General features: G+C 36.2%; 5 protein-coding genes across 5 annotated transcripts; all 5 read left to right on the top strand.

Annotated features, from left to right (window-relative positions):
- The first annotated feature begins 6029 nt into the window (after positions 1–6029).
- Positions 6030–6969, top strand: LOC102906507 (olfactory receptor 4A5-like). The gene has a single exon (XM_006998642.3). The coding sequence runs from the start codon at positions 6049–6051 to the stop codon at positions 6967–6969; it is 921 nt and encodes a 306-aa protein (XP_006998704.2). The 5' UTR covers positions 6030–6048.
- Positions 6970–18185: 11216 nt separating this feature from the next.
- LOC102906690 (olfactory receptor 4A16-like) lies at positions 18186–19239 on the top strand. Its single transcript, XM_006995943.3, has one exon. The coding sequence runs from the start codon at positions 18186–18188 to the stop codon at positions 19128–19130; it is 945 nt and encodes a 314-aa protein (XP_006996005.2). The 3' UTR covers positions 19131–19239.
- Positions 19240–33963: 14724 nt separating this feature from the next.
- Positions 33964–35041, top strand: LOC102904210 (olfactory receptor 4A16-like). Its single transcript, XM_006995937.3, has one exon. The coding sequence runs from the start codon at positions 34097–34099 to the stop codon at positions 35039–35041; it is 945 nt and encodes a 314-aa protein (XP_006995999.2). The 5' UTR covers positions 33964–34096.
- A 9195-nt stretch (positions 35042–44236) lies between these two features.
- On the top strand, positions 44237–45189 carry LOC102904532 (olfactory receptor 4A15-like). The gene has a single exon (XM_006995938.3). The coding sequence runs from the start codon at positions 44237–44239 to the stop codon at positions 45152–45154; it is 918 nt and encodes a 305-aa protein (XP_006996000.1). The 3' UTR covers positions 45155–45189.
- An 11177-nt stretch (positions 45190–56366) lies between these two features.
- LOC102904833 (olfactory receptor 4A16-like) lies at positions 56367–58732 on the top strand. Its single transcript, XM_006995939.3, has 2 exons — positions 56367–56450; positions 57736–58732. The coding sequence occupies exon 2, from the start codon at positions 57785–57787 to the stop codon at positions 58730–58732; it is 948 nt and encodes a 315-aa protein (XP_006996001.2). The 5' UTR covers positions 56367–56450; positions 57736–57784.
- Positions 58733–72089: the final 13357 nt, after the last annotated feature.

Below are 72089 nucleotides of genomic sequence, written 5' to 3'. Positions count from 1 at the left end.
CATGATCAAATAGACTTCATTCCAGATATTCAGCTCTGGTTCAACATACAAAAATCTTTCAGTGTAATCTACTGTATAAACAAGCTGTGAAAGAAAGAAAAAACCCTACATGATCATCTCATTAAATGAAGAAAACATCTTTGACAAAATCCAATACTCCTTTGTGATAAAAGTCTTGGAGAGATCAGGGATACAAAATAAATGCAATCTGAACCAAGCTGATAGCCAACGTCAAATTAAGTGATGAGAAACTCAAAGCAATTCCACTGAAATTAGGAACAACATAAGGCTGTCCACTCTCTCCATGTCTATTCAATATAGATAGTACTTGAAGTTCTAGCTGAAGCAATAAGGCAACTGAAGGAGATCAAGGGAATATAAATTGCAAATGAAGAAGTCAAAGTTTCTTTATTTGCAGATGATGTGAATATATATATATATATATATATATATATATATATATATATATATATATATACCCAAAAATTCAACCAAAGTATTCCTACAGGTGATAAAAACACCTTTAACTAGGTTTTTGGATACAAGATTAACTCAAAATAAAAATCAGTATCCCCACCCCCCTTTATACAAATGACAATCAGGCTGAGAAAGAAATCAGGGAAACAACTGTAGCACAAATCCTAATTGGTCTTAATAAAAACTGGGAGGATGTAGCATGAACCCTAATTGGTCTTAATAAAAACTTGGAGCCAGATATAAGGGTAAATGCTGAAAGATCAGAGAGACAAAGGAAAAAGTCACTGCCACCTCTCACATCAACAAATCCTCATCCTGAAAGGGGCCAAGCTGTCTCCTCCCACCTTATATTTCTTTCTCTACCTAGCCTTATCACTTCCTGCCCCAACCTCCATAGTGCTAAGATTAAATGAATGTGTGCCTCCCAAGTACTGGGAGCAAAGGTATGAGATCCCAAATGCTGGGGTTAAAGGTGTATGCCACCACTCCCTGGCCTCTAGGGCTAACTAATGGCTGACTTTGCCCTCTGATCTTCAGGCACGCATTATTTGTTAGAGCATACACAAAGCATTACTACAAACAAAATCCTCCAAAATAGTCACAATTAACATAAAATATCTTGGGGTAACTCTAACCAAGCAAGTAAAAGACCTGTAATGACAATAACTTCAAGTCTCTGAAGAAAGAAATCAAGGATGACATCAGAAGATGGCAAGTTTTCCTATACTCATGGATGAGTAGAATTAACATAATAGAAATGGCCGTCCTAAAAAAGGAAGCAATCTACAGATTCAATACAATCCCCATCAAAATGTTAACACAACTCTTTACAGACCTTGAAAGGAAAATACCCAACTTCATATGACAAAAAAAAAAAAGGATAGCTAAAACAATCCTGTACATAAAAGAATTTCTAAAGGTATCACCATCCCTGATTTCAAGTTGTAAGACAGAGTTGTAGTAATAAAAACCATAACATATTGGCATAAAAACAGACATGTTGAACAATGGAATCTAATCAAACACCTGGACATAAATCCACACACCTATGGACATCCAGTTTTTGATAAAGAAGGCAGAATTACACAATAGAAAAAAGAAATCATCTTCAACCAATGGCGCTGGCATAACTGGATGTGGGCATGTGAAAGAATGCAAGTAGATCCATATGTATCACTCTGCACAAAACTCAAGTCCAAGTGGATCAAAGACTTCAACTTAAAACCAGATACACTGAACCTAATAGAAGAGAAACTGAAGAATAATCTTGAACACATTGTCACAGGAGACAACTTCCTGAATAGAATACCAATAGCACAGGCCCTAAGATCCACAATTAATAAATGGGACCCCATAAAACTGAAAAGCTTTTGTAAGGCAAAAGACACCATCAATAGGACAAAACAGCAGGCTACAGAATGGGAAAAGATTTTTACAAACTCTACCTCTGATACAGGGCTAATTTCCAAAATACATAAAGAACTCAAGAAACTGGACATCAACAAACCAAACATTCCAATTTAAAAATGGGATACAGTTCTAAACAGAGAATTCTAAAAAAAGGAATCTCAAATGACTGAGAAACACTTAAAGAAATGTTTAACATTCTTAGCCATCAGGGAAATGCAAATCAAAATGAGACTGAGACTCCATCTTACACCTGTCAGAATGGCTAATATTAAAAACACAAGCAACAGCTAATGCTGGTGAGGATGTGGAACAAGGAGAACACTTCTCCATTGCTGATAGGAGTACAAGCTTGTACAGCCACCTTGGAAATCAATATGGTGGTTTCCCAAAAAATTTGGAATTGATCTGTAGATGTAACCAACCGTCTTATTAAATAAGAAACACAGAACCAACGCAAAGAAGAAAGCCAAGAGGTCAGAGCTAAGAGCTAAAAACCATACCCTTTCTCTCGTGGTGGCCCTAACTCTCTGAAAGAGAGCTACTTCCTCTGTGTTTGTCCTTATAAAGACTCTGTTCTGCCTTCTCATTGGTTGTAAACCAAACCACATGACCGCCTAGTCACTGCCTGTCTGTACAGACTTCCAAGTCTTCTATGGTTGGTATTGAGGTTAAAGGCATGTGTCTCCAATGCGGGCTGTATCCTTGAATACACAAAGATCTACCTAGCTCTGCCTACCAAGTGCTGGGATTAAAGGTGTGCACCACCAATGCTCAGCTTTCTTATGGCTTGCTAATAGCTCTGACCCCTGGGCAAATTTATTTATTAACATACAAGTAACATTTTAGTACAAATAAAATATCACCATATAGCTATACATCTTGGAGGTTGTTGAATTTATCTGTACATTAGTTAAGCTGAAAGAGCTAATTTTTAGTGGAGCCTATGAGGCTTGTGTGACATGGAAGATCCATTTGCAACTAATGTGCCCAGTGCAGTGAATGACAAGAATATTAACAGGGGCAACGCTGGAGCTCTAGACACTGTAGTGATTGATTTCTTTTTTTTCTTAAGAGATTTTCTATTCATTTTACACACCAACCACAGATTCCCCTGTCCTCCCTCCTCCTGCTCCCCAGCGTTTCCTCCCAACCCACCTCCCATTCCTACCTCCTCCAAGGCAAGGTCTCCCCTGGGGAGTCAGCAGAGCCTTGTACATTCAGCTGAGGCAGGTCCAAACCCCTACTCCTTGCACCAAGGTTGCTCAGTGTCTCAGCATAGGCACTAGGCTCCAACAAGTCAGCCCATGCACTAGGAACAGGTCCTGATCCCACTGCCTCGGGGCCACCTAAACAGTTCAGACTAAACAACTGTCTCACTTATCCAGAGGGCGTGGTCCCATTCCAAGGGGGCTCCTCAGCTATTGGTCCACAGTTCATGCATTTCAAATAGTTTGGCTAGTTGTCTCTGTACATTTCCAATCATGTGTCTTGATATCCCTTGCTCATAGAATACCTCCTCTCTCTCATTGATTAGACTTTTGGAGCTTGGCCTAGGACCTGGCCATCAGTCACTGGATGAGGGTTCTATGATGAAAGTTAGGGTATTTAACCATCCAGTCACCAGAGTAGGCCAGGTCAGGACCCTCTCGACTATTGCCAGTAGTCTATATTGGAGTCATCCTTATGGCAGTTTCTCAGAAAATGGGGAATCAATCTTCCTCAAGACCCAGCTATACGACTCTTGGGCATATACCCAAGGAATGCTCAATCATACCACAAGGACACATGGGTAACTGTGTTCATACTAGCATTATTTGTAATAGTCAGAATCTGGAAGCAACCTAGATGCCCTTCAACTGAAGAATGGATAAAGAAAATGTGGTACAGATCATATACACAATGGAGTACTACTCAGGAGAGAAAAACAATGGCATCATGAGGTTTGCAGGCAAATGGATGGAACTAGAAAGTATCACCCTGAGTGAGGTAACACAGACTCAGAAGAACAAACATGATTGATTTCTTATAGACAGAAACAGTTATTTCACTAACAATGCATTAGAATAATAGATCAAATGAATGGATGGCAGTTCTTTATAGCACCACAGAGATTCTGGCATCAGTCAAATGTCTCAACTCCATTTGGATGTGCAGAACTATGCTTAGCTATTTTCTTTTCAAGAATTTTGATATCAACAGATTATGTAGCTTAAAATTTCTTTAGAGCCTCAGAAATGTTTGGATAGTGTCTCTTTCACTGTTAAAGCAGTTCTTTGCGGGGCTGTGGTTAGGTAATGGGATAGGGATGCCTCCATCATTACACTGGTTCACATGACTTGCCTTATCTAAGTATTTTTAAACAATAACTGTTAGTAGTAATTGTCTTACTTTGGAATTGTTCTTTTCATAGTAAAGTCCATGACATTTGGCAATTGTCTACATTTGTTGTTGTACCCGCCAAGTCTTTTCTCCCTAGAGAGTATTCAAAGGAAGAAACATTTCCAGGAGAGATTTCTTCATTTGAATTTGATCCAACATTTTAACAAATAATTTATAATGACCTTAGGATCTCTCATATATTCTTCTACATTCATGGATAATCTCAGTTTCTTCAATATGAAGCTATGGATATATATGGGGGTGTGATTTAAGAAAGGTGAGAAAGGTATTGTAAAGATTCATTTTTACTGAGTGAGGGGCTGAAGACATCTTCACCTGCTTAGGAGAAAAGCACAGCACTGTTGTATCTATGGGATGAATCTCAGACAGCCCTTCATTACACAGAACTACAGTAGACAGTTAAGTAAAGGTTATTGTAAACCCTTCACATGTCTTTTTTGCTTCCCCCTAATTTACTACAAGGAGAAAAATTCATGGAACTTTTGGTAGCATTTTTGTTTTGTCTTTTACTTACTAGTGTCATAAAAATTGGTTTGGAAACTTTTATTTGCACAAATTAGGTCGATTTCATGCATAGTTGTACAAATCATAGGGTCTTTATATTTCGACAAAAATATTTCAGAGCAGGTAAGAATATTCAATTAGCTTTGTCCAGTAAGTATTGATATTATTTTAAAGGTCCTTATATATGTTTTTATAAGTATACTAACAACTCTATCTACTACATTCATCCTCAATAAGAGAGACAATTACTTTCTCCATCAAGGAACTCCAATATGGGAATTCTTGAGCTAATGGAGTAGACACACAAGGCAAGTATTTTTGTAATACCCGACATACAGCTAGTATATTGAATATTAGGTAGTCCTCACAGAGCTATCTGAACTGGAAAAAATGGTTAGAACAGAGAAATTAATAAGAATAGAGTGTGTGTGTGTGCTTTAGTTTTATGGCCTGACTTTTTTCCACACGGGAAGGTAGCACTTATCTGTTACATGGGTAGCCATACAAATTCAATTTTTTTATTTATTACATTGAATTATGTGTGTTACATTTTGTATGACATGTTAACAAAGAAATGTAGTTTTTAAGGAATATTTATACAGGAAAATTTAAAGTCACATATACCAAGTATATTAGAGTATAAAGGAACAAATGTATTTTATATGTCTGCCTACATGATATATGTGCACCATATATATGCCTGGTGCCTATGTAAATCAGAAGAAGACATTGGACCCACTAGAACTGGAGTTCCAGATAATTGTGAAGTACTATGTAGTTGCTGTGAATTGAACTAGGATCCTCTGTAAGGGAATATTGCACTCTTAATCACTGAGCCATCTCTCTAGTCCCATATTGAAGGGTGCTAACATCATATAGATTTCTGAAAAACAGGTGCCCCTTTTCTAACATTTATAACATATTTGCCAAAAGTAACATTGTTTTAAATAAGTATGTGAAGTGTGTGTACATTGACTGTAGTATAGAGATATACTGAGGCTTAAAATAGACCCTTGTACTTGCAGAAATAACTAAGATACCCGAGGAGAAAAAGAATCACCAACAGGAGGGCCACTGTGATTATTGGAAGAGGAATTCAGGACTGCTTATTCACAAATTTCTATCAAGTTCACCATTGTAAAAAAATAAGGAGACAGAGTTTTCATGTTGAAAAAGATTCATGGCCATACACATACTTCAGGACAGGTCTTGTTTTGACTTCTCATCTCTGAAACAAACCTCCTCATAAAGAGGTCAATGGGACAGAGTAACAATGTCACAGAATTTATTTTCGTGGGCCTTACTCAAGATCCTGCTGGACAAAAAGCCTTATTTGTCTTGTTTTCACTCATCTACATTGTGACAATGTTGGGAAACCTGCTCATTGCAGTGACAGTGATCGCCAGCCCTTCTTTAGACTCCCCAATGTACTTCTTTCTTGCCTGTCTGTCACTCCTGGATGCTTTCTATTGCAATACCATCTCTCCAAATTTGATTATAGATTTATTATATAATAAGAAGACTATCTCCTTCAAAGCTTGCATGGTCCAGCTCTTCGTAGAGCATTTATTTGGTGGCGTTGAGGTCTTCCTTCTGGTATTCATGGCCTATGATCGCTATGTGGCCATCTGTAAGCCACTGCACTATTTGACGATTATGAACCGACAGGCTTGCATCCTCCTGTTGCTGGTAGCTGGGGTTGGAGGCATAACACACTCTCTGATTCAAGTTCTGTCTGTGTATAGACTTCCTTTTTGTGGTCCCAATGTCATTGATCACTTCATGTGTGACATGAATCCGTTACTGGGACTTGCATGCACTGACACCTACTTCCTGGGCATTACTGTCATTGCCAATGGTGGAGTAATCTGTGTGGGAATTTTCACCTTTCTCTTAGTCTCCTATGGGATCATCCTAAACTCTCTTCAGACTCATAGTCAGGAAGGGAGACGCAAAGCCCTGTCCACTTGCAGCTCACACATCATGGTAGTTGTCTGCTTTTTTGCTCCCTGTATTTTCATATATGCCAGGCCTGTTTCCAATTTCCCTATTGATAAATATATTGCCGTGTTTTATACAGTTGTGAGTCCCATGCTGAATCCATTGATATATACCTTGAGAAATTCAGAGATGAAAAATTCTATAAAAAAGCTCTGGTGTAAAACACTAACAACATAAAATAAGGCTGTTTCCTCATTAATTTGTTATAACTAAATTGAAAAGCAGAGATGAATTCTAACAAGGGCTGCCTTCTGCTCATGTAGGCATGTTTTGAATTATACAAAAACCATTGAAATGAAGAATGAAGAAAAAATTTTCAGCTGAGATTGTGACAAAGGTAAGTGTGAGCCTTAGCCCTTAATGCTGAAGGCAAGAGAATGTTTAGAAGGTGAAAATGGTTATGGTACTCTTTCATATTACAAGTAACAATAGAACAAAGACACCTAGAACTTTTTTTTTCCCTCAGGCAGTACTGAAGTAAGACTAGAAAAATGTCAACATGGAGAATTTCAAATCATCCACATTCATGAGAAAAGAACAAGAGTGATATCCAAATTTCAGGGACTAAAGGGAAGTTTTTGAGATGGCAATTGTTCACTAACCCATCAGCATAGTGGAGATGGTGGCTGTGTCATATGCATTGCCTCAAGAGTGTTCCCCTTCCTTATGTCAGGGCCTCTGCTGTTTTATTTCTGAGTGCTTAGATAGCAGGCTGAAGCTCTACTTAGCTGATGACACCAGCAGACAACAATTTCAACCGATCTTCTGCTGCTGATGCCGCTGTAGCTGTAGCAGGATTCTAATTCTTGCAGACCATTCTAAGCCCTAGTGGAGAAATATTTCTAAATTATTCATTACCAAGGAACACAATTACTTTTTATATTTCAAACAATAGTTGTTCCTCATGTTGTCTTCATGTTGGTGAAGAATTTATCAAAGAACTTATGTATAAATACCATATTTACAAAAAATTACATTCAACTTCAACACTTCACTTAGGCTTAAAAGCAATTTATTTTTGTATAATCAAAATTTTCTTTTGTAATTTCTGTTAAAAATAACACTACTAAGTTTGTTCTCAGTTTTCACCCCGTTTGGGACATCACAAACCAAAAAAAAAAGATAATATTATTTTAAATTGCAATATGAAACGTTTTATACAGTTGCATCTATGCTTTGATGTGGTTTTGCTTTGTATCATTGTTTTTAAATAAATATTATTGTTATGTTCAAAGTCTACAGTGTGATGCTGTGATAAATGTATCTATAATAAAAAGATTGTTCCAGTGAAGATAGTACCTTTTTCAGCATATCACAGATAGCTTTTCAGAGTGGTTGCTTCGTTGCAAGCCTAGTCAAAATCCACTAACTTCACACGACTTCCAGTAGCACTCAGTTTCATATGCATTCACTAGAGCATACAAATTTTACATTCATATATGTAAGAAGAACAAGTCTGGACCTACAAATTAAAGTGTGCCTACAACTTTCATGCTTGTATTAATTACTATGTCCTGTAGTATGTGTACCTTATTTTTAAATTTTGTAAGATCTTACCAATTGTGAAAATTACTGAAAGTGGTTTTTTGTACCTTCCTGTTTCCATTCCTGTGTCTTCCTGAACATATTTAATCAGTTTAACATATTTGTGTATCCTTAGGTATATTTTGATATTTTTATTAATTTTTTTAATTAAAAATATATTCATGACACACAAATCATTTTGTAACAAACAATATGACTCCAGAGTCCACATATTTACTGTTCCTTAGGCTTTCTCCAAGTATGTCCTGCACCCTCTCTAGGTATTTATTATTTAATGGGAAAATTGGAGTCACTATTTGGTTACAGTAGTCATTAATTTTTTTATGCTAGTTGATGCTTATGTGAGACTGTAACAGGCTGAAAATATTTGTATGACTCGAGAAATAAGAAAAGGGAAAAGAGACTTTTAGTAAAACAGAAAGAAGTAGGGTTGTCAAGAAGGTTGTATCTATAGTTTCCCTACACTACATTCTGGAAGCACATCGTTTTAACTCAGACATTTTTGATGTACACTGTGAAGCATATTTGTAATTTTATTTAGAAAGTGATCCAGATCCATGCATTTTTATTCTGAATATGGACTGTTCCCTTTAGTATCCTGATGTTGATGACCAGGGCACAGAATTTGTACTGTAGCCTTCCTTCCCAGGAAGAACTATATTTACCAACAAGATCAGTGGTTCTCTACTGCCATTTTCTGTACCAATTTTCTCATAATTCACAACCTCCCTCGTTGTAAGAGATAATGATACCATATATTCTGATAAATTACTTGTTTGAATGAGTATGCTAGGACTGCTAAGCTTAATATTTGCTAAATATAGGACTTTGAAAAAGGGCTCATCAGTTAAGAGTATGCTAATTGCTTTTTCAGAAGACCCAACTTTTTGTTCCTAGCATGTACAACAGGTGGCTTACAACTGTCTAAATGTAGTACCAGGGAATCTGATGCCTCTGACTTCTGTGGGCACTTGAATGCACATGGCACACATATATTTGGGCAGGCTCACATATGTACACATAAATTCAGAAGCCTTAGAAAATCAAGACACAATGCCAATTTATAATGAATCTAGTAATGAACAGATTTGCATCTGTTGAAAAGCCTCAAAGTGAGGGTCAGATGAAGCAACTGCTATAGATTTAAACATGTTAGCTACTTTATAGTAACTCAATGCAGTCTAAAGTCAGTAGTTTTAAGAGTCATTGAAAGACTCTTATGACCATTGAAGTCATATGAAACATGCAATTTCACATCAAATAGTACATATTAGAACAATGGGGTGGATGCTCCTAAAGTTTAAGGTTATATTTCAAATGTAAGCCTTCTAAGTACAAGCACTTTAAATACAAGAATGATGTTAACGGACATGTGGAGGGTTGATTGACTTTCCAGAGAATAGATTTCTGGAAAAGAAGACCCTTCACTGAATTTCATTCTTAACAACTATACTAAAGCATAATACATTTTAAATAAGAAGTTTGAGTGTATTAGTGACTGTGATACATTGAGATTTTGCTTTAAAATTATTTATAATTAAGCTTTAGGACGCCATCAGAGTAAAGGCTTTGATCGTGCATCGTTATATACATGTGCCTTTATATTTTGTTTTATTGTTCCTTCCTCACATTGACCTCTCCTGTGTGCCATTCTTCTCCAAATGGTTCCCTTCTTTTCTCCCATTATTCATCTCTTTGCTTTTATTACACAAAGTCCATTGTAATCTCTGTTTACCACCTCCCTTAAGAATTCTTCTAATAAAACATTTAACCTCTTAGTAAAATAAGTGCTGTCCAGACCTCAAATCAGCATATGGCAATGCATAATGAATATCTGGTCATAAATTAACAAAATTGAAACTGAAGGAAAGATATATTAAGCTTATCATTCAAAGATATGATTCTTTGTGTGTACCTATTTGTGTGTTTTTTATTTCTTTTTTGAGATTATAATCATATCTCTTCATTCCTTTTCCTTCCTCCAAATCCTGCAATAAACCCCCTCAATTCTACTTCAAATTCATGGCCTCTTAATTCATAAATGTTACTTAATTCATGATTCACGTATTTATATGTATATACATGTATATTCCTAAGTATAACCTGTTCAGTCTGTATAATGTGACTTATATTTATATGTTTTTAGGGCTGATCATGTGGCACTAGACAACCAATTGGTTTGGTCTTCCTTGGGGAAGACAACCTCTTCTGTTACCAGCTTTCATCTGTTGCTTATAGTTCTTTGTTTAGGGGTGAGGCCTCATAGATTTTTCCCTGTCAACTTTGGCATATGCATTGATGTTGTCCTTGTTCAGCTCCCATTTGGTCAGTCACGTTGGTGAGACTATGTGTACCTTCTAGCATTAATAGGAGAGACACTTCACAGCACACTCCTCTGACTCTCAGAGTCTTTCTATTCTATCTTCTGCAGTGTACCATGAGCTTTCAATGTAGAGGTGTTTTTGTAAATGCATCTACTGGGACAGGGTTCCACATCTCTGCATTCTGATTGGTTGTGGTTTTCTATAGTGGTCTCTGGCAAAGATACAATTCTTTTAAAAATTGCTTACACACAAAATGAGAATGTCTTCTCCAACGTAGCCATAAGCCCTCCAATCTACAATGGTGTTTTGCGTGCATGATATACTAGTTCAATGATGGCACAAATCTGTGAGAGTAACAACCAATATCTGATTTGATTTAATGCCCACTCCACATGATGGAAGCCATACTCGATGCGGTTTGGGTGACTAAGAACCCTGAGACTCTATAGCCCAGGGAATTTGTATAAAACCAGATACTACTGTTCTACTAAGATAACATAGCCATAAAATGACTTCTAATGACATTTTGCACTATACTTATAGGTCAGGGCCTTGGTCAGCTGTCATCAGAGAAGCTTCCTTCTACCCAGATGGGAACAAATATGGAAATCTGCAGCCAGAAAATGTGTGGAGATTGAGAAACCTTGGAGCACTCAGCCCTAGATGGGGTGTCTCCATCAAATAGTACCTTCTCAACAAGGCTCAGGGAACACTGTGGAAGCGGTAGCAGAAAGAGTTTAAGAACTAAGAGGGCATAGAGAACACCAAGAAAGCAAGGCCTTCTGAACACAGCTGGACTGATGCACATATGAACTCACAGGCAATGAACGTGTACATGACATGCATAGGTCTGCACCAGATAGTGTCCAGGGTGAAAGGTGAAGGAGACACATGCTCCCATCCCTAACACAGAAGCAATCTCCAATTGATAACCAATGGCAAAAAGAGACATAAATGTTCTCCAAGGTAGTCTCACTGGGGAAACAAACTACTCTCTATTTATTTATAAAATTTTTTTATTCATTTTACATACTAATCACAAATCCCTCTCCTCCCTCCTCCTGACCCTCCAGCATTTCCTCCCCCAACATACCCCGATTCCCTCCTACAAGAAGGTAAGCCTAGAGGCCTGCATGCCCAGCAATAGCCAGAAAACAAACTCAATGGCATCTTTGAAGGTTTCTTGTCTCATAATATCATATCAGGATTTTTTTCTTTTAATTTTGGGTTTTACATTTACTATATTTATTACCATACAGGTTTTATATATATATATATTTTATGGCTTCCAATTTTGTGTTTTTATGGGATTCCTGAGTGTGTGAATGAGTGGTCCTTAGATTACTGTGTCTCCTTTTTGGCTATTTTCCTTCTGCTTTTCTGTTTTGTCTTATTCTGATTTGCTTGTTTTTGTTTTATCTTATATTTTATTTTATTATTATCCCTTAGATGACCGTTTGCTTCCTAATGAGAGATAGAAAGGGGGTGGATCTGGATGGGAACAGAGATGGTGAGGAACTAGGAGGAGTAGAAGGAAAGAAAATTGTAATCAGAACATATTATATGAAAAAAAATCCATTTTAAATAAAAGAAAAAAAACAAGAAAGAATATCTTCTTGCTGAACAAGCTGCTGCTCATAAAGTAATAGGCCATGAAGTTCTGATGAAGAATGTATATCAATGCATCTGTATGGATGGGTTTCTTGATACAAATCTATCAGAAAATCAAAGTAGCATAAAACATCATTTGAGAATAGAATCAATTTAATAGAAAATCTCAGGAAGATGATTAAACAGCTCAGGGGTTTGTTCTATTACAAGTAAAGATAAAAAAATAGCATATCAGAAACCAGAGGCCTTGAACCAGACCAATGACTGCAATGAGCACATGCAAGTAAATATGTATGAACTAAAGGGTAAACTGCATGACTCACTGTGTCCCATTACAGCTTCCACTGCGAGGTCATTCTTTTTCTTTTCTCTTAAATTTTCTTTTGCTTTATTTGGGGGTAGAGTTGCAAGGGCAGAGGGTAGACATGAAGGGATGGGAGATGAGTGAGATTGAGATGCATGATGTGAAAGCCACAGAGAATAAAAAAAAAATAAAAAAGGAAAGATAAAATTAAGTCCTTAATTTTAACTTTTTACAATTTAGTTTAAAATATAACTTTAAATAACATGTCTGATTCTTTTTTCCTCTTCTTTTTTCATCATTTAGTATATTTTTTGAGACTGTAGTATTATTACATAATTCTTCCCTTTCTCTTTTGAAATTCATGGTCTTTAAAATAATTAATTGCTGTTACATAACTACATATCTCTAGCTCTACATTTCTATATTCCTAAATACTTTAAGTACAACCTTTTTAGTCTGTATACTATTACTTGTATGTATTTTCAGGGTTGATCATTTGGTATTGGAAAACCAATTGGTGTGCTTTTTCCTGGGTAAGACTTTCTCTTGCTGTTTCCTTTCCTTAGTTACCTCTTGCAACCTTAACTACAATGATTTTTTTTAAGCAAATTTTCTTCAAAGACTCAGAACTATTTGGTATGAGTGTCTCTCAGTGTCAAAGAGTGATATATGCAGTGGTTTGTGGTTCCAGGATAAGACTAGGAGTGTTTCCTTCTTTGGCTTGTGTTATATGCTATCATAATGTATAGCTGTTAGATTATTAATTATTTCATTTTTGAAATTTCCCTTTTCACATTATAGAATTTTCACATTACCTGTCAGTTATCTACTCTTTCTTTGTAATGTCCAACTATATTTTTATAAGTATTATTTAGGAAAACAAATCTATCTGGGAAAGTTTTCTTGACTTGAATGTATTCCAAGCAGTCTAACAACATCACTTATAATGATGCAACACTCTATTGGAAATAGAGATGATGTGAAGGGTTGATTATTCATGTAAAATTATCTACACAAATGGAGAATTGTTTTCCTTTTCTGACAGGAAATGACCCATGGGATTTCTGAAAACTTTTATATCCATGCTGGATAATGTTTTAGTTAGCATTTAGTCTTTGAGATGTCATGTCGTCTTGTATCCTTTACTGCTTTCTCAGTCCTGGAAGATATCTGTAACTTATGTGAGGATGATGAGATATAGGGGCATCCTTTTAAGTCAGAAAGAATGACCTTATAAATATTGTGAATGTTTTTCAGAGTAGAATACAATCTTTAATGTAAATCTCTTAACCAAAAAGAGTGTTAACCAAAAAATTTCTGTAAAAGAATTCTCTATATCTGTATACATCCTCATAAGTTTTGTGCACAAATTTAATCACACTTATGATTTCAGCTTTACTTTTAGGAAAACCAAGATTATAGATTAACTAAAGTTAAAAAAAAAGGAATATTGTGAATGGATGAAAGGCTATAGAACATGTCTGGTATAAGAGAAACACTATTACTGACTTTTAAGACTTCAGGCTTTTCTGTGGTTATATGAAAACTTTAGTACCTAGGCAGACAGATACTATTGTCAGTTTTTAAAACAAAGCATTTTTGTTGTTGTTGCTTCACTATAATTGTTGAAAAGGAAACACTTTGCATGTCTGATTTTTTGGTTTATATTTACTGTATTTGTAGCATCAAAAATGGGCATGAACAAGTTATTTCCATGAATTAGGTCAATTTTGTACAAATATGGCATCTTTATTTTCTTATGAAAGTATTTTCGGTAGATAAAGATGGTCAATACCTCTGTACAGTAAGCAATGTCAAAATATTTAAGGATTTTTTTAACTTTATTCAGAAGTATATTTATATCTTTATATCCAGTACTCACTCAGTAAAAGAGGCCATGGTTTTCTCTACTAAAGGCAAATCCAAATGTGAGTTATTGAAGTCCAACTATCTGGCAATAATAGGTGAGTATTATTGTGATATGCTAAAATGCTTTGAGTGCCTTAAAAACAATATTATGGTGGTGCTGGATTGGGAAAATTAAGGTTGAAAAACACAGAAGTTTATTGGAATATGAACAGCATGCTATTTAAGCCTGATTGGTGTTTATTTTCCACTTTACTCAATATATGCTCAAACTTAGATGTGTAATACTAATAATCTAATTTATCTATGACTTTGTTTTACTGGTATTGTACTTCTCATAATATGTTAAATAAATGTGTTATATTAAATATTAATATTGGATTATTTAAAAACATACATCAAATGTGATATAGTGCAAAGAAAAATGTTTTATTTGCACAATATAAGGCTTTTATTAATAATTCTTAAAATGACTCAACAAACATGGTAGTAGCTGTATGGAGAGAAAACCACGATTGGATAGCATACTATCTATTGTCACACATATTCAAAAATTGTTAATAGAATACTGTGTTTATAAAAATTGTAGTAAGCTTTTTTTTCTAGAAATGCATGTAATGGACAGTTTAAATTAAAATAATACTCATAATATGGGGTAGTTTTATCAAGTCTTTGAAAACGTGAACTACATAGCATACTACACATTTCAGGGACTCTAAGTTCAGTCTTTTATGGTAGTGAATAGACTAATCAATAGAGACTTTTCTCAGTGAAGTGTGACACTAACAGCTAATTATTTCAGAATGATGTGAAATAAATTGTTAGACATGGAGTACTTTCATACTTATGACATTCAACAAATACACACATTGAACATTGTTTATCTTCTGAGTCAGATAATGGCCATAATGATTAGGAAGCACAAAGAGGGTGCATCACAGGAACCTAGGACCTATGATGAGACACTTTGCTCAGCCTTGGTGCAGGGAGGAGGGAACTGGACCTGCCTCAGCTGAATCTACCAGGCTGAGCTGACTCCCCATGGGAGACCTTGCCTTGGAGGAGGTGGGATTGGGGGGTGAATTGAGGCAGAAGGCTGAGGGTGGGAGGAGGGAGGACAGGGGAATCTGTGGCTGATATGTAAAATGACTAGAATAATCTCTTATAAAAATTTTTAAAAAAGAATTAATTATAAAAAATAAAATTTTGAAATAAAGTACAGACTTTCTTCACATGTTTTTTTATTATTAAATGCACATGAATGGAATCCTCCTGTTACTAGACGAAATACATTACTCCAGAGGTAAATATTGCCAGTACTTACCTACGATAAATATATAATTTTTAAGAATATAACTTAACATTCTATCTTAAAGTGTGTTCAACAAATTTATGGTTTTCTATTACTTATATTCTTGCCAGTAATGTACTAATAGATCCTGTGATGGATTGTCTCTTTCCTCATATTGTCAAACTAACAGCACCAATAACAGCTATCATTTGTTTAGATTTTAGGAGGTGCTAAGCAGGGCTTCAGGAACTTTCTATGACACAGCAGCATCAGTAAAAACAATGAAATTACCAGAGGGAGTCGATGTTAACTGTGTCTCTGCTGAGCAATGGGTCAGAGGCATAGGATGCTTATTATAGAGTTCAAAGTTATTCTTACAAGTGAATGAACCCTGAGTTTGCAACACTTGTCATATGGCTAGAGAGTTCACTTCATTCCCCATTTCCCTATTCTCTGCCTCTATGCATCTGTTTGAGTTTTCTAGACTCCATTCTGAGGGAAATTGGAAGTCACTGTTTAATTACATCAGTCCATCCCATTTTCTCCTGGTTGACACTTAACCTCCCTTGCAAACAATAATAAGCCTCAGAAATTTGCATGACTCAGTAACATGAAAAAATAAAAGACATTGTCAGCAGAACAGAAAGAACTAGACCTGTGCTACTACTCTTTAAATTAGAAAAAAATAGATTTGCTTTTATTTTATGTGTGTGAATGTTTTGCCCGCATGTAGGTATGTGTGCCATGTGCATGCCTAGTGCCCATGGAAGTCAGAAGAAAGCATCAAATACTATGGAACTGGAGTTACAGAAGTTATAAACCACCATATGGGTACTTGAACTGAACCTGGGCCTTTTTATAAGAATAACAAGTGCTCTTGTCCACTGGCCATCATTTGGCAACTGCACTAATAGTGTTGTAGATAGCTGACTGGGAAGAATTCTGGAATCCTTGTATTTAATTCCTCACAATTTCTGCATGAAATTTAAAACTCAATTTATAATTACATTTAGAAAAAGTCTCAGACACTTGCCTTCTCATACTTTGTGTGGGCCATTCTCTTTAATATGCTCATCTTGGAAATCTACACAGAATTTTCACTTGAACATTCCCTACTCAGTATCAGCAAGATGAGTTGCCTCTACATCTGATTGCAGTTTCTATTGTCTCATGTTTCATTCAAGAGCTCATTCCAAGAGGTTTTAAAACAGAAATCTCACTGATGTAGTACTGGCTTGCATTCACTAGTTTAAACTACTCAGTTTAACCATACATGATCAAAACTGGGACAGTGAATATAGTGAGTCATGAATCCTCAGTGAAGGCAATGGTGCCACAAAGAGAATTTTGGCTATTTGGAAGCCCCAAAGAACCAGATGAAGGGACTGCTGAAAATATAAATGGGTTAAGTAATTTATTAATTATAGGGGATATTTGAATTCAGTCCTCATAAAATTCAATGAAAGATCTTTGAAGACTGGAAATCCTTTAAGATATGATGGTCAATATCTAGTACCACAGTCTAATAGTGATGGGCTGGATGGTTGGTTGCAGAGATCAAGATATTTTAAGGATAAACATCACAAACACATCCAACCCAAGGAAACTATGTTAATCAATACATTGATGGCCTATTCATATTCTAGAGGGAAGAATTCTCAAAATCAGGAGCCTTGTCATTGCTTTTTGCTGCTGACAACTGTGCTAAAAAGTAACATTTTAAACAAGAAGAATGTGGTATAGAACTTCACTGATATTTTTCTTTAAAGTTTCCTTATAATTAAAATTTAAATTAAAAGCCAAAGTGATAGATTTCATTATGGCATCTTCAGACATACCAACCTCTATAATTTGCTTGCATTTGCTTCTTTTCACCATTGCTATCATTTTTTGCCCTTTCCCACTTCAACTGCTTCTTTTGCTTTCTCCCCTTTGTTCCCACATGTTCTATTTCCTTATCATAAACAGTCCAGCAATCTCTATATTAGTCACTTACATAAGATCTCTCTTAATAATGCATCTTATGATCTAGTAAAATAAGAACAATTCAACCCCAAAGCAGTAGAGGACAAAAAAAAATAATGAGTAAATGGCAGGGATGAATGGAATGGAGAGAACAATACATAGAGTTGATCAAACAGGTGGTTCCTGGAAAAATAAGGACAAGATGGATAAAACCCTAGCTAAACGGCCCACTGTATCTTGACATATGACATTGTATTTGTAGGCTCAACAGCATCCTCTTAGGGGAAGGAGTTAACAGAAGATGTGTTGGGCTCATTGGAAGAGGAACTAGAAATGATTATTAAATATAAACAACCGGTTCACCTGTGGAACAGATAATGATGATGTGGTTTATGTCATAATGAACTGATGGTCATTGATCACAACTTCATGGCAGGATCTATTCAAGACCTGTAATCAGCAAAACAAGACTTTTAAAAAGGAGTCAATGGGACAGAGAACCAATGTCACAGAGTTTGTTCTCCTGGGCCTCACTCAGGACCCTGCTGGGCAAAGAGCATTATTTGTTATGTTTTTACTCATCTACATTGTGACGATAGTGGGTAACCTGCTCATTGTGGGGACAATCATTGCCAGCCCCTCCTTAGGAATCCCAATGTACTTCTTCCTTGCCTATCTGTCACTCCTGGATGTTGTTTATTCCACTACTATTTCACCCAAGTTGATGGTAGACTTGCTGTGTGATAGAAAGACCATTTCCTTTCCTGCTTGTATGACTCAACTCTTTTTAGAGCACCTACTTGGCGGTGCTGAGGTCTTCCTTTTGGTGGTGATGGCCTATGATCGTTATGTGGCAATCTGCAAACCACTGCATTATTTGATCATCATGAATCGGCGGGCTTGCTTCCTCTTATTGGTGGTGTCCTGGGCTGGAGGCCTTGCACATTCTGTGGCTCAACTTCTCTTTGTATACAACCTTCCCTTCTGTGGTCCCAATGTCATTGATCATTTTATCTGTGACATGTACCCCTTATTAGGACTTGCATGCACTGATACATACTTTATTGGCCTCACTGTAGTTGCTAATGGTGGAGCAATATGTATTTTAGTCTTTATCATTCTCATAATCTCATATGGAATCATCCTAAGATCTCTTAAGACTCACAGTCAGAAAGGGAGGCACAAAGCCCTATCTACCTGCAGTTCCCACATCATGGTGATTGTCCTCTTTTTTGTTCCTTGTATTTTCATGTATGTTAGACCTGTTTACAACTTCTCTATGGATAAATCTATTACTGTTTTTTATACAATTATTACTCCCATTTTGAATCCTTTAATATATACCTTGAGAAATTCAGAGATTAAAAAGTCTATGGAAAACCTATTCTGTAAAGTTTTATCTACAGATAGAATAAGAATTTTCAGTAACTGAATGTGCTAGTAATTGTAAAGTAATTAACAGGCAATAATAAGTCTTAAGCAGGGATGATGGAACTAATTCAATGTATCTATATGGATTATTTTCTTTAAAGAAATCCATAAGAAATATAATATCATAAAAAAATCACTTGAAATTAGAATTAAGTACATGGCCATACATTCCTGAGTGTGCCTGACCTCATCTCAGGTAAGGAACAATTTAACAGATAATTTTGGGAATATTATAAAGGACATAAGGCTAAGTCTATTAAAAGAAAAATTATTCTAAGTTAATTTCATTTTTCTTATTTAAGATCAAGAAAATGATTAATTTTTTTTCTCCAGTGAAGAAAAGACATTTTTGTCTACATATCTTCATTCACACTCTTGATAATAGACACATTTCTGGAACCAATGAGATACTTAGTAACTGAGTGGCTTACTATTCTATAAGTAAAGCTGATTACCTAGCTAAATGTCCATTGTTTTAGGCTACTATTGCTGCTTACATCAGTGTCTTTGTCTTTCTAGTTTATGGTATTTTGTTAGCAGATGTAATTGGTTTAATATCACAACCAATGGACAGTGTTGTTTGCTGGTCTATTGTTCATAACAACATATCCTAACTACAGAAAAATATGCAAAGCCAAATTGTAAATATATTTTTAGTTATTCTTAGTAGTTAATGCATTTAATCTTTCCATGTAAGGAACAAGTATTGTTCATAGTTTTAGGCATGATACTGAAGAAATAGTAAAGAAATGATTTCCATTAACATAATATTTCCTAAAATTTGTAATAAATTTCAAAAATTTCTAACAGATTTTGAAATAATTTATTTTGGTATATCAATAATTTGGTTTTTAATTTATATAAAAACAAGTTTTCAGTCTGATGTCATCTTGGAGAATCAGAAAAAAAGCCACATACTAATTCTCTTTCATAATGCTATAGAAGCTTTACTTATGCTTCGCAGGAGTTTTACCTGTATTGGATCTTATTTTGAAATAAAAAGTAGCATAAATATATATCTTGATGGATAAATAAACATAATTAAGATCCTTGAATGAATTAATTCTCACCATCTCATGTAGTTACCCATATCTTCTGCTGTTGTATAACTGCATCTTAAACCTCAGCATCAGTCTCACAGATAGGTTTTATATAAATATAAATAAATATATATGTGTGTGTGTATTACATATCATAATATACATATATATGCATAATATATAATGTATATTATACTTAGATATATCACAAATACACACACACACACACACATACACACACACACACACACACACACACACACACATATATTACCTAGACACCCATAACCCTTAGTCAGATGACATGAAGTAGCAAGTTCAGAAATATAGGATGAAGAAGCCTAATGTATAATAATACACTTAATTCCTTCATTATAGTGTATCTTAGAACTTTTACTATTTTAAAAAGTTATAATATTTTATTATTCTTCTCTCATACAATCCCAACTGCAGTTTCCCTTCCCTTCTCTCCTCCCTGTTCCTTCCCACCTCCCCTCTCCCCCAGATCCACTCTTCCTTCATTTCCCTTCAGAAAAGAGTAAGGGATATTACTGGAGATATCAACTGAAGATGGCATAACAAGTTACAATAAATTAGGCACAAACTCTCATATCAAGCTAGACAAGGCAATCCAGTAGGAAGAAAAGGTTCTCCAAAACAGCCAAAAGTGTCAGAGATACCCCCCACACCTACTGTTAGGAGTTTCCAAGAACACTAAAATAGACAACCATACTATTGGCTCTGTGATTGTTGATTTAGTCTCAGTGAATCTCTATGAGTCCTGCTTAGTTGATTATGTGGACCATGGCTTCTGGTATCTTGCTACCCCCAGTTCCTGTACTTCCTCCTCTCCCCTTCCATGGGGTTCCCTGAGCTCTACCTAAGTGGCTGTGAGTCTCTGCATCAGCTCCTGTCAGTTGCTGAATGAAGCTTCTCTAATGATGATTTTGCTATGCATCAGTCTATAAGTAGAGCGGAATATCATTAGGAATAATTTCATTGATTTTTTTTGCCAGTCCTATTTAGTTCTATCTTAGGTCTCTGGGCTATCCAGCCTCTTGTTTCTGGCCATCCAGTTGGTCTTAGGCATGGGCTCTCTCTCAATGAGTGGGCCTCAATTTAGACCAGTCATTGGTTGGCTACTCCCAATATTCTATGCCACTATTCCATCAGCACATATTGGAGAACGGACACATTGTAGGTTGCAGGTTTTGTGGCTGGGTTGATGTCCCAGTTCCACCAATGGAAGATTTGCCGAGTTAGAGAAGATGGCTGGTTTAGTCTCCAAATCCAACTCTCAAAAGCATTGGGTCTAAGCCTCCACTAAAGCAGCATGTAGCCCAAAAAACCTTTTATTTGTCCATACTGCAAAAACTATATCTACCACACACCATACTGTGCAGCTTGCAGATGATTCTGTATACAGCCTATACTTCCTGCCTGGCTATGGGCCAATCAGCATTTTATTTATCAACCAATCAGAGCAACACATATTCACAACATATAGAACAACATTCCAGAGCACTTCCTCTTTTCAATCTAAACAAAAAGGAAGGTTTTAACTTTAACATAGTAAAATTACATATAATAGAACAGTTATCAAGCAAGAAGTATAGTTACAATTCTAGTCTATTTGTATTTGGCAAAATTAAAGAAAATATTCTGTCTATCCTATATTTGTGAGTCTAAAGTTTCATATATAATTTATCATTTATCATAACCAAGGAAAATTATAACTATCTAGTCTTCAACTACATCAAAGACCTCAGAATGACATAGTATTACCTAAATAAACAGGAAGTGCATTGTAAGCAACTTCCAAAATTCCAGAAATGACAGAGATAGCTGCCTGCCTGGAAAGTCATCCAAAGTTCCTCTGAAACTTTGAGGCATCCATCTTCAGCCTATAGGCCTAGAGTTTCTCAGTCACTTCTCTCTGTGTCCTGCAGAATATCTGGCAGTTTCTTCTGTGAAGCAGGAACTTGAAACCATCTTGCCTTGCAAAGTTCAGTGGTCACCTTCCTAAGGGTACTGCATGTTCACTTTATACAACATATTGTCAAACAGTCCAGGTATGAACAGGTTCTTGCCAAAATGGCTATTTTTGCCAAGAATATAAACTCCATATGTCTTCCCAAGGAGATCCAATCCTCCCCTCCAGTCCCTTAATCTATACCTAATCATTGTGGTTATATAGATTGTAGCCTGCGTATAGAAGATTTAAAAGATAACCTCCATATATAAGTGAAAACATACCATATTGTCATTTATTGTCTGTGTTACCTCACTAAGGATGATTTTTTTTTTCTAGATCCAGTTTTACCTGCAAATTTCATTTTTAAAGATAACTGAGTAAAGTCCCATTGTGTAAATGTACAACATTTGTACCCATTCATTTGTGGCAGGACATATAGTTTGTTTCAAATTTCTGGGTATTTTGAAATGAGCAATCATGACCATGACTGAGCAAGTGCCTCTGTAGTAAGATGTAGAGTCCTTTGGATACAGGATCAAGAGTGTTATAGCTGGATCTGGAATTAGATCCATTACCAGCTCTCTGAGGAAGCACCACAGTGATTTCCACAGTGGTTGTACAATTTTGTACTCCTACCAGCAATGGATGAGTTTTCCCATTATTCTACATCCTAACCAGCATCAGCTCCCATTTGTTTTATTGATCTTGACAACTCTGCCTAGTGTAAGATGAAATCTCAAAGTGATTTTGATTTGTATTTCCCTGATGACTAAGGATTTTGAATAACTCTTTAAGGGTTTCATAGCCATTTGTATTTCCTCTTTTGAAAATTCTCCTTTTAGATCTATAACCCATTTTTAAATTGGGCCATTTGTTCTTGATGTCCAGTTCTTTGAGTTCTTTGAATATTTTAGAATTTAGTTCTCAATTGGATGTGTAGTTGGTAAAGATCTTTCCCATTCTGTACCCACTGCTTTGCCCAAATGATAGTGTCCTTTTGTTTGTGCAGAAACTTTTGAATTTCATGAGGTCTCATTTATTAATTGTTTTCTTCCCAACTGTGCTAACAGTGTTCTGTTCAGAAAGTCATTTCCTGTGCCAATGAGCTCTAGTCTATTCCTCCCTTTCTCTTCTATCAGTTTTAAGGCATCTGATTTTATGTTGAGGTTTCTGATCCATTTGGAGGTCAGTTATGTGCAGGTTGTAAGTATGGATCTGGATTGTTGATTTTTGACTCTTCTACATGTAGTGGTCCAGTCTGAGCAGCACCATTGTTGAAGATGCTTTCCTGTTTCCATTGTGTATTTCTAGCTTCTTTATAAAAAAAAAGTGTTTATATGTGTGTGGATTTATGTCTGAATCTTCAATTCTATTGATCAACATGCATACTTTTTTGCCAATTCCATGCTGTTTCTGTTACTATAGCTTTGTAGTACAATTTGAAGTTGGTAATGGTGATAAATTCAGCAAATCTTTAATTATTCAGGTTATTTCAGGTATTTTGTGTTTTTGTTTGTTTGTTAGAATGGTGTGTGTGTGTGTGTGTGTTTTCATATAAAGCTGAAAATTTTCCTTTTAATTTCTATGAATACTTGTGAGGAATATTTGATGGTGATTGCTTTTAATCTGTAAATTGCTTTTGATAGGATGGCATTTTTATCAAATCAATCCAAGTGATCCATGAGCATGGAATATCCTTCCATTTCTGGTATCATCTACAATTTCTTTCTTCAGTGTCTTAAAGTTTTAATATACAAGTCCTGCACTTGCTTTGTTAGAGTTATGTCAAGTTATCTTATGGTTTATGAGCTTATTGTGAAAGGTGTTGTTTCCATGATTTCTTTCTCAGTCTACGTACCATTTGTATACAGGAGGGCTTCTGATTTTTGTGTATTAATTTTGTATAGAGTTTGCTGAAAGTATTTATCAACTGTAGGAGGTTCTTGGTAGAAATTTTAGGGTTCCTTATGTGCACAATATTTTGACTGCTTCCCTTCCTATTGGTATCTCTTTGATCTCCTCCAGTTGTATTACTCTAGATGACACTTCCAGTACCATGCTGAATAGGTATGAAGAGACTAGACTTGTCTTGTTTTAAATTTTAGTGTAAATACTTTGTTTCTATCCCCATGTAGGTTGATGTTGGCTCTGGGCTTGCTGTAGCTTTATTATGCTGAGGTATGTTCCTTGTATCCCTTGTCTTTCCAGGACATTTTTTTTATTATTTAAAGCTATTTTTAAGTTTAGATATATTTTGAACATGTTCTCCTCTCCAAGTCCTTTCTGATCCTCTCTCCCAGCCTACCCACTCTACTTTAAGTTATTTCTGGAAAACAAACAAAAACCCAATACAACCACAAAATCCCCTTAAACCAACCAACCTACCAACCAACCAACCAACCAACCAACCAACCAACCAACCAACAAACAAACCATATCCTAAAACAAACAAACACCAAATAATAGCCAAATAAAAGCACATTTAAAAAACTGTAGAGTTCATTATGTGAATAAACTACTCCTAAACATGAGGTCTTCCTTAGAATGGTTCATATACTCAGTGTCACTCTATTGGAGGACACTAATTTTCCCTCTCCTGGCAAGTCAAATGACAACTTAGTTGTTGGTAAACTATGAAGTGTTCATGTGTCTCTCCATCCAGGAGTCTAGACTGGGGTTTAAGGAACATACACACACACACACACACACACACACACACACACACACACACACACACACTTTCACAGGCAACTATATACATTGCTGTGTAAAAGGGGAACATTAATTAATGTCTCTAGACTTTTCTGGCACTTCTGGCTAGGCTAAACTGCCTTTAGATGAAAGGACACTTATGGCTTCTGGCCAAGGATGAGATTGTTAAGGACTAGAGGCTGAATGACTAAATTTTAAAGTTCTGTTTATAAACTGCCTGACTGTTGTCTTTCTCCTGTTTTCATCCTTATGGTGTTGAACACTTGAGATCTCAAGAATGTATCCCTCCTCCTCTTCCTTCTTTCTCTTCCTCCTCCTCTTCCTTCCCCTCCCCTTTCCTTCCTCCTACTCCTTCCTTTTCCTCTCCCCCCCCTCACCCCCTCTTACTCCTCCTCTTCATCTCCCTCCTTACTCCTTTCTCCTCTGCCTTCCTTTTCCTCTTCCTTCCCCTCCTTCTATTTGGAGACAGTGTTTCTTTGTGCAGCCCTGTCTATCATGGAACTTGTTCTATAGACCAGACTGGCCTTGAATGCAGGTTCTGCCTGCCTTTGCCTCCAGAGTGCTGGGATTAAAGGCATGAGGTCACCACTGTCCAACAGCTTCTCTGATCTTGGTTTAAGTTTGGTAGGTGGTATATACAAAAAAATAATCCATTTCTTTTAGATTTTCCAATTTGGGGGCATATAGAATCTTAAAATATATCCATATGATTCTATATTTATTCTTGGTATTTTTGTTTTGTCTAATTTTTCATCTCTAATTTTACTAATTTGAATCTTCTTCAGCTTTTTGGTTAATTTAGTTTTGGGTTTGTCGATCTTATTTATTTTCTCAAAGAATCAATTCTTTGTTTCATTTATTATTTCTATTTCTTTTTTATTTTATTGATTTTAATCCTGAGTTTATTTCTTGCTATCTACTCTTTGGGGTATTATTTTTTCTTTTTTGGTCTAGAGCTTTCAGGTGTGCTGTTAAGTTACCAATATGAGATCTTTACAGTTTTTTAATGTAGGCATGTGGTGCTATGAACTTGTCTCTTAGAACAACCTTCATTTGCCCCATAACTTTAGGTATGCTGTGTTTACATTTTCTTTTTCTTTTTTTATTTATTTTACAATACTATTCAGTTCTACATAATAGCCACAGCTTCCCTTGTTCTCTCCCTTCCTGCCCCCCTCCCCTTCCCCCCAGCACACCCCCATTCCCACCTCCTTCAGATCAAGGTCTCCCCCGGGGACTGGGATCGACCTGATAGACTCAGTCCAGGCAGGTCCAGTCCCCTCCTCCTAGACTGAGCCAAGCGTCCCTGCATAAGCCCCAGGTTTCAAACAGCCAACTCATGCAACGAGCCCAGGACCTGGTACCACTGCCTAGATGCCTCCCAAACAGATCAAGCCAATTGACTGTCTCACCTATTCAGAGGGCCTGATCCAGTTGGGGGCCCCTCAGCCTTTGGTTCATAGTTCATGTGTTTCCATTCATTTGGTTATTTGTCCCTGTGCTTTATCCAACCTTGGTTTCAACCTGTGTTTACATTTTCACTGGATTCAAAAAAGATTTTAATTTCTTTCTCTTTATTAAGAAAATTGCGCAGGGTGGTGGTGGCGCACGCCTTTAATCCCAGCACTCGGCAGGCAGAGGCAGGCGGATCTCTGTGAGTTTGAGGCCAGCCTGGTCTCCAAAGCGAGTTCCAGAAAGGTGCAAAGCTACACAGAGAAACCCTGTCTTGAAAAAGAACAAAAGAAAAAAAAAAAAAAGAAAATTTCTCCATTCATTTTACACACCAATCAAAGATCCCCCTCTTCCCTCTTCCCACACCCCTCCAGCCTCCTCCTCCCAACTCCCCTCTCCCCCGTGGTGATATTTTATTTGTGCTGAAATGTGGTGATTTTTATTTGTGTGGAAATAAATAAAGCTTGCCTGGAGATCAGGGTGAAAATGCCAGCCATTTTAAGTAAACAAGAAGTCAGGTAGCACATGCCCTTAATCCCATAGGAGGCAAGATCTCTGTGTGTTCAAGACCACACTGGGGAGCTAAGCCTGGTGACACATGCCTTCAATCCCAGTACCATCCATAAAGACCTGAAGGTCTGTACAGACAGAAAGTGACAGATCTGTGTAGGAAGAGGAAGTGAGGTGGCTGGGCTAAGAGAGCCAATGAGAGGACAGAACAGCAAGGCATATAAAGCCTGGGTAGACAGGAAGTCGTGCACATTTGGAAGCTGCAGAGTTGGTGAGGTTAGGTTGACTGGTGGCCTCTCCTATTTCCCTGATCTAAGGCTTTCACCCCTATATTTGGCTCCCTGTATTTTTTATTTAATAAGACCATTTAGAAATTTGTCTACACTCCCCACTACCGCCAACAAGAAGGCAAGGCCTCCCATGAGGAGACACATCCAGTAGAGGCAAATCCAAGTCCCTCCCTCTGCCTCACACCTGCATGAGGTGTCCCATCATAGGTAGTGGGTTCCAAAATGCCAGCTCATGCACCAGGGATGGATTCTAATCCCACCACCAGGGGCCCCACAAGCAGATCAAGCCAGACAATGGTCTTGACATGCAGAGGACCCAGTACAGTCCCATGCAGGCTCCACAGTCATTTGATCCAACTTTCATGAGTTCCTACTAGTTTGGTTTGGTTGTCTCTGCAGGTTCCCTGTTATGATCTTGATGCACTTGCTCATAGAATCCCTCTTTTCTCTCATCAGCTGGACTCCTGGAGCTCTGCCTGGTGCCTAGCTGTGGATCTCTGTACCTGCTTCCATCAGTCACTGGAGAAAAGCTCTGTGATGATGGTTAGGGTATTCACCAATCTGATCTCTGGGACAAGTTAGTTCAATTCAGGCACCCTCTCTACTATTTCTAGTAGTCCAGGTTGGGGTCATCCCTGGGGATTCCTGGGAACTTCCCTAGCACTTGGTTTCTCTCTATCCCCATGATGTCTTCCTCTATCATGGTTATCTATTTTACTGATCTCCCACTCCATTCCTGTTCAGGGAATGGGATGGTTGAGATTTTAATTTCTTAATTACTTTCTTGACTCATTTTTATTCAGTAGTGAATTGTTCATTTTTCATGAGCTTATAAGCTTTCTATTATTTCTATTGTTGATATCCAGATTTAATCTGTGGTGGCCAGATAAGATACAGGGCATTATTTCAATTTTCTTTTATTTGTTGAGACTTGCTTTCTATCCCAGTATATGGTCAATTACATAGAAAGTTCCATGAGGTGTTGAGAAGAAGGTATATATTTTTGGGGAAGATATATTCTGTAAGTATCTGTTTATGACTTCATTTAGCTCCAACATATCTCTGTTCAGCTTTCATCTGGATGACCTGTCTATTGGCGAAAGTATAGTATTGAAATCACCCACTATCACTGCGTGAGTGTCAATACGTGAATTTAGTTGCTGTAGTGTTTCTTTTATGAGCTTGCATGCTTTTATGTTTGGTTTATAGAGGTTTAGCTTTTCAATATTCTCTTGATGGGAAAAGTTTTAAAACGTATAAACTTTTGCTTCTAATACAATTATTAATATTTCATGAGAAGGTAATATTGTCAAAATTATTGTATATTTGGTTATCTTATTTTTTCATTAATATTATAGACAAAGTATATAACTATGGATGTCATTGTGATATTTTCAAACATATATATCATTGTATTTGCTCATTTTCATACCCACATTACCCATCATTTCTCTTCTTCTGACTTTTCTAATTATGTCTTTCATCCTTCCAATGAAAGCCCCTCTGTATAAGAACTGTGTCCAAGCATAAATTCATCTCATATCCCATAGATCAAGGAGAAACTATGCACATTGTATTGAAAGACAGAATAAATCATCAGTTTCTAAGTGAAAGGGGAGCATAAGGAAGAAAAGTAAAAGCAGGGAATAGTAGAGCCTGGTTTGCTGGCCTGGATGTCATAGGTGCTGTAGATTTGAATTTTGAGTGCAAGAATATGGAAAATTTTAGATGAATTTCTAAATGGTCTTATTAAATAAAATTAAAAAAAAACACTGGGCCAGATACAGGGTGGAAACCTGAGAGATCAGGGAAATAGGGAATGCCACAGATAACCTTACCTCACCAACTTCGCAGCTTCCAAATGCGAGTTACTTCCTGTCTACCCATGTCTATATGCCTTGCTGTCCTGCCATCTGATTTGCTCTCTCTGTCCAGCTATATCACTTTCTCTTCCTGCCCAGCTCTGTCCCTTCCTGTCTGTGTGTACAGACCTCCAGACCTCCATGGTTAACTAGTGTTGGAATGTAAGGTGTGTGCCACCACACCTGGCTCTATTTCCAGTGAGGGCTTGAACTCAGAGATCCAGACAGATCCCTACCTGCAAAGGGATAGGATTAAAGTTGTGTGCTACCATTGCCTGACTTCTTTGTTTACTTATAAAGGCTGGCCTTTTCTTCTGATCTGCAGGCAAGCTTTATTTATTAAAGTACAAATAAAATATTACCACATTTTAGCACAAATAAAATATCACCACAGAAAATAAAGACAGGAAACTAAAAGTAGAAAGAAATAGAATATTGGTCACTGCACTCATCTCTATTTCATAGACAACACAGTGCTATGATGTGGGGGAAAATGGAGGTTTGATTCCTTTAGAGTAATGGGAGTTTCCCACCTCAGGTGAGTATTACTTGGAGATCTGTGGCCAAAGGCTTCTGTGATTTCAAAGAATACATTTAAAGACAACAGGAAGGTGAACTTTAAAAAAGAGGTTATTGTAGGTTCTAAATGTGTGCTTCAAAGAAAGGAAGCAAGTAAGCCACTGTAAAGGAACAGCAGGTCCCATGAAAAGGTTGTTACTCCAGGTCATTGTTGAGAGGTTAATAAGGCTTGATTTGTTTGAAGTGTGGGATGAACTGATCAGTCCTGGTGTCCCAACTGTGTTCATGTGCCTCTTCATCCAGGAGTCTGGACTGGTTTGAGGAACATTCACACATGTATTTTTAAGGGCAACTATATACATTGCTGTGTAAAACGATAGCACTAATTAGTGCCTCTAGACTTTTCTGGCACTTCTGGCCAAAACCAAACTGCCTTTAGATGAAAGGACAGTTATGGCTACTGGCCAAAGACAGAATTGATAAGCACAAGAGGAAGAACTACTAAATTTTAAAATTTAGTCTAAAAAAATGGCTGTTCTCAAACCTCTGTTCTCATCATTATGGCATTACACATTTCAGATCTCAAGAACGTATTCATCTACTCATTCATTTATTTCTTCTTCTTCTTCTTCTTCTTCTTCTTCTTCTCCTCCTCCTCCTCCTCCTCCTCCTCCTCCTCCTCCTCCTCCTCCTCCTCCATCGACTCCTTCCTTTAATTTTGAGACAGGATTTTATTGTTTCTCTGTGTAGCCCTGGCTGTTCAAGACTAGAGCTTGCTCCATAGGCCTTGTAGGCCTCAAACTTAGAGACCCACCTGCCTCTGAATCCAGAGTGCTGGCATTAAAGGCATGTGCCACAACCACCAGGCATTATCCTTCTGTATAGAATGTCTTGACATCGTTTGAGATGATGTGGACTATGAGAATATTATGCTAAGTCATAACTTCTTAAATTGACACCTGATGCACAATGTATTTACTATTTGTAATTTTTGAATCCAGGATTAAAAGTCATTGGTTGGCCATAAGCTATCACCCATTTTGTTTTCATCATTGTAAACCTCAAAATATTTTTGGCTTCTATTTTGATGTATTTTCTCTTTATGTTGTTGAAAATGTGTGGTTTCTTTTTTATTGTTTGTTCCATACAATGTATTCTGATGACTGTTTCTCATCCCCTAACTTTTCCCAGATCCTTTCTTCCTCCCCATCCACCTACTTCCATGCCATTTCTTTCTCTTTATAAGGCAAACAGAGAAACAAGCTAGATTTTTTTAAAAAAGGAAAACCTACAAGAAGCACACACACACACACACACACACACACACACACACACACACATACACACACACACCACAAAAACACAAGATCAGAAAGCATACAGACAAAAGACCAGTAGAACAAAAAAAAATGCAAACAAAGCCAAGAGTCTACAAAATCACCACCATTTTGTGATGGTCACCTACTTATGGGCACAGGACCTACCCTGAAATGTCATTACTAGACACAGTAAGACCCTACTGGAGAAAAGAATTTTTCCCTTGCAAGTGGGGGGTCAGTTGCAGATAGCTTCTTGATTAAAGGAATGGGAGTTTGTGTTCCAATGCCCCCCTCAGTGCACAGACCCCATTTGGCTTGAACATGTGTAGGCTCTGGGTGTGCTGCCACAGACTCTTTGAGTTCATATGTGCCTCAGTCCTGTTGTTTGGGGAGAAAACCAAATAGTACTGTTCTACTAATGGAACATAGCAATAAACGGACTCCTAAAGTCATTCTGCTATATTCATACATCAGTGCCTTGCTCAGCCATCATTAGAGAAACTTTCTCCTCCTACCGCAGATGGAACTAATGCAGAGATCAATGTGAGAGTGAGAGATTTTGGAACAGTCAGTCCATATGGGGTATCCTCATCAATCCCTTCCTCTCAAGGCTCAGAGAGCTATCTTGAAGAAGAGTCTGGAAGACATTAAGAGCCATTGAGGTCTCTCATCCTAGCAAGCACAAGGCCCCGGGTTCAGTCCTCAGCTCTGAAAACAGCAACAACAACAACAACAACAACAACAACAACAACAACAACAACAACAAAAAGAGACATTGAGGATGGTTAACTTCAAGAAAATGTATTATTTCCTTTTTAGGCGTTTTCTTTCAACATTATATATGTTAATATTTAGTACAATTTTCTTTTTAAAATATTTTTGTTGAATCATTGAGAATTTTGTTCATAGTATTTTGATCATAGTTACCCTCTTCTCTTATCCCCTTCCCAGATCCACTGTCATTCCATATTTACACAAAAGTGTGTCCTCATTCATTTATTTTCTAACCCACTGAGTGCAATTAAGGCTGCCTATATGCTCTTGGGTGTGTGGCCATCCACTGGAGCTGGTTATACCTACTGGGGACACATCCTTAAAAAACAACTCTCAATCTTCCAGCAGCTACTAATCATATAGCATTATATCAGTTTGAGACTCTGATGAGCTATTTTGCTTCTACTAAAGTCTGGACTGTCTTCCAAGAATCAGAATATAGATTAGAACACACTGAATTTGCAAGCTCTTATCCTTCATGCCTTGGAGATTCTCAGGCAGAGACCACCTGGTCATCACAATAAGACTGAATTTTGCTAGAGTGTTGTGGGGTAAAACCTCTGTGACTTCTTCCTTCTTTGGTCTGCAGTCAGAACACTTGGAAAAAATTCAGATTAAGAAATCAATCATTCCTCAGCTGCTTTCTTCCCCTGAAAAATCTCTAGAGAAAATGACCTGGATCTTGGCAAGATAGAGTAGCTCACTACTCTTCAGAATATAAAATTTATGATGTGAACAGAAAAATCTTGATATAATGTTTACAGATCTGTGAGTTGCACATGATGAGATATGTAAGTATGATAAGGAATATTTAAATCAGTTGTTTAAATTGGTTGATTTTTACACACTTGTACAAGTATACCATCATTGTTTCTTTATTAAAATATTTTCATAGAAGGCATGAATATGCAGCTGCTTTATAGAGTATTTGAATTTTAGTCAAGCTCTTTTGTATCTGTCTATAAAAGTATATATATATATATATATATATATATATATATATATATATATATATATATATATCAGTCACCCTTTTTACAGAAAAGAATGATTTCTGGATCAAAGTAAAACTCAGGATATCAATTATTGAGACAAAGGCCTAGGGATACAAAAATATTCTTATACTGAACAGAGTCAATGGCTTATTAGTCTCTTTGGTAATTTCTGAATAAAAAAAGAAACTTAAGGTTTCACAACAATAAGTTACTTGGAATGCACATCTTATGCTGTATCCAGTGTTAGAATGTGACTATTGCTTAATTTACACAAGGTCAAGTAATAAATGCTATATGTTAGTGCATGTGTAGTTATAGAAAATACATCATATCTCAGTTATATGTATTACATATGACTTTTAAGAAAGAAATCTAATTATTTGGGGTTCATTAACAAATGTATTTTATTATGAAATGTGCTAGGATGTAAGGAAATAAATGTATACTGTGTTCCAGACTCTTGACATGGACTTTTATTTTTGAACCTTAAAATGATCCATGCAAAGTTGTTGGGAAATACATATAGAATTGTTACCTGCTATGACTCAGATTCATAAAATTACTATTTTAAATTACAATTATATTTTATGAACTATATTAAATTATTTATTAAATGAGTTTTCAATAAGAATGTTAATTCTTTAAGTAAAAATTATAGTAGACTTTTTTGTTTTGTTTTGTTTTTTGAGACAGGGTTTCTCTGTGTAGCTTTGGAGCCTTCCTTGGAACTCACTCTGTAGCCCAGGCTGGCCTTGAACTCACAGAGTTCTGACTGCCTCTGCCTCCTGAGTGCTGGGACTAAAGGTGTGATCAAATCTTTAAAATGAATCAGATGATATGCCCCCCAATTTAAGTATTCTATTATAACTTTTTGATGCAATTTAAAGTCAAGTTTCTTGAAATTTCATATGAAATCTCAAGAAATCAAAGTCATTTGAGATGTTTATGACAGAATGTCTAGATACAGTATTACAGCTTTGAGATGGATGTTCCTGGAGCAGAGCTGTCTGGGAGCTACACAGATAGTATTATAAAGATAATCCCCACAAAATACCACCAAACTCCAACAACAGACTTTATGTTAGCCGATGCATTCTAGATTTATTTTCAACCAAGTGTATGGATTTCTTAAAATTAACACCCTTTTCTTGTCATCTCTGACATTTATGAAAAAAAAACAATATTTTAAGTAAGAAGTCTATGTATATTAATTACTGTGGAACTTTTGTTTTGTCTTAGATACAAAGATACACTTAAGTCTTGACAACAAACCCATTTGCTGGGGGCTCAACAAAAATCACCAAAAGAGAAATAGTGTTAACAACACATCAATGGTGCATGGTGGAAAAGAAATTTTCTAGATGCATATTAAAAATCACTTGGGATTCACATCTAAAAACTGAGGATACTGTAAACTGAAGAATGCTGTCGATGATAAAATGTTTCTTGTCCTTGTTCACAATTTCATGGCAGGTGTTATCCTGAGTTATTATCTCTGAATCTACCCTTGTAAGGCTAAATGGGGCAGAGCAATAATGTGACAGAATTTGTCCTGCTGGGTCTCACTCGGGATCCTGCTGGGAGAAAAGCATTGTTCATCATGTTTTTACTCATCTACATAGTGACAATGGTGGGCAACCTGCTCATTGTGGGGACAGTGATTGCCAGCCCCTCCTTGGACTCTCCAATGTATTTCTTCCTTGCCTGTTTGTCACTCCTGGACGCTGTTTATTCCACTGCCTTCTCACCCAAATTGATTATGGACTTAATCTGCAACAGAAGAACAATTTCCGTTTCAGCTTGTATAGGCCAGCTCTTTGTAGAGCACTTATTTGGTGGTGCTGAGGTCTTCCTCCTGGTATTCATGGCCTATGATCGCTACGTGGCCATCTGTAAACCCCTGCATTATATGACCATCATGAATCGTCGGGTTTGCATTCTCCTGTTAGTGGCAGCCTGTGCTGGAGGCTTTGCCCACTCTTTTGTTCAAGTTATCTTTGTTTACAACCTTCCTTTTTGTGGCCCCAATGTCATTGATCACTTTATCTGTGACATGTACCCATTGCTGGGATTAGCGTGTACTGACACTTATTTAATTGGCCTCACTGTGGTTGCCAATGGTGGAGCAATTTGTATGACTGTCTTTATCCTTCTCTTAGTCTCCTATGGGATTATTCTAAACTCTCTTAAGATGCATAGTGAGGAAGGGAGGCGTAAAGCCCTGTCCACCTGCAGCTCCCACATCATGGTGGTTGTCCTCTTTTTTGTTCCTTGTATTTTCATGTATGTTAGACCTGTCTCCAACTTTCCTATTGATAAATCCCTGACTGTAGTTTATACAATTATCACCCCCATGTTGAATCCTTTAATATACACTCTGAGAAATTCAGAGATAAAAAATTGTATGGAAAAACTTTGGTGTGAAAGATTAACTATGAAAAGATTAAGAATGTTTCCTTGCTGAATACGTACTAGTTCCAAAGCTACAAATAGTTAATAAATTCTACTAAATATTATGCAGTGTGCTCAGGGAATTCTTTAGCTATGCTTTTGTTTACACAAAGCCAGTGAGGAGTAGAATCAATTTTCCATTGAGTTTAAAATTAATCTAATGGACTTTTTGCATATTACATATGAGAGAACTAAGGTAATATTGTAACTATTTTTTAATTTATTTTAATTAGGGCATAATGCGTTTATTATTTTTAAGCAGTCAGCTAATCAATATTTTGAAATTATTATAATCTACATTCATGAGAAATTGTTGAGAACAATCTCTAGATGAATTTCTGAAAAAAAAAGTGGTTTTTCTAATGTAATTATTTGTTATACGATCTGCATGGCAGATTTTAATACCTGTGCACTTGTTTCAGGATTCCTTCTTTTTCCTGGGTCAATGTTAACACATTTTTCATTTCATGTACTTCAATACAAGATGATATGATATTGTGATTAGCTAAAGGTATGAATAGTTTCATTATATGAGATTCAGTTGAAGAAAGCACTAGATTACAGTTCTTGTTGACAGAAAAGTGATTATTTGAAAAACTTGTTATGCCAAGTTATGAACCCATTTTTGTTTTTCCTCACTAGTTATTGATATTATATTTTCAATTTTTCAAAATAGGTAAATGTCATAATTATTTATTAAATACATAAATAAACCAAAAATATCGTTTGTTATAAACAGTGTTTTAACTTATCTTTTCTTCATTTTTAGTTTTGTTTTTCAGTTTACAGCTGTGTTGAATCATCCATACTCTGAATACAATATAATTTTTTACTTATAGTCTTAATATCTGTTATGGAGAGAGTATTTAATAGTAGATGAAGCAATGTAGAATGAACAAGGCTAGACATTCAGGTGCAATAATTTGCTAATTAAAGATGTATCTTAGAACATTCATCCTTTAAAAACTATAAGTTTATGCGTGTCTGCAATATATGCAACTTATTTATAAATTTTGTGTCTTACATATGCATTACTGTTGAAACCATTGAAAATAGTTTGTGTAAGTAACTGGTATAATTAGTTTCCTTATTCCCAGAGGTTATCTCATTGCTAAGCTTTATATATATTTGTGTATGTATGTATATATTTTATACAATATTACACTATTTGCCTTTCATTTGATGAATGCAAACTTTTCACGTTACTATTTAACATTTCATATAATTATTGAGATAAATTATAATTATTTTAAATTAATTTTTTATGTGTTGCTTTACATGGCATTTTTTACTTTTCTCATAACTTTAAACCTAATTTTAATATTTAGAAGAATTCACTGCAAGTTATTAACTATTATCCCTATATTGTACAATAGAAAGCTTAAACTTAGTCCTTTGGTCTAACTGAAATTTTACAATATTAGATCAACATTTTCCCATGTTCTCATTCTAGACACCCATAATTCAGCCCTTTACTTCTTTTAGAATCTATAAATACTTACTTCTGTGCCTGGTTTATTTAACTTAATAATCTTCAGTTTCATTTATTGTTGCTGCAAATTAGCAGTGTTCATCTTTTTAAAGGTGGAATCACATCTCACAGTGAGTTTTACTAAATACTCTTTTGTTCTTTATTCATATACTGATTTATTAACACTTAGGTTGGTTCCCTCCTGACCAGGGTCAATATAGCTGCAGTGAACATGGGAAGGAAATATCTCCTAGTCACACAGATGTTCATATACTCCTATCCCTGGAAGTGGCATGGATTGCATAGTGGTGTTTTCCAACATAGCTGTGCAATTCTGTCTTCTCACCAACAGTGTCTAAGCATTGTGTTTTATGAACAACCCCCTTTGATATATTAATTTCTTTATATGCTTATTTCCTTTTCTATTCTATCTTATTTTGAAAATTATAGTTCATTTATTCAAACTGGAGATATAGCTCAGTGGTTAAGAGCACCCGTTACTTTTTATTTATTTATTTATTTATTCATTTATTTTTAAAGAAAATATTTTATTTTTATTTTTAACACCTACTGACAGCAAATTCCCCTCTCTCTTCTCCTCCAAGTCCCTTCCCCAACTCCCTCTGACACCCCATCTACTTTCCCTCTTCCTCTCTCCAGAAGAGGGCAAGCCTCCTGGTTGATACCAACCAAACACAGAACATTAAGGGGCAAGAAGACTGTTTAACCTCCCCTCATACCAAGGTTTGAAGAGGCAACCCAGTATAAGGAAAATAGTCCCCAAAGCAGATAAGTTTGTTTGTTTGACTGATTGTTTGTTTATTTTATTTATATATTGTTATCACTTCATCCTGACCACAGCTTCCCTTCTCCAGATTCCTCCCACTCTCCCCCACCATGACTTCCCTTGTCTCCTAGATCCATGTACCCTCACACCAAGGCTGGGCAAGGCAATTGAGCTCTAAGGGGAGAGACCTGATGGAGATCTCCAATTTGGGCTTCCTCTCTACCTAATGAGTTGACTTGGGGTGGGTGGCAATGGAGCAAAAGAAATCAGGGACAAGAGATGGAGAAGGAGACAACCGGAATTAGAAGGCATTTGTGGAAGGTGATGTAGAAACATAGTGTAGTAGTCGCTCCCAGGATTTTATGAGGGTGATCCACATGAAGACTCCTAGTAATGGAGGATTCGGATCTTAAACTGGTCACCTCTGTAACCAGGTAAGGTTTCTAGGGGTGGGACTAGGATACTTGCTGTTTTTGCAGAAGACCTTGGTTCAGTTCCCAACACCTACATGGTGGTTTGCAACTATTTGTAACTCCAGTTTCAGGGAATCTGACACCTTCTTTTGACTTTATGGGAACGGGAACACTACTAGTATACATGCAGGCAAAACAGTCATACATATCATGATAGTAAACAGGATTTAAGTCCCACTTCACATGATGAAAACTGTAGCTTGCACCACTAATGAACCAAGAACCAATGGCTAGGACAGTTCATAGACCCTAGGGGAGAATCTTAAATGCTGCCATTTCCTGCAATGATAAATGGACTAAACCTCTGAAACTGTAAGCCAACAAATTAAATGTTATCCTTTATAAGAGTTGCTGTGGCCATGGTGTTTCTTCAAAGCAATAGAAAACCTCAGACAGATTATATGTATTCTCTCTCTCTCTCTCTCCAAAATTTAGAATTGGAAAAAAATCAATCAATAACTTTAAATATGCCATATATATATATAATTGAAAAATCTCAACAAATAACTTTGAGTGGCCTTGAACTACTATTTGAATGCATGGGAAATGTATTTGGTGTTTTTCTATGAATTGTGTTCATTAAAAATGGTCATTCTTGTTTGTATATTGATGTCATGATAATAGCAAATAGCACCTTTCAAAGGAGTAATAAAAACTATACACTTTGTGTTAGACATCGGTGGACCTCATGCTAGTCACATTCATCAATTATCTAAGAAACTCAATGATGAAAAATGGGAGGGAGAAGCTGGATAAAAGAAAAGTCATATCATTTATTAAGTGATCCATCATTTGACCATTTTCTCAGTTAACAGATGCATGTCTTTTGGACAGAAAATACTTCTCATATATATGCTGTTGTTTTCCTTTCTTTCCAGAGCAGGTATGACAAATTTAATTAATGTACAAACTATGTTTTTATAGTATTATCTTTTTTCTTTTGCAGTTTATTCAGTACAGTATAGTGGTTATATATGCTGGGAATTTCATCAATTTTCTTAAAATGACATGGTTACATTTTCTTATTTAGGCTAAATAAACCTCACATAGACATAACTCCGTGATAGAATGCATGCATATCACGTGTACAGTCCCAGTTAAATCCTAAGTACTGTACAAACAAACTTATCTGGAAATGGTAGCATATTCTTGCAATCCAAGCACCTGGGAAGTAGAAGCTGAGGAATCATGAGCTCAAGGTTATCTACATGAGATCCAGAATTAAAAATGAAACAATTAATGAAAAAAAGTCATGAGTTTGAAAGAGAGCAAAGAAGGATATATGGGCTTATTTGGATGGAGAGAAAGAAGAAGAAAAATGGTGTAATTATAATCTCAAAAATAAAATAAAAAAAACTAAAAAGAAAAACATAAAGAAAAAGGGAAAACAAAACCCAGCAACAACAACAAAACCCAATATACTACAAAACTCCAGTGCATCCATTCTCAACAGACATTATTAGAAGACTTGCAAATAACCCAAGTATCTGCTAAATGTTTCATGGTGTTACTAATCATCAGGAAAACGAAAATATGAGCTAAAAGGAGATGTCATCTCACATCTGTTAGAAAGTTGTTGTTAAAAGGCAGAAGATCTGGACTTGGTGGTATAAACCTGTTATTCCAGCATTTGGGAAACTGAAATAAGAGTATCACCAATTCAAGATCAATCAGAGTTCCATGGTAGGTCCCTTATAAACATAACAAAACAACAAAATAATAAATAAATTTCATAATTCAAACACAAAGTAAAATGAATGTTGGTGATGATGTGAGGAAAAAAGTCCTTCACTCTTCTTGGGATTATTGCCTCATGAGTTATTATGGAAATTAGTTTGGAAAAGAAAAGAAATGACGGAGATGAGCCAAGTTCAGTTCAGCGTATTCATGTCACAACTCCCTCATCTGGACTCTATGGACATCTACTTTCAGATGTATGAAAACTCATGTAAGAAAACATATAAATAATTGAAAATATTCATTATCAATGAATGCTACTTCTGTGAATTTAGACAAATACAATTTTGAAAGTATTTCAAATTACTGTACAAGTCCATATTCACTGTTGTGTTATTTTTGACGATCAACATATGAAAACACTGAAATTTCTTGCCCTTGGGGAATGGATAAGAACAATGATATACAATGACACATTATTCAGCCTTAAGGAGGAAATATACATAGCCAATTGTTACAATGTATATTGTTAAACTAAACCATATCTCATATTTCAGGCATAAAAAGATAGATAATGCATTATTTCAGTTGTGTGGGATATTTCCTAGATTTACAGAAGCAGAGTGTAATGTTTGTCAGAGCATGGAGGATAAAGAATAATGTGAAAGGCTTTAGTTTTTATGATTCTACCTTATAGCTATGATCGCCAATCTTGGTTACCATCTTGACTGCATCTGGGATCAAGTAAAACCCAAGCATTTGGACATACCTGTGAAGAATTTTCTTGATTGGATTATTGAGATGAGAAGACCCACACTAAATCTCAGCCACATTTTCTGGCCCAGCTTTCATAAAAGACATAGAAGAAGGAAGCCTTTGCTTTTTTACCTACTTGCTCCTACTCTTGCTGGCAAGTTCATCCACTCTACTGTTGAGCATTCCTTCAATAGTATTAGAAACTTTTTCTTTGGAATTTCACATAGACTGAAGACCAGCTGAGATATGTAATCATGTGTACTGAACTACTATCAGATTCTTGTACTTTGCACTGGGATATAGCTATTGTTGGACTAGTTGGACCACAGCCTATAAATCACTCAAATCCCCTTTTATTATGTTCATTCAATTTATTATGTTTCTCTAGAGAACTATGACTAAAACAATAGTATATAACATTACCCACTGTTCCAAATTATAAAAATCAGGACAAATAGCTCTTACTCTTTCAACCATAAAAATGCTTTAAAGAAACAATCAATCACCCAAAATGATACACATACTATTGACTTATAGTGACCACTTCCCAGTGTATATATTTACCCAAACATCAGTGGTATACTTGAAACCTATGTAATTACTACTTTTCAATTTTACACCAATAAAACTAGCAAAGAGTTGAAAGAAAGTAAACAAGACTGTTTATGCTTCTAAAATATGACTATATATGATATCTCTATATGTACTTTACCTTTCTTTGTAGAAATTTTTATCCATAGAGTATATTCAGATGGAGACATACAGATTAGTTTGCTAGATCTGTAAACAATTGGTTAAAATTTAGTCATATTTTTGCTATTGGTTTATAGCTGAGTTTCTACAGATATTTATTTTGTTTGAGTGAAATTCTTTGAAATACGTATCAATATGTGTTGTAGATTAGTGACTGCAGGGTCCATTTTAGTGACTATTCTCCAAGGTATCTCAAAGACAGTATAATCTCCCACTTGTTTTATCTTTCTCAACCCCTGTACTCAAACCCAGTCTACTGACTGGCCTCTAAAACTGTATAAACTTGAACTTTATTCCCCTTAAGTGAAATTGCTACATTTGAAGTAAGCCTTTGGTAACTAGTTGGAAATTAATATTCCTTGTGTTTTTGTTGTAGGATCAATTGTCAACTGGGGAAATGTAGGTCAAACTATATACTCACCATAATTTTTATATATGAGATTTTATACATACTTTTTTGAACCCAGATTGGACTTTATTATTTGATAATTTGTCCTCAAGTTGTTCACTCATGATATTTTCCTCAAAGGTTATGTTTCTGTAAATCTATAGTGATTGTCCTTGAGGGCATCTCTGGAGATGCATAGCCTACCTTCAAAATTACAAATAAGGTCCCAATGAATCTAATTAGAGGAAAACCAGCATTGGAGAGATGATGATAGGGCATTTTGTTATTCTGTGTTGTATAAAATATCCAGACTTTGTTCTTCCCTTAGAATATTTGGCTGCATCAGTATTCATGCAGCTGGGTTTCCAGAATCTGAAATGATAAACCCAAATAAGAATGATGGAATACAGATTAAGACTATTTCCATCCTTCAGGCAACCTGAGTTCAACTATACCTACATGCTAGTATACCTGAGAATCCAATGTTTTAAAGGCTATTTCATTGTTTTACTTTTTTGGGTAAAACATAAATTACAATTATTTTTATTAAGTATCATTGATATCCAACAAAATTCAGCTATATAGCCTCAGCATGCATATTTAAAATTTATTTACCATTTCTAGAGATTTTTCCAAAAGAACGATTTCAGATTTCTGTGTTGCAAATCAAGACTAAAATTTTTGCAATTACAGGATGTTCCAAATATTCATCCCAACAAGGTTAAAAAGTAATGCTTCATATTTTCTTTTTCCTGAAAGACTGATCAGCCAGAATTCTTGCAAGTATGAAGAGAATTGTTCAGGTGGAAACATTTCAAAACCCAGATTAGAGTTTGTGTTGTTTTGCTCTCTCTTAAGAGGTGGAATCAATGTGTGCAATTGTCATCATTCAGGACCAGTAATCAGGAACCACGCTCCTGAATTTGGGCTAAATGAATATGCCCTTACATAGGTAGCTAGGATATGTATTTATTTGTAAGGGTCTTTTAAAATTTTGTCTGTGAGGTTGTGATAATCATTCCCATTAAGGGTCAGTCCATTGTGACCATTAAAATGTATGTGGATTCATATAAAACTGTAATGCTTTTGGATACCTTAATATTATAAAAAATATAATAATATATTTTCCTGATTACTGTTTTTAACAACTAATTTCTAATGTAACTACTTGAGGGATCTTCCACTGGACAGGCAGTTGATAGTGTCAACTCAGATATTCTCCTAGCATTGTTTACTATGTTAAGTGTTAGAGGATAATGTAGCACTGCAGTAGTTGAATGAGGGGATTTAAAGAAACTAGCATGATCCTTAAGCCTGCTGCTCCTTCAGTTGATATAAATAGCAGGACAGGTAAGAGGAGAAACAAAGTCAACCACTAAGCTTAGTGAAGTGAAGAGTATACAAAGAACATAGAATAGAGGTAGGTGCTTCCTTGAAAGTAATGTAGGACAAGGGGACAGAGTTTTTAATGAATATATATATATACATGTGATGAGAGAATAATGCAATATGAGGGGGAAATTGATGATGTAGGAAATGGAGGGGAAATACCAGAGAGTGTCCTTGAGAGTGTTAAAGAGGTGGGCGGTAAGATGACTCAGCTGGTGACAGAGCCTGCCGTGGAACCTGATGACTTGAGTTTCCTCCTCCTCCTCCAGGACCCACATGGTGGAAAAAGAGAACAGACCCCTGGCAATTCTCCTCTGACCTCCTCATGTTGCCATGGTGTGTGCAAATGTGTGGTATGATAACTTGGTATATGAAATCCATTCTGTCCCCCTCCTCTCTCTTGTTCGCTTGATTATTTCCTCCTGTCACTTCATCCTTTAACATAAGGCTCCTTGTTTCCTCCTGCATCAATAGCATAAATATAAATAATATTTGCAACAAAACATAGTCTTTCATAATTTATAATACATGTGTATCATATAATTTTATGCTTATTTCTGTTTTGTTCAACAGTCTCTTTGGAGTAATTGTTATTCTCTTAAATGGGTACTTAATAAATTTTGTGTCCTATTTATTTATTACCATTTATTTTACTATTTTTTGCTTCCTCTGATCATAAATAAAACAGCAAAATGTGTCCTCACGTTCTATGACTTTACTTTCTTTTAAACAGATTTAAAGAATACAACTGGTGAGGTGATAAGTACTTGTATTTTTTCATTCAAAATATATTGTCAAATTGTGTCTAAAATATAAAATTTCATTGCACTTCTAAGTACAAAAATATCATTTTCAACTACACAAGTAATTTGTTATTGGTTTGATTAGTATAGACTTATGTGTGATTTTTATTTTTCTACTTTAGAAGTTCAGCATTTTATTGTGTATTTCATTTTCTACTAATGTGTGAATTTCAGCATCCTAAAATGTTTTCATATATTTGTATGTATTTGTTTTACTTGCTCTTTAAATATTAAAGAAGTTTTTATTTAAAATCTTTTAATTATATTTTGATTTTTTGAGATTATAATATACTTTATGTTGTTGTTTTTATTATTTTCTTGCATGCTTTTATTCCTTTTATATATTAACTTGTTTCGATTTTACATTATATCTTTAATCCATGTTATTTTGTTTTTTCTTATTGTACTTGTTTTATGTCTGATTTTATCAGCCACTAGGTAGTATGAAAGCTAGTTGTGACAACTCATTTATTTCACAATCTTTTCCCTCATATATCTCTAACTTCTTATATCTCTTTCAAATAGCCTGTAACATCATTGAGTTTGGAGACTCCTATTTGTGTTATCTATATGTTCAGGAATAAAATAAACCATGATATCTATTTTCTTATTTTCAGAATGAATAAACAATATTTAAAAATTTCATGAAGTCATTGATATAATTTCAAATAATTTGTTTGACTCCTGACATAAAAATATACAGAAGGATATATGGAACAAAGAAACAACGTGACTGAATTTGTTCTCTTGGGCCTCACTCAGAGTCCTGAAGGCCAGAAAATATTATTTGTTGTGTTCTTGGTCATCTACATTGTGACAATGGCAGGCAACCTGCTCATTGTTGTGACTGTTGTGGTCAGCCCAAGTTTAGATGCCCCCATGTATTTCTTTCTTGGCTATTTATCATTTATGGATGCTGTTTATTCAACGACAGTTACACCAAATATGTTTATAGACTTACTCTATGAGAAGAAAACTATTTCCTTCCAAGCTTGCATGACCCAGCTTTTTATAGGACATTTATTTGGTGGTGCTGAGATTTTACTCTTGGTTGTCATGGCCTATGACCGGTATGTGGCTATCTGCAAACCCTTGCATTATCTAACTATCATGAACCAACGTTTGTGTGTTCTGCTGTTGGTGGTGGCCTGGGTTGGAGGTTTTGTACATGCTGTAGTCCAGCTTCTCTTTGTATATAACCTTCCTTTCTGTGGCCCTAATGTCATTGACCACTTCATCTGTGACATGTACCCCTTATTAAAACTGGCCTGTACAGACACGTATGTTATTGGCCTCACAGTTGTTGCCAATGATGGGGCAATCTGTGTGGTCATCTTTTTGCTGTTGCTCATTTCTTATGGAGTCATTCTTCACTCCCTGAAGAATCTCAGCCAGGAAGGGAGGCGCAAAGCCTTATCCACTTGTGGCTCTCACATCACTGTGGTAGTCCTCTTCTTTATTCCCTGTATTTTTATGTATGTGAGACCTCCTTCAACATTACCCATTGATAAATCATTGACTGTATTTTACACTGTTATCACCCCAATGTTGAATCCCCTCATATACACTCTGAGAAATGCAGAGATGAAAAATGCCATGAAGAAACTTTGGACAAGAAAAAGGAAATGAAGTAAGAGAAATGTCATAAAATGCTAGCTGCTGAGAAATGGAGTTAATCTTCTCTAGGGACTTTTACGTGATCAAGCATCCAATCTCAAGTAGCCACTTCTAGATAACATATACACAAGCAACACTAAATGGACTCAGCAAGTTGTATTTATAAATAAATAAATATGTAAATGTATATATGAAACAATAATGATTAAACAATAAGAGTCCATTATTTTTTTTGAGAGAGTGAGGTGACATTGGTGGAGTTCAATGGAGGCAATGGAAGGAGGAAATTATGTAAATACAGTACTCATGAGTGAAATTCTCAAAAAGTATAAGTAATAAAAATTTAAAATAAGGAAACAAATGATGAAAAAATAACATCATAGCTTACTCCTACACACAATGTAGAAATCAAGAGGTAAGCCAGACAATTATTTTATAACACTAAGCTTCTCTTCAATGTTAATGACTATGTTTAGTGAAAACAATTATTAAGTGAATTCTTCCCAGGAACAACATGCATTTTTAAGATTTTCTGAATTTGTAGAAAACGCACATTAAGTTTGGGTAACAAAATAGTGTACACAGACTAAAGATTTCTATGGCATAATTAGTACTGTAATTTTATTTTATTTAATGGAAATGTATTTTGTGTTTCTTAAATAATTTAATTGATTTTGAGAGCTAAGGAAGCTTACTACTAATTGGGAGAAATAAAGAAACAACACGTAGCAACTCTGCTCATTTTTCACCTCATACAGTATTAATAGCATATTAATATTAAAAATATAAATTTTAGTTTTGTATTTGAAAGAGACTTTATTTATATAGTTACATAGAAGTTTCTTAGCATATTACTTTTCAATATAGAAAATATTGCAGTTATATTAATGACAAAGGGGTATATACAAAGGTTTATACAAAAATCCAAACAAATAATGGATATATATAGAAAAAATAACTAAATCTGATTTTTCACAATTGAAAAATTATATGATAATTATATATATCCATCTGGTGGAAGCTATGCTTGCTGCTATTTTTTTCATAATAATAAAAACAACCCATTAATGTTCTTAGCTTAGAATATCTGATACCGTACTATTTATCAATGTCTGTCTCCTTATGAACTCATGGCACTTTGAAATAGAATAGCTGCTGCTTTCCATGGGTAAAAATATAAGCCATAGTCAAGGAGTTACAGCATAAAGTACAGAGTTTAACAGCAAGTGTTTTAGAAAATACCATAATCAAGAAAGCTGTTAGGAAAATATAATTGAGAGAAAGAAAGCAGTGGATCTTTTCAAATTCTTCTAGGTACCATTGTGATATTTTGCTTGTGATCTAACAAATAAAGTTTGCCTGAAGATCCAAGTGTGGAGCTAAGCCACTAGTTAGTCACAGAGGCCAGGCAGTGGTGGCATACACCTTTAATCCCAACACTCAGGAGGCACAGGCAGAGAGTTCTCTGTGAGTTCAAGGCCACCCTGGGCTACACAAGACTGATCCAGTCTAAAAGAGAAACAGAGCCAGGCAGTGGTTGCACACACCTTTGATCCTAGCACTTGGGATCTCACACACATTTAATCCCAGCACTAGGAAAGTAGAGAAGGGAAATGATGTGGCTGTACAGAGAGAGGAATATAAAGTGGGTGGAGACAGGAGCTCACTCTTTTTCAGGCAAGGTAAGAGGTGGTGGCTGTGGCTTACTCTTTTGTCTCTCTGATCTTTCAGCATTGACCCCAATTTCTGACTCTGGGTTTTTGCTATTAAGACCAATTAGGGTTCGTGCTGTATACCATGCTATAGTTCTGAAGACCAATCAGTCCCTAGGGATGCTGTTTCCATAGAACCCTAGTCTAATCTTCCTGCCCTGTGTGATACACTGCTAAATGCTGTCACTGGTAGCCTCACAGCTCACTAATAGGAAGTCCAGTCCTACTGTCTACAGCAGTGAATAAAAGAAACCATTCACCCCCCCCCGCCCCAATTCATGGGCTTTACACTATGATAAGCCAGATAGCAAAGACTGAACCTTCACGAGCAGGTTGCTTGTGGAGTGAGCCTTAAATCCAATCAGATAGTGGTCTGTTAATCAGACAATGTTTGCGCCATTATTGCACCAGCCTATCATGCTGGCAGGTCACTGCTGTAGGTCAGGATTTGCAGCTCAGTTGTTGATTAGCTTTCTCCTCTGGTAGCATGAACAGTACCTTCCAGTACCATGGGCACTAGTCAGTAGTGGCAAAGCCTCTAGTTAGGCACCAGCTTGTTGTCTCAGTGTGCAATTATATATGTAATTGCTGTCTTCATCAATATGATCTTTACCCATCAGTTTGTGGAGAGCAAATAAGAGCCTTGGCAATAGTTTGAGTTGTGTGGGTGTTTTTGTGGGACTGCTTTGCCAATGACTCAATCAGATATAATCCATTCTGGCACTAGAGATTTTGTTTGATGGAGAAAGATGTCTAGTTAGGACATTTTCTCCCCTGTACTTGGGGAGGTTCCATTTAGATTTCTTTCACATATGTATATATATTTTTAGAAACTTCTACAGGAGGTTTTCATTTGACCCCTCAAATGGCCCTTAGTGTTTGTTGTCCCTCTATGGATTCCCTCCCTTACATCTCTCTACCATCTTCCTCCTTATTTAATCCTCTAGGTCTTATCTTGTCCCTGTCTCTTATAACGATACAATCTATTTCCCTTTCCTAGGAGATCTTCCTCTCCCACCTAGCCCCTTATTCTATATCTAACCTCTGTGGTTATATGGATTATAGTATATTGATTGAAGGCTTAAAAGGTGGCATTCACATATAAGAGAACACATACAATATTTTGGGAGGGTCTTAGCTATCACCCTCAGGATGATTTTGTTTTTCTGGATTCATCCATTTAACTGCAAAATTCATTTTTAACAGCTGAGTAATATTCCATTGTATAAATTCACCACAATTTTGTTATCCATTTTTTCATTAATGGAAGTGTAGGCTGTTTCCAATATCTGGCTATATTGAATAGAGACTTCAGTACTAAATGTATTCAGTAAACCTCTTCCCTCTGGGATTAGGGAGTAATACAGAAGAGGAGACTGAAAGATGGTATGGGAGTGGATGAATTCAAGTAAACACTGTCTTTAAGATTTAATAGGACAGATGCACAGATGAATTTTCAGAAACTGTGGTAACCAGAGTGGTCGAAGCATTGAGAGGGGCAAATAGACATGACTCCCGTACCCAACACAGAAGCTATATCTATTTCTAATAGATAACAACTTGCTAAGGAAAAATCAGTTTCTCCAATAGAGTCTCATTTGGCATATTAACAACACTTACAGGTAGTGTTTATTTCCACCACGGCAGCAGTTACGTCATCACCTGTCGCCAGGTGCCTTTCCACCACCAGATGTGTGACATGTGCACCCCTTAAAAGTGTCTACCAGGCACAGCTCACTCTTTTTGTCTCTTCTTCCCTCTCTTGACTCTTGCTCCTCTTGCTCCTCTCTTGCCTCTCTTCTTCCTCCTGTCTCTCTCTCTGTCTGCCTGCCTCTCTCATGTCCCCACTCCAACACATGACCTTTCGCTCTCTTCCACCCCTCCAATAAACCTCTTGCACTAAGTGCTACTTGTGGTGTGTTTGTTTAGTGGCATACCTTGGCAGGGCCTGCCTAAAGGTACATCCTTAGCTTTCTTTTTAATTTATCATTGAATGTAGGCCTCCTATGCCCAGAAGTAGATGGCCAACACAAATGAACTCAATGTGTCTTTGTAGAGTTTTTTTTTTTTTTATCTCACATTTATTTATTTTTGTCTTACTGGTTTGTCTGTGTATTTCTCATCTTTTTTTTCTTTTATTTCATTTTTTGACTGTTTTCTAAAGAGAGAGAGAGAAAGGGTGTGTAGTTGGTCGTAGTTGAGAGGTGAAGAGGTGGGAAGGATCTGGGAGGAGTTGGAGGAGGGGAAAGCAATAATCAGAATATATTGTATAAATGTATAAAAAAGATGTCAGGTAGATACCCCTCCTACATCTAACAGTCCTTCATTGTCTGTGTTTATTGAGTTGAACAGAAAGTTTTTAATTTTCCCACTCACACAGCTTGCCACATTGGCTGATTTTGCACATTGATCATTCTTTTATAAAGTGCATTGGATCCTCTGATGTGGCGATAAATAAAGTTTGCTTGGAGATCAGAGGTCATTAGTGAGCCAGGAACAGAATTCAAGTGGTGGTAGCCCACACCCTTAACCCGATTACATGGCAGGAAGAGTCTCTATGTGGTCAAGGACACAGCCAAGCGTGGTGACCCCAACCTTTAATCCCAGTACCAACCATAGAGACCTGGAGGTCTGTATAGACAGGCAGTGATGAGGAAGTCATGTGGTTGGGTTTATAGCCAATGAGAAGGCAGAACAGAAAGGCAATAAAAAGACAAGTCACACAGAAAGAAGGTCTCTCTTTCTGAGGAAGCGATGGCGGCCAGGTGGTAAGATAAGGTGGTCTTGGCTCTTTGCTAGTGCTCTCTGATCTCTTGGGCCTTTAACTCTGCATTTGGCTCTGTGTTTCTTATTTAATAATACCATTTAAAATTTCATCTACACTCTGAGGGGCTTTAGCAGGCACAAGCATGGCTAATATGGCTCTGGTAGGCCTCACCCTTCCCCCATTCCCTCTCTCTTGCTAAACCTGTTAGATTACATTCCTAAAGCTATCCACTAAGGTCTGTTCCCTTATTTGGCCACTTGCTGAGGCTGATCACCAAGGTCCAACTATCAAAACATGATCCAGTAATCAAAAATCTCCACTTGGCCCTAATTGACATACCCAATTAGAACTTACCAACCTATACCAGCTCATTCTGACACAGACCCCCCCCCCTTAAAATTTATACCACCAAAGCTATTTGCTGCTGTTTCTCCATGATTAATGTTCAGTCACCTTGTATTTTTGCTTTGCTTAATAATGGATCTCTTTGTGTTTAGAAATTGGTGTTTAGGTGTGGCCTGTGCCTACCCAGGGTCCAGAAGGAGCACCTAGAGGTTTTCGGGAGCCTTTATCCTCCGTATCCTATGACTCTATGTTTTCATTTTCAACTATTTGCTAATTGAGTATTAAAAATTCTTCTGTACTTAAAAAAAGTAGGCTGTCAACAAGAAGATTCTACCATTCCTTCTAAAGACAACTAGCCAAAAGATGAACAAATCCTAGACCAGAGGAGCAAGGAATATGAAAATCAGGGTGATGTGACTACTTCAAAGGACCGTGATTCCTTAACCTCTAAACTAAAAGAGACTGAAATTGGTAAAATGCCAGAGGAAAATTTTTAAAAATCATGTAAAATGATCAATAACCTGAAAACAGACACAAATAATCAGATGACTTTATCCAGGGCATAGGGGAAAAAGTTAGCAATGAAGAAAATATCAGCAAAATGGGAGACAAAATCAACACAGGGCAAGTTCAGCAAGGGAACAAAAACTGTGAAAAACAATAAAATATTTGAAATGAGAAACTAAATAAGTCACATGAAAAACACAGAGAAAACATATAGTTTCCACCAAGCAGAAGAATATCATGTATGGGGGATGAGGTTGAGAGAATACTTCATTCAGACATTTATGAAGAAAATAAAAGGCGTACTATATTCAAGAGTGATGTGGTATAATCAAAATCCCTAACCACACGATTGCAGGAATTGAGATAAAGGCATATAAACCCAGCAATGACATAGCAGACGCTTTCTGAAATTTACTTATTTATGTTTTCTTTTCAGATAAACATTTTTGGAGAACTTCATACTTGAGTGTTGTATTTCCATCATCCCCATCCTACTTCTCCCATTCTCCCCACCCACTCCCAAGTTCATTACTGTTAGTTCCTGCTATGGCAGCAGCCTGCCTTGGTCTCTGAGGCAGGTACAACTTCCCCTGAAGACAGGTGACCTTTCCACGTCAGCTCTGCAACACCTGTACCCTTTAAAGGTGTCAGCCTGTCTCAGCCTCCTCTCCTCTTGACTTTCTTGCTGCTTGCTTCTCTTCTTGCCCATTCTGTCTGTCTGTGTGTCTGTCTGCCAACCTGCCTCTCTAATGTCACCACAGCCTTTCGCTCTTGCTCTTTCACTCTCTTCCTCCCCTGTCCTCCAATAAATCTCTTGCACTAAAAACTGTTGCCTGCGGTGTGTTCGCTTAGTGTCATGGCATACCTTGGCAGGGCCCACTGAAAGGTAGCCACTTTGCCTTTTTATAAATCCTTTCAAGTATCCCCTCTTCTTTAAGTGTTAAAAATTCACAAATATACATATATATGCACACAAACCCACCAAGTAAGTCCATTTAGTGTTAATTTTTCATGTGTCCACAGCTGACCTTTTGGAATTGGACAATTTACATGCGAGGTTGTTTCTGGAAGAAATTAAGTTTCCTTCTCTCAGCCAACACTGACCACCTGAAGCTCTTCATCTAGAGATGGGACTTTGTGGAATTTTCCCTATCTAGATTGGCATGATAACTGGTGTTGTCATTATAAAGGTTTTGTTCAGGCAACCATAGAGTTCAGTTTTCATGGGTGCAAATTCCCTCTCATGTCTAGTGAACCTATCTAGCATTAGGCATCCTGGTCCTTTGGTTCTTATCTTTCTGACTCATTTCCCATGAATTCTTTGAGCCTTGGGTATAGGGGTTTGCATTGTACATCTATTGGTTGAGGTTGTCATACTACAATAATTTAATCAACTTTGAAGATTTGCAGAGCTCTCTAACATTCTCCACCTGATGCAAAATGGAGCCTCTTTGATGAGGGGTAAGAGCTATACTAATACGTTGGTGTATGAGTAAGTGTTTAGAATGTGGTTAGAGACTACAGTAGTTTAGGAAAATGGCATTAGTAAGTTCTCCTCTAGGGTCTGTCACCTCACCAGTCATGCAGAGTTGGGTAGATTTACAGTATCAGGCATTAATTCCCCCCCATTGATCAGGCCTCAATTCCAATTTAGAGAGCTGTTGCTTGCCCCTAAGACAGAAGAGCCACTATTGCACCAATAGGGATATCTTGACAGGCCAGTCATTGCTTTGTTTCATAGACTTTACATCTGGATAGGATTACTGGTTGGCTGCTTTTCTCCCTTGGCAGCTTGCACAGCACCTTCCAATATGATGAGAGCCCGTCCTCAGAGACGAGGCTTCCAGGCCAGTTTCCAGTTCAATTCCCCCAAGTCCTCTGTCTGAAATGTTTAGTGTCTTCAGCAATAGCATATTACCTTCAAGTTCTCAAAGCAACTAAGGGCAATGGCAATAGCTCATATATTATTTTAAAAATATTTGTTTTGCACTGGGGGGTTGTGGCACACGCCTTTAATCCCAGCACTTGGGAGGCAGAGGCAGGCAGATCTCTTTGAGTTCGAGGCCAGCCTGGGCTACAGAGTGAGTCTCAGGAAAGGCACAAAGCTACACAGAGAAACCCTGTCTCAAAAATGTTGTTTGATTTTTGGTATGCATATATGATCTTTCTTTCATTTGACTAATTCTCTATCATGCATTTCAAATCTGTCATTAAGTCCAAATGATGAGCTCTTCATTTCTACTAATACATATTTTAGAATTTAAACTTACAAAATCCAATTTAATTTCTACTTAGGGATTTACAGATTTCTATTGTTTAAGTTCACATCTAAGTGGTTCTTTTCTTATTATCTGCATCATCTATATGTGTTTTCCTTACTCTTGTCTTTCAGTCACATTTTGTCTTTCCCTGTTTTTTTTCAGAGTGTCAGATCTGATGTATAAAAATATTATACAGACAATTCAAGCCTGTTTACAGAGTCCATTTCTTTGCAGAAAATGAATTTATTTTGTTGTCTTTTAGGACAACAGCCTCACATCTCATTGGCTCTGTTGTTTTGGAAAGTCTTTGACTGTATTTCACTAGGACTTCTTATTATTCTTTTGATATTAGGTACTGAGAAATGTTTCTTTTTACTTCATAGGTGACAAACACATAATCTCTTCCTATTATTTTGAAGTGGTGCCAGATCTGAATTATAGAGAATTACCATGAATCTGACATATTTGGAGGCAATATATTATGCTGATAGTCACTACATATTTTTCTTAATGAAGCAAGTGCATTCCAATTTTGACTTGCTGTAGGCATAATACAATTACAAACACTCACTTCACTCAGATTGAAAAGAGCATTAATAATTCCTTGAATTCAGGCTGGAGAGACTTAGGTAATTGCATCCATTAAATAACTTCGTCAAATGATCAGTTCTTTTGAAAACTGTCAGTTTTCAATTTGTCAAAAAAATGAGATAAATCCAACTCCATTTTTTTTTGTGTCTTCTGACTACATTTCTTCAGGTCTATATATTAGCTCATCATTTTGCAGTGATGCAATGATCGTGATGACTTTATACCTTGATAGTTTTTACAGAATTAAATGTGTTTCATGTATTTTCCACCATTTACTCAATTGACTGGCAACATTATTTAGTGTTTGTCTTAGAGGAAATACATATAATCTTTGGGATTGCTAGTTTTATTTCATTTGTTTGGTAAGTTGAAAATGGACAGCTTATAATGAAGCTTTTTTAATGGGTATTTGTGACATCAAAAATCCAGTGTCTGTCAAAGGACACTATAACTTTTTACTGGAGGTGACAGAGAGCCTAGGGAAGAAAACAGCAGTAGAAACCTTTCAGACACTGTTCACGTAAAAAAAAAAAATAAAATAAAAATAAATAGCACTGAGTTTTCCCAGTATTCACTATTCACTTTGTTGTTCAGTTCTTATTCATTTCATAGTATCCTGAAATGAAATAAAATGATTGACACCATGTATATCCCCACAACTTCCTCTGACACAGAGTCAGATCTTAACTGAAACCTAAAGTCACTAACAGTGAAGAACTTATACTGGCTGCCTTCTGAAGAGCTAGAGTGCCAGCTACAGAAGTCTGAAGTTCTGTGTTCTCTGGCTTTGTACACAGAGCTCCTTGGTTGGAGTGAGTCTTACAGAGGAATGCCATGCTGTGCTTTGGTGTTGGAAGGAGAATGGGCATGCTCTCTCCTTCAGAATGTTCTAAATATTAGTGGCCTTACTAAACACTTGATAATTTACAACTCATGTTTTATCAGTCATTGCAGATCAGAATTTTTCTTTTCATAGTATAGGTTCTTTACATTACTGAGAAATCAGATCCCATCTCTTGGCAGAGTCTCTTTCCTCCTGGGACTTGACTAAGGAAGAAACCTCTTTGGAAGAGATTAAATTTTTTAAATTTGAATTTGTTCCAAAAATTCTTACAAATAGCTCTATTATGTATGGGTAGTCTTTTAACTTTAAATGAGTGATGATGTAAAAGCCATAGGTTGTATCTGCACATATAAATGGAGGAGTTGTTCTTCTTCGGGTGAAATGGCCCCAGGGCATTGTGAGAACTCCATTCCCCCCAAGCTAAAGGATGCCTTCGCTGAACTCCAGTTCAGCTTGGACTAGCATGCTCTCTTGTTATATCTAGGACTGCTCCCAGGAGTTTGTGTAAGATTTGAATTTCCTGGTGAAATTGTGGAGACATACAATGTTTCTTTTTTTATTTTTTATTTTTTAATTTTTAAGGAAGAAGTATTTCCTAGGAAGATTATACTTGAGAAGAATTTAGAATTCTGCTTAAACTTGTAGAAAATTTTCCATCATCTTCTTATCTAGGAAATTAAATTGAAGCTTGGCTTGGTAAACAGAGGGCCTAAAATTTAGGTAGTTAAATGCAAACACATCAATTGTAAGTCCTCACAGTGGAGTTATTTTTGGTTGTTTCACAAGAAATGATAATGGAAAAATTGTGTGTTTTTTAACGTTGCTTAATTTTGTGTTTGTGTATTTGAGCTACCAAATAATGGCCCAGATCAGATTGATTTCCACTAACAGACCAAATTTTACACAGCAATAAAATATGTATCTTTATTTCTCCACAAAGTTATGTTTCCTATCAGGTAAGAATTTCTATCTACGCTATGTTGTATATGTTGATTTTAAATGATTTTGCATTATAGGCATTTGCACTGTTTTACTTCTCTAGAAGACTGACTTAATGAGAAGCAGGTGTAAAGATATTGAAACAGTCATCAGTTGTAGTTATTTCTAGAACTACACATAAATTATTCGTGTATTTTATTATCACACCATAGCTACAAGAGAGATCTATCTACCTGAGTGAAAGAAGTATTAGTTTTATAGACCCAGGACAAGACCGAAAATGCATATTTGTGAAACAACTGAAAATGAATACTAGATGCAAATCCCTCTGATATCTTGAAATACAACTAGTAGCTAAAAGACCATGTATTCTCCCAGGAACAACTGAATTTAATGACAAATCTACCAAAATATAGGAATTAATTAGAAAATATCAGGATATGTTCTAGTATTATATTTGATAGGTATTTATTTTCTGTATTGACAACAACAAATGGTCTATAAATACATATGTATAAATTTGTCAAACATATAACAAATGAACCAATTAGCGTAGTACCTTATATTTTTCTTTGTGAGATTTTGTATTTTGCACAATATATTTACATGTAATTTGTTTTAGATATATGAATTAGAAAAATTATACATCTTAACTACCATGCTACAATATAAAAGATTCAATGTCTATCATGACTTTGAGTGTTATATGAGGTTTTATAAATGACCTGAGCAAACAAGTTAGCATGTATGTATTAAGAAACAAACTCATACTCAAAACTGCAGTTAACTAGACAGATATTTAAATTTATTATCATAAAATACTAGTGTGATATTTTTGTGATTATATATTTTATTTTGAGAAAAATATATTATTTTTCTTTTATATTTGATATTATAATTGCAACATTTCTGTCTTCCCTAATTTTCTCCCCCTAAACCTTCCCAATACCCCTCTAGCTCTTTGAGAAAAATATATTCTTAATAACCTGTGTTAATTTTTAAAAAGACATTAAAGCTGCAATTTTGAATCATGTTGAGACTATTTTTCATTTCTTGTGGCAAAAATATTTGACAATTGGCACAATAAACTATAATTCAAATACTAAGTTTTACTATGTATGTAAATAACTTCATAATTAAGTAATAATAATATACTCCATCTTACCAAAACTGGAACTGAAGTTTGAGAACATACATCAAATAAGCTATAATTCAAGGAGTACTAGAAATAATAATTTTACAGTTTTGTGTCTTGCAACAGGTATGCCTTTGGTGGTCTGTTTCTTCAATGACGGGTCTGTTGAATGAGATGAAGCAGTAATGTGAATGAGACATGTAGAAGGTACCTCATGCCTACCACTTAGTGAAATATCAGATTATCTCTGGCCCCTGTTTTATGTATATCTTACCTTAGAAATTAATTAATTTTCTTATTTTGTTTGTAGTCTTTCTTGGATTAGGCTTGTAACTCTAGGCTGCAATTCTTTTGTGTGTGTGTGTGTGTGTGTGTGTGTGTGTGTGTGTGTGTGTGTATGTCTGTGTGTCTGCATAGTGTGCATATCTTTCTCTTCACATCCTTTTCCTAGTATCTGTGTATGAAGTCCACTTATTTGCTTCTATTTAAAATAGGTACATATTACCCTTTATTATAAATATATTTATACCAAAACAAATATGTCTAACAGAATTCTAACTTTATGCTGAAATTAGTTCATGGGTAATATATGTAATGTTTTTATATCATGGTTTATATTTGTAATTATTAAGTTGATAGATATTTTATTGTTGATTCTAATTCAGTTTCACAATAAAACTATCAGGAACACCAGGGACACATTTTATTATTTTGGATTTTGCTAAAGTTTAGCAGTGCTCAGGGTACCTTGCATTTACATAAACAGAAGTTGGTGGTGTCATACTTCCCCTGTGAAAATCATGAAATTCATGCACAGAGAGGTTAGTTTATTTGTTGATGCCCATACAGGTAGGGAAAGAACCTGGAAGTGTAGCAGGCACACTACAGATCCAGAGCCCATGTTATCCATTGCTGTACTGTATTACCTGCGTTCTTTGTACACAATGACTGGGAAATGCAGAGCTGTGATTTGGTCACTGCAGTCATCGCATCCCTGTTACTGCTAGATGGCATTTTCAAGTAATAGCAACTAATTTGGAAATCTTCATTTGATCATAAGATATAAGAAAGAATACAAAGTCAGTGAAAGAGTCAGGGCCATACTACCAGCAATGTAGATTGTTTGGAAAGGAAGGATTCTGATGTCATGTAGTTCAGTCTTTATATTTCTAATTATGCAAATGGAAACATATTTATATTTACACCTTGATAGTGACTCAAGGCCATGACTTTTCACATTGAGCCTAAACTTTTCCCTTGGCTATGCTGATTTTCGGAATATACACACATAAATTGTATTTTCAGTATCCTCCTAAATGTAAATGTTACATTTAAGGAAATCATACATGCAAAATACGACTTCCTTATATGTTAAAACCACACTCCTCTATTTACTACTTATCTCTTCAATTCTATTTTTATCAGTTTCAGTTTCACTGAAGATATGCTTAAGAGCTAATAAATTTGTATTCTTTTTATAATATCATTGCAGACCCTGTTCTCTTGAGATTTCCATTGAGACACAATCCACATATATGTAAATGGGACAGAGAAACAATGTCACAGAATTTATCCTTCTGGGTCTCACTCAAGATCCAACTGGACAAAAAGCACTGTTTGTCTTGTTTTTACTCATCTACATTGTGACAATGGTGGGCAACCTGCTCATTGTGGGGACAGTGGTTGCCAGCCCCTCCTTGAACTCTCCAATGTACTTCTTCCTTGCTTATCTGTCAATCATGGATGCTGTTTATTCCACTTCCACATCACCCAAGTTGATTATGGACTTACTCTCTGACAAAAAGACTATCTCATTCACAGCTTGCATGGGACAACTCTTTACTGAGCACTTATTTGGTGGTGCTGAGGTCTTCCTTTTGGTGGTGATGGCCTATGATCGCTATGTGGCCATCTGTAAGCCCCTTCACTATTTGACCATCATGAATCGGCAGATTTGCATCCTACTGTTGGTGATAGCCTGGGTTGGCGGGTTTGCCCACTCTGTGGTTCAACTTATTTTTGTGTCTACTCTCCCTTTTTGTGGACCCAATGTCATTGATCACTTTATCTGTGACATGTACCCACTATTGAGACTGGCATGTAGTGACACTTACTTCATTGGTCTTACTGTGGTTGCCAATGGTGGAGCAATCTGTATGATCATTTTTGTCCTTCTCCTAATCTCCTACGCATTCATTCTGAATTCTCTCAAAAGCTACAGCCAGGAAGGGAGAAGGAAAGCCCTGTCCACCTGTGGCTCCCACATCACTGTGGTTGTACTGTTTTTTGTCCCCTGCATTTTCATTTATGTTAGACCAGTGTCTAATTTTCCCATAGATAAATCAATAAGTGTGGTTTTTACAGTTATTACTCCCATGTTGAATCCATTAATATATACCCTGCGAAATTCAGAGATGAAAAATGCTATGCAAAAACTCTGGTGTAAAAAAGTCAATACAGGTAGAATAAGAGTGCATTCCCCGCATTGAGCACTTCTGTTACAATTCCTAAGTAATAAACAGGCAGTAGACTTTAACAAATGATTCTGTTGTCTACTTATTCCCTACTTGGTTCATACCTTTATTTTTGTCTAGCGCCTTAAAAAAATAACATTTTTTTTAAATTTTAGAATGAATTAACATTTTTTTAAAAAATTAGAATGTATTTATATAAGTAAAGGTATAAAACTATGCTGTCCTTGAAAATGTTTTAATTGTATTCAATTTATATCAAAATTAAACCCACAAGAAAGTGGGTTTTCTACTTTAAGTTTGAAAAACAAGTTTCAACACGAATGATACCAACAAGCATGCCAACCTGGATAGGAAAAGCCCATGAGGCCTCAACCCTACACAAAGAACTATAGGCAACCGAGTAAAGTTAAAAGTTGGAGAGACAGAGCTCCCCAGGAGAGCCTGCCTCAATTGGTTGTCCAGGGCCAGACAGACAGCCCTGAAAACATACATACAAGTAACATTATGTGGACCGAGCAGGTTACATTTAGGAATATAGATGTATATACAAATACATATATACACATGATGACAATTAATGAAAAAAAAGAGGCCATCCTTGATAGAAAGAGGGGAGGAATCTATGGGAGAGTTTGGAGGAAGGAAAGGGAAGAGAGAAATGAAATGAAATTACAATCTCAAAAATAAAAACAAAAGTAATTCACAAAACAAAAAAAAAGAAAGAGAAAAACCAATGTCATTTGTTTTAATACAAAAGCAATTTACCTAAAATTCACATTAAATTTCCTAAGTGGGCAGGAAGTGGAAAGAGTTGGAGGAGAGAAAGGAATATTATTAAAACAGATATTATGAAAAATTATTTTAATAATAAATTTAAAAAGTAATTTTAGAAGAGATCAGGCATGTCATGTTTAGGGTGTTGGAAAGAATGTCTAAATTAAAGTGTTTAGCCTTGGACACCTACTTATGAACAACACTAATTGTACTCAGGAGGTGTATATCTATATATACATATATATCACTAAAAATTAAAATAGATACCATGAATTTGGGATGGAGCATAGGAGGAGTTTGAGGGAGGATGGAGGAGTAGGAATGAGAAAATACAGTGCCCATGTATGACTATCTCAAAATACAATACAATTTTTAAAAAGAGCAATTTAAAAACAAATGCTTATGCTACATGATTAATTTCCAGAAATGCATTATTCATCTGAAGTTTGCTCATTTTGGGGGTCATTATCTCTGCATTTTCAGATTACAACTTTTGGATAATACACATAACATTGCATTTCACCATAAACATGAATAGTATAAAGTGTCTTGGCCTTGGACTCAAGGCTAACGTGTGAGGCTTAGGCAAGACAGAAGTACTGAAAGTCTTCAGGCTCTGTTCATCTATTGAAACCAGTTGTTACTTTTCTCAATAACATTTATTTAGCTAACACTGGGCTGAAATGAAGAGGAAAAAAATTACAACTCCTCCAGACAGATTCTAGACTTGATCACACACATAACAAAAATTAAAAAAAAAAAAAAAAAGCTGTGTTCAAATAAAATTGAAGAAATGTGATTGCTTGTCTTTGTAAGAATTAAAATGGTAATTAGGGATCTGTAACAGATTTACAATTCTAACTTCTCTGTCTCTCTGTGGCTTAGAGCTCCTTTGTTTTTAATTGATTGGGGGGGGCATTGAGGGGATGCTGCAAGGGTAAGGGGAGGGACTGGGAGGTGAGGGGGATTGGGGTGCATGATGAGAAATTCCCAAAGAATCAATAAAGAATTACGTTTTAAAAATAATTTTTTTTTAAAAAAAGGAGTTAATCGTAAGTAAAAAAAAAAAAAATTGGAATCTAAGAAACCGCAAAGCCCTTAAAACAAGGAACTGCATAGATCAGATGGCCTCTGCTCCTGATTTTTTTTTTTTTTTAATGGTCCACATGGAAGGTCAGCTTGATATCAACAACCTGCTTTAGAAGAGCCATAGAGGCCCTGCCCTGCGTGTCTGCACAGAAAGCAGAGAGAAAAAGGCAATGGATGGTGCTGCCATAGGAAGAATTGGCGAGGGGGCTGCAATGGCACCCTTTGACCGACCGCACCTTTTGTCTTATATGGGAATCTGAGAGACAGTGTTTTAACACTGAGCTCTTGCAAACACAAAGGCAAGACCAGCTCCCCAGTAGAGAAATTGTGCTCGCCTGCCAGAAGAGGGCTCTGCTTCCTCTGGTGTCCACCCTGAAGGGACACCATGGAGTGGTTTTCTGCAGATGCCAGGGGCAGAATTCAGGCTAAGTGAAGGAGACTGGGTAAAGGCAACTGCAAGGTCCTGTCTGTCCTTATTTAAGATATCAGTGCTCTCATCACCGTGGATTCTTTTGTTTGCATAAATTTTGATTTTTACAAAGTAAGAAAAAAAAGTCTGTTTCACAAAGGAAGCTATGGTTGATCGAGGGAAGTGAAAAGTTTCCTCAACAAGGATGGCATGAATTTTTTTCTGTGATATATTAAAATACTACTTTAGCCTGAAAATATATTCTCACTGGGGAGGGGGAAACACAAATTAGACAAATGAAGCTAGAAACAAAATAAAATAGTTACAATATACAATTTTTTTCATATTTCAAGCAATAAAATATAGGTTAAATACAAAAATTTTACAGATCTATATACATAAGTTTCATAGCTCTTATAACTTGTGTCCTGATCAAAACCAGAACAGATAAGAATACATATTGCTAAACTAGGTTATACTACAAGGTAATTGGGCAGAGATTATCTTCTAGCTTTATGCTTTTCAACTTTATGCCTTCATCTGTCTACAGCTTAAATGACAGACCTCCTGAATGAAATGAAGCAGTAATGTGAAGAAGACATGTCGATGGTGCATCATAGCAGCCTTCTAATGAAATCTCGGACTCTTTTTGCACATGTTCTTTTGTGCTACAAAATTTCTTTGTTGTGGCTGCAAACTGGTGAAGTCACTATGAAAATCAGTATAGAGAACTCATAAAAAGCTAAAATTAAATCTACCATATGACCCAGTTCTACCACTCCTTGAATGATGCCCAACTGATTCACAATCCAAATCCACACATACTTAGTCATCCAAGTCCATTGTTGCTTTTTTCACAAGAGTAGGACATAGAAATACCCTAAATGTCCTGCAAATGATCAGTGGACCATAAAATTGTGATAATATACACTTTTGAATACTATTTAGCTGTAAAGAAAAATGAAATCACAAACTTTATAGATAATATTACTGACTAAGGAAATATATTGAGTGAGATGACCCAGACCCAGAAAGACATATGTCACATGTATCTCTTAACAGATGCTTCTAGATACAAATCTTCAATTGTGAGTACAGATACAGATCCTGGAGTAACTTCAGAAACCATGAAGATAAAAGGGATCATTGTCATGGTAGGGGGTTGTATTGGTGTAATTATTAAGGCCACTCCACTTAGTTAAAAGGAAGCTAGAAACAAAATAAAATAGTTACATTATACAATTTTTTTTCATATTTCAAGCAATAAAATATAGGTTAAATACAAAAATTTTACTGATCTATATATATAACTTTCATAGCTCTTATAACCTGTGTCCTGATCAAAACCAGAACAGATAAGAATACATATTGCTAAACTAGGTTATACTACAAGGTGATTGGGCAGAATAGCAGCATATAAATTATCCATTTAGAAAAATGGGAAAACAGGACCTTCTAAGGGAGAGGGAGGGGATGGAGGTACATATACACAAAGGAAGAAGAAAAGTAAAATAACAGTAAAGATGCCTTAAAAAGTTGTAAGGAATCATACCATTAACTATTTATATAAAGAAAAGTCCTACATTACATGCACCTCTATGTATAAATATACATATAGAATTTAAATAAAATTTTCTCATTTGCTCTGATGGTGCCCTCACCAAACACCAAAGACCATCTAATAGAATGACCAGTACCAGACATGACAACCCCTGTTTTGAGTTTTTGGTCAGGATTCTTCAATATACTCCCCCAAACATGCAGGCTATTGCCATTTTTCTTGGTTGCCCACCAGAGGTGGAAGCTAAGTCCTTACTGCTGAAGACACCATACACTTTAGATGCAGAGCCCAGAGGCCCCTGAGCTGGAAGTGATATGAATATCTTCTTCCTCAACACTAGCTTTCATGGTTCCACAGAAATTATATAAGCTTCCAAAGAAGGGGATGCAATCACCAATCCTACCTAGTTATGATGCCTATGAATCACACCAATGACAAGCATGGCATGGTAACCCCTGGGGTGCATTAGTGGCATGCATACCTTGGCAGTAACCAACAGATCTTTAACTGGACTTAAGACCCACCCAACAAGAGGGAAACCATGCCTGATGCTGAAATGTTAGTTAATTACTCGGTGTTAGTAAAGTTATGGAACTTGGAGGAGAAACTAAAACCACCACTTCACTAACCGAACATAATCCATAAATACAGTATAAACATTTGTCCTTGTAGCTTCAGATAAGTGTAGCTGTCACTTCTCAGCAAGGAAATTTCCCTTTGCAATAGAAGGAGACCATTAAAGAAGATCATCACCAATCAAAATGGAGAGTTGTGAAGTACAATGCCATTGGATACATCTAAAATTGTCTCCACACCTGAGGCTGAATATATCCTTTTGCTAGGAGTCTTGTCTGGTATCATCCTTGTAGATTCCTGGGAGTTTTCCTTGCACTAGGTTTCTACCTGACCCAGAAATGATCCCCTTTCCAGTCTGCTCTTTCAGTATTCTCTCCATGCCCTCTCCCAGCTGATCCCTTGTGCTCCCATCTCTACCAGCCACCAGTCTAGCCACCTGAAATCTCTTCTATTTCCCCTTGCCAGTGAAACTTGAGCATTATAATCTTTCTTTTTATAATATTTGTATATGTGTATGCAAATCAGGGGTAGGGAAAAACTAAATAGGAGACCTGGAAAATAAATTCTGAAGTATAAAGGACCAATTATTAGACATTGGTTTATTGATTTATTTAATGATTGACTTAAAGCACTATTTGTATTATCTATTTGTCAAGCATGACTTGTCTTGAAAGAATACCTAGAAAGAATGACCTGGGGAAACAGACGAAACAATGGATCTTGGTCCTTGTTAACCTGTTGACTGCCATTTCTGCTTTCGTCAATTCTCATTTCTTGCTGCCCTGCCTTGTGCTTTTAGAGTATAAAATGAGAATGCAAACCAGGCCCGTGACTGAGACATTTCAGGAACTATCTTTACTTCAGTCCACTGATGATATCTCCTTTCTTACACTCTCACTGGTATTAGGGTGCTTATTCCAGAGAGGTAACAACAACAAAATAAGAGGTATTGATGAAAGAGAGAGTCATTACCCTCCCTCGCCCCCAGTTTGCTCATGTAGATCTCATCCATTTCTCTATCGCTGGATGATCCCTGTGTCTCTTCTAGGGTCCTCCTTACTAGCTAGCCTCCCTGGAGCTGTGAGTTGCAGTCTGGTTATCCTTTGCTTTACATCTAGTATCCACTTATGACTGAGTATACACCATGTTTGTCCTTCTGAGTCTGGGTTATCTCACTCAGGATTGTATTTTCTACCTTCATCCATTTGCCTGCAAATTTCATGATGTCATTGTTTTTCTCTGCTGAGTAGTACTCCATTGTATATATGTACCACATTTTCTTTATCCATTCTTCAGTTGAGGGGCATCTAGGTTGTTTCCAGGTTCTGGCTATTACAAATAATGCTGTTATGAACATAGTTGAGCATGTGTCCTTGTGGTATGATTGAGCATTCCTTGGGTATATGCTGAAGAGTGGTATAGCTGGGTCTTGAGGAAGATTGATTCCTAACTTTCTGAGAAACCACCATACTGATTTCCAAAGTGGTTGTACAAGTTTGCATTTCCACCAACAGTGTAGGAGTGTTCCTCTTGCTCTGCATCCTCTCCAACAGGAGGGCAAAGGATGTGGGAATGAGAGCTTAGGGGAGTGGGAGGTCGAGCTGGAACTGGAACAGAGTGGGAGAACAAGGAAAGAGATACCATAATAAATGAAGGCATCATGGGAATAGGAAGAAGCAGAGTGCTATGGAAGTTCCCAGGAATCCACAATGATGACTCCACCATAGACTACTGGCAATGGTCGAGAGGGTGCCTGAGTTGACCTACTCTGCTGATCAGATGGCTGAGTACCCTAACTGTCATGATAGAACCCTCATCTAGTGACTGATGGAAGCAGATGCAGAGATCCAAGGCTGGCTCCCAGGCAGAGTTCTAGGAGTCCAATTGACGAGAGAGAGGAGGGATTCTATGAGCAAGAGATATCAAGACCATGATTGAGAAAAGTACAGAGACAACTAGCCAAATTAGTGGAAACACATGAACTGTGAACCAATAGCTGAGGAGCCCCCATGGTACTTGACTAGGCCCTCTGGATAAGCAAGACAGTTGTTTAGCTTGAACTGTTTAGGGGGCCCCCAAGCAGTAGGATCAGGACCTGTCCCTAGTGCATGAGCTGGCTTTTTGGAGCCTAGTGCCTGTGGTGAGACACTTTGCCCAGTCTAGTGCCTATGCTGAGACACTTTGCACAGTCTTGGTGCAGGGAGGAAGGGCTTGGACCTGCCTTAACTGAATGTACCAGGCTCTGCTGACTCCCCATGGGAGACCTTGCCTTGGAAGAGGTGGGAATGGGGCATGGGTTCGGGTGGGGGAAGGCAGGGGAATGGGAAGAGGGAGGACAGGGGAATCTGTGGTTGATAACTAAAATGAATAGAAAATCTCTTAATAAAAAAAAAGAAAGAAAGAAAGCATTGTAGCTGGAGTTTTCCAAGCCCCAGCAGTCCCTTAGCCCACTTATAAAACAAACATACATATGCTTACATTATTTAAACTGCTTGGCCATTAGCTCAGACCTCTCATTGTCTAGCTCTTATTCTTATATTTAGCCCATTTCTATTAATCTACACTTTGCCACGTGACTGTGGCTTACTGGTACCTTACATCTTCCTTGTTCTGGTGGCGGCTCCAGGCAGTATCTCTTTCTGCCTTCCTGTTCCCTCAATTCTTCTCTCTGTTAGTCCTGCCTATACTTCCTGTCTGGCTACTGGCGAATCAGTGTTTTATTTATACAGAGCGATATCCATAGCAGAGAGTCAAAGGTAAAAACAGACTACTGGTGGTTAAAAGGAGCAAGGGAGGAAAAAGGGATGCGGATGGAAGGGGAAAAGAACTACAAACATTTCATTTGAAAAACTCTGTAATGAAATAATCCCTATAAGCTAATAAAACTAAAACATAATGGATAGAGTTTTGTACAGTACAGTTTGCACTCAGCTGGTTTCATAATTTACAAAACAGTAAGTTAAGTTGAAGATGAATTTCAAATACCACAGTGAGTTATAGACAATGAAAAAGCATCTACAACTGAACACATTGAAGTTATAATCTACCATCCATTCAATACGAAGTCTCCTTTGGGTAATTAGGGTAGAAAGAGGGCCATGGGGAATATTCTGAAACTCTACTTATTAAAGTCTGACTTTAAAAACTACATATAGAAACAGATAATAGTAAGTAATATCTTGAACATTTTAGTGTTTATGTGCAGGTAAGATTTTGATCTTTCCTTGTTTGCAATGTTTGATACTTCCTAAAAGTGAGATATTTTAAAACCCTCATTATACACATGATGTTGAGTAATTTAATAAAGTTTACACAGCTGTTCAACATAGATTCTGAGGATCATATTCTAAATCAGAGTCTGGTATCTCCCATCTTAAAGTTCCAATAATTCAGGAGCCTATGTCTCTCAATGTAAGATTACAGAGTAAACCAAAACTGACAGTGACTGCATATATCATAGGAGACCTGCATTCTCTTATTTCTGCCTTTCAACATTCTTCCACAAAGTCCATTCAGCTGTGCACAGGCTTTAGAAATACCAGTGTTTCTATGCTTTGAATATATTGAGGAATAAAACATTGACTTTTCTTTAAAGTTCATATTTAAAATGAGGTCTGCTATAATCATTCCAAATCCAGATGCCTGAATTCCAGTGTAAGAACTCAATTAATAACATAAAAGGCAACATGGCACTATCAGAACCCAGCTATCTTTTGGCAGCAAGACCTGAATGTCCCAACGCAGCTGAGGCAGAAAAAAAAGACTTTAGAATAATTTATGAAGATGATAGAGGTCCTTAAAGAGAAAATGAAAAAAAATCCCTTAAAGAAATTGAGGAAAAGACAAACAAAAAAAATATGGAGGAAATAAATAAATAAATCCCTTAAATAATGCTAAGAAAGCCAAGAAAAAAACAAGCAAACAGATGAAGAAAACCATTCAAGACCTGAAAATTGAAATCAAAGCAATAAAGAAAACACAATCTGAGGAAATTCTTGAAATGGAAAACCTGGGTAGGCAAACAGAAACTACAGATGTAAGCATTAACAATAGAATAAAAGAGGTGGAAGAGAAAATTTCAGGCACTGAAGATACAATAGAGGAAATAGATTCATTGGCCAAAGAAAATGTTAAATCTAAAATATTCCTAACACAAAACATCCAGGAAATCTGGGACACTATGAAAAGATCAAATCTAAGAATAACAAGAATAGAAGAAGGACAAGAAGCCCAGCTCAAAGGCCTAGAAAATATATCCAACAAAATCACAGAAGAAACTTTTTCCAACTTAAAGAATAAAATCAAACATGACTGGCAAATAAATAAATAAATAAATAAATGGTCAATGAAATGGGTCCTAAAGATATTCTGCTATACTCATAGAGGGTTGCCTATCCCCCAACTCTCATCAGTGATGCTTCACCTAACAACTGATGGAAACAGATGCAGAGACCCACAGTCAAACATTAGGTGTAGCTTGCTGAATCTTCCCCTTGTGGAAGAGGGGAAGAAACTATTGTGGGACTCATAGAGCTCTATGACACCACAAGAAAACCCAACAGAATCAACTATCCTGGGCTCATAGGGACTCACAGAGACTGAACTGACAACCAGGGAGCCTGCATGGGACTGACCTAGGCCCTTCCACATGTGCTAATTTGTGTAGATTGGCATTCTTGTGGGACTCCTAAAAGTGGGAGCAGGGGCTTTCTCAGACCCAGTTACCTGCTTTTGGAACCCTTTCATCCTATTGGATTGTCCCATCCAGCCTCAGTAGGAGGGGAGGTGCCTAATCTTAAAGCAACTTGTTATACCATGGGTGGCGGATATATGTGGGAGTCTGCCCTTTTCTGAAGAGAAAGGAAGAGTGGATTGGGGGTGGCAGGGGAAGAAGGGATGTTTCAGGGAGACAATGGAAGGAGAGGAGGGAGGAAGGGGAAACTGTGATCAGGCTGGAAAAACATTAATCTATACCCACTGGCAAAGGAAAAAAAAAAAAAAAACAGTTTCCCCCAGTGGAGTCTTACTTGGCATATTATCTATATTTCATGGAAGGCATCATGCCCGGCAGTTGATCAACACAAAATTAACTCAGAAATATTCTTGTAGATTTTTTGTATCATTTTGCTTTTTTCCCCTTTTGTCTTAACAGCCATTTGCTTATTTAATTTTATTTTTGTTCTGCGTTTTTGTGGGGTATTTTTGGTATGTGTTTCTTTTTTGTTTATTTCTGTTGTTGAGAGAGAGAGAGAGAGAGAGAGAGAGAGAGAGAGAGAGAGAGAGAGAGAGAGAGAATATATAAAATTGTGTGAGTAAGGAGGTGGGGAGGATGTGGGAGGAACTGGTGAAAGGTAAAACATGATCAAAATATAAACTGTGAAGATTTTTTGCTTTTGTTTTTGTTTTTTACAAAAAGTTAAAGACAAAAACAAAAAGAAATTAAGCCAGAGAAGGTATAAACCCTCTCTCACAGATCACTACTGGCAGGGGTATATAAGCCCAATTCGGGGTAAATAAATAGGGCAGCAGCTTTTAGGTGGCCATCCAAAGGAAGGCTTCAGCCCTACCAGAGGAGTGTACAGTATGCCATTAAGATCTGGCCAGGCAAGCTGGAAATGAAAACATTTTTCATCACATGGTAAGTCTAAAATTAATGTGGGTGAGAAGGCAATGGAATAATCAGTATCCAGAAAGAAGTACATTGGAGTCAAGAGAACATAGGAGTTATCATTTCTCTGGGGGCGTAATTCTTCAGAGAATTTGATTTGAAGCAAGCACGTTGGGGGCAATTTGAAAAGCTCAGTGAAATAGTTTGTATTTCATTATTAAGTTCCTGTAAATATTTTCCCTTGCCTCATAGAGGAATTCTTCTGGGGATTTCATGTTACTCTTAAGTTATAAAACAAAATGCCAATAACATGGTACATGTAAACAATGCTAATGCAGTTTTGGGAGTGATCAATAATATAAAACAAAATCAGTAATTTGAGATTATCCTGCATTGTTCACAACTGACAAAATGTTAACATGCTTGTTTAATTAATCTAATAGTATACATATGAATGAACTGTGAAGTAGATTCTTGATACATGTTCCCAAGACAGCTTTCAAATGTCATGATTCACCTTACGTATATCTGCTGTTTATCCCAGAGTCCATCTGTGGATAAATCTGTAGCCTAAACTTTAGAATGCTTTTTGAAGAATGAAGCATGTTTATCATGCTCTGTGTGGGCCTGTGGAGCTGCATCTGTGTGACAGAGCAAGTCTAGCTTCAGTGGCTGAGTGTGTATTTCTTTGAAGGTATATCTGTGCTGATATGCTTGCAATTTTGACTTATCAAAATAAGAGATAATTTTCTGGGCTTGAAAATAAAATCACAGAAGTCTGAATCTGGAACAAGTGAACAAAGAAGAAACAGAAACCCAGGTATCACATCAATGAAATCTTTACAGAGATTTTGTGATAAGGTCAAAGAAGGTTAGTTCAATGGTGTCTTTCATAAGTCAGTAGATGGATGACTCATTTCAAAGTTTTATGGCAGATACAAGAATAGGATACTGCATTCACTTTATTTACTTTATAGAATATTGATAGAATAAAAAAATATAACTATCTATAAACTTTATATTCTTGCTTAAATGCATATAACAGAAGTGAGAACATGTTGCATTCACATGGTTTATATTCACAGTAATGTGTTTATCAGACATTTTATACAATTTAGAGAATGTAACTGTTATTATTACCAACTGTCACCTCCTTATGGGATTTTAAAGGCTATGTTTCTCTGCAGATGTTTAATTCTTTTTAAAATTTAATTTAATTTTTAAATTTTTTTTATTTTTCAAATTAAGATATAATGGTCATGTTTGCCTCCCTTTCCTCCCTCTAACTCTTCCCATGTACAGCTCTGCTTGTTCTCTGACAAATATTTGACCTTTTGTTTCTTTGTCTGACTGAGGAAGTTTTATTTAAATATATTTTTTCAATAAATAAATAAATAAAACATTCATATATATACATATATTACAATTAAATTGCAGAGGTCATTTCTATTTAGTGTGGTAAATAAAAACAATTATTTCAATGTTATATCACCACAATCCATCTCATCCTTGTACTCTTTACCCCACAAAACAATAACTCTCCATCCCTAACCAACGCTAAACTACTGTTGTATTATTTCTATGACTATGACAAATCTAAGTACTACACAGAGGTAAGATCATAAAATACCTGTTCCTTTGTGTTGTTCTGATTTAATAATTTGGTATAATTTCTAAAAGTTTCATCTATTAAGTACACTTATTTTGGAAATGGAATATACACTCACCTATTCCCTCACTCTTCCCACTTTATAGATTCAGAAATTATGCCCTTTGCACAGGCATAAAGACACACTGGGTAAGAAGGCTGTCCTTGAACACTACCTCGATGCTAAACTTATGAGTGTGTGCTACATAGTGCGTTTACTCATTTGTCTGTTGATGGGCAGGTGAGTTGTTACTATTTTTGCCTATTGTGAAAAATTCTTTCAATATTAGTTAAATATTTACTCTGGTTTATTTTTTCTTTTTTGTTTTACTGGCATGAATAGATTTTGATGTGGAAATTACCAGAAAATTACAAAATATGAAATTCATACTCAAAAATTTAATTCTGAAATATTCATGGAGTTATATTTACTTATCAGAATGGCTAAAGATTTTTTGTGATCATTTAATTCTAAAATCTGCATGAATCTTCAAGATGCACCATCTATGTCTACTTAATTTAAAGATTTTATTTCTATTGTCTTAAAAAACTTATGTATTCAGTTGATTCCGTAGCTTTAAAGCATCAATTTTAGTTGTAATAAATTGCCAAAGCCCATAGCAATGCTTAGAAAAAGCAATGCAATAAATCTCCTGATAGTGATGTGTGTGAAAAGAAGAGGCAGCCCCCATAACTGTACACAATAAAGATATAATCCATCCAGCCATCCAATAGAAATTTCCCTTTGAGTCCATTACAGCTGAAGGCCCTATGGTGATTCTTGTATATCCTCTTTTTTATATGAATCATGGTTTTTAAAAATATGTGCAGAAATTGATCACAATAAATAATACCTGAATTTACTTAAGTGCATACATGCCAGGTAATTTTATTCAAACTATATTTGAATCCTTGACACTCCCTATATGTTAGATGTTTTATGCTTCTCATAATATACATGATATTGTGTAATTAACCAAAGGTCACATGATTGTTCAATATAGATTCTAGAGATTGATAATCCAAACCAGAAATTGGATCTCAACATCTAAAAAGTTCCAGGCTCTCTATTTCACTAAGGCAAAGCAAAATTGGCAATAACCGTGCATGACACAGGAAATCCACTTTCTTTGTCAACTGCTTATCTTAAATTTTCACCATGTCCATTTGGATACTTACAGATTTTAGAGATAGTATATTTTCTTTACTTCAAAGAAACTGAGTAAGAAAACACATGACATTTAAAAATTCATATTTAAGATGAGAAATCCAATGATAACATTTAATTTTTAATTGGAGTTTATGTCATGGATATATTAGCTTCATGATAATTGTTTGTATTTGAGAAGAACTTCTATTTTCAAAGGATATAACTCTGCCTATAAAGTAATTAAGTAGAAATGTGCAGGCAAAGACTTTCCTCGTGGGTTTCAAAAGTGTCTACATTAAAATATAAATTTCATCATCTATACTTGCAGAAAACTGCAGTTTGAAAGTGTTTCCAAGTATTTCATCTATTCACACAGTATGCAGTTTGTTTCTCTCATATGGCACTGGCTTTTGCAACTATATTCTATTATTTTATTTGCCATTAATCAGATTCACATGTTTAAAACATCCATTAACAATTCATTTGTTGAGTACATAAAAATCTGGAAGTCTCACCAATATTTGTAAGAAGTTTCTTTTTTTTTTTTTTTTTTTTTT

The sequence above is a fragment of the Peromyscus maniculatus genome, chromosome 4 (assembly GCF_049852395.1).
Source record: "Peromyscus maniculatus bairdii isolate BWxNUB_F1_BW_parent chromosome 4, HU_Pman_BW_mat_3.1, whole genome shotgun sequence".
Taxonomy (NCBI): Eukaryota; Metazoa; Chordata; class Mammalia; order Rodentia; family Cricetidae; genus Peromyscus; species Peromyscus maniculatus.
This window is presented reverse-complemented; position numbering and strand designations above follow the sequence as displayed.

Excerpts from the sequence above, each read along its gene's own strand:
- LOC102906507 (XM_006998642.3), top strand. The coding sequence starts at position 6,049 with ATGGGACAGAGTAACAATGTCACAGAATTTATTTTCGTGGGCCTTACT.
- LOC102904532 (XM_006995938.3), top strand. The coding sequence starts at position 44,237 with ATGGAACAAAGAAACAACGTGACTGAATTTGTTCTCTTGGGCCTCACT.
- LOC102904833 (XM_006995939.3), top strand. The coding sequence starts at position 57,785 with ATGGGACAGAGAAACAATGTCACAGAATTTATCCTTCTGGGTCTCACT.
- LOC102906690 (XM_006995943.3), top strand. The coding sequence starts at position 18,186 with ATGGGACAGAGAACCAATGTCACAGAGTTTGTTCTCCTGGGCCTCACT.
- LOC102904210 (XM_006995937.3), top strand. The coding sequence starts at position 34,097 with ATGGGGCAGAGCAATAATGTGACAGAATTTGTCCTGCTGGGTCTCACT.